Below are 72,089 nucleotides of genomic sequence, written 5' to 3' on the forward strand. Positions count from 1 at the left end.
AATCGGGTTATATTCACCTTCCGACGTCCCTCGCAGTGTCCCCAGGCCTCCGCGATGCTCTGGCAGGTCCCGTTCCCAGTGATGCATTGCGGCAATGACCTTTGATGACATCGTGGTCTTGCGAGACCACTACAGTATCGCGAGACAGCGATGTCAGCAAAGGTCATTGCCGCAATGCATTACTGGGAAGTGAACTGCCGCGTGTATCGCTGAAGCCTGGGGATGCTGTGCGGGACATCGGAAGGTGAATATAACCTGATTTTTTATTTTAATTCTATTTTTTACAGGGATGTGGTACCCAGAGCCCGGAGGACAGTCTCCTCTCCTCCGGACCGTGGGTACCATCCACAAATGTTCTGCTTACTTTTCACATGGTGGGCACAGCCACATGCGGAAAGTAAGCAGAACAATGCATTCCTATGTGGGCGGAATTGCCGCGATTCCGCAAAATAATGAGCATGCTGCGGATTTTTCCGCGATGCGATTCCGCCGCAGGAAAATCCGCAGCATTAGCACAGCATTGCGGAATCCCATAGGAATGCATTGGATGCTGTTTTTTGTGCATTTTCGCGGCAAAATCGCGCGTGAAAAACGAGAAAAAAACGCGATGTGTGAACGCAGCCTTAATCATACAAATATGGTCTATAGGTATAGGGTTAATATATGGAATAATATATAATGCTGTATATCAGATCTGCTACAAGCTTTTTGTTTGTGACAGAAGTGCTCATCCAAATGTTACTACACTAATGGGGGAATTATTGAGAAATAAGATAAATGGATACATAGATAGATACAAGGGCGTAAAGACCGTGGTCGCAGCGGTCACTACTGTGACTGGGCCCGGTGGGTGAGGGGCCTGCCGACGCCAGCAAATACCTCAGCTGGTTGTGCATCCTCGGCAGCACTTTCAGCTGAAGTGTATTGCATCACACACCCATCGGGTCTGTGTGTAGCAATGCATGCTGTCTGCCAGTCAGAGGCCAGCAGCTGACATTGGGGTGCACGTGACCGAGGACGTATTGCAGTGACGTTGGCAGTGCGTTGCCTGCTGCCAGATTCAGAACAGGACACCGCACGGCGGAAGAGCGAATGGGACGTATTTATTTTTTTTATTAATTAATGAGTACTCTTTGCCCATGGTCAGACTACTACATGTATGACTATGGACTGTGTATTATACTACATGTATGACCATGGGCTGTGCATTATACTACATGTATGACTATCCAAAATGAAAGGAAATCCAGCGAAGGGCGGAGGTTGCTAAAAGTTGTTTAACTTTTATTCCAAGCAGATAAAATCATTTGGCCGACATATACTGTCCAGCCCTGTATCACACTTATAGCACAAGATCAACGCGTTTCGACATCTGTCTTATTCATGATCACGAGGCGTTGGTTTGCAACTGGGAGGATACACACTTGAACTGGTAAACAGACTTTTCCTATATTTTCACATGTATGATTATAGGCTGTGCATTATACTACATGTATGTCTATGGGCTGTGCATTATGCTACATGGATGACTGTGAGCTGTGTATTATACTGTACTAGCTGAAGAACCCGGCGCTGCCCGGGCATAGTAACTAACTACGGTTAGTTATAACAAATTATAATGAATATATATATATATATATATATACATATATATATATATATATATATATATATATATATATATATATATATATATATATAAAGCTGAGTGTATAGCCCCTCCCACTCTGCATAGCGACATTCACTATAATATCCCACATCATCCCGTCAGCAAGAGCCACCGGACTACTACCCCTAATATCCCACACCATCCCGTCAGCCAGAGCCACTGGACTACTACCCCCTAATATCTCACATCATCCCGTCAGCCAGAGCAACTGGACTACTACCCCTAATATCCCACATCATCCCATCAGCCAGAGCCATCGGACAACTACCACTAATATCCCACATCATCCAGTCAGCCAGAGCTACCGGACTTCTACCCATAATATCCCACAACATCCCGTCAGCCAGAGCCACTGGACTTCTACTCCTAATATCCCACATCATCCCATCAGCCAGAGCCACCGGACAACTACCACTAATATCCGACATCATCCCGTCAGCCTGGGGTCAGAACCAGAGCGCTGAGTGGAATGGTCCTAAATTCCATACCGGGGATCCCTTTAATAGAAGCCTGAGGTGAGAATCAGAGCGCTGAGGGATTTACCCTAACTTCCATACTGGAGATCCCTTTAAGAGAGGCCTGGGGTCAGTAACAAAGTGCAGAGTGGATTTTCTCTCGCTTCCGTACTGAGGATCCCTTTAAAAGGGGACTTGAGTCAGAACCAGAGCGCTGCGTGGATTTGCCCTAACTTCCATAGCAGGGATCCCTTTAAGAGAGCCTGGGATCAGTACCAGAGCATTTGAAGGCAATTGCCCTGACTTCCATCCGGGGATCCCTTTAAGAGAGGCCTGGGGTCAGAATTAAAGCGCTGGATAGATTTGCCCTGACTTCCATACCGGAGATCCCTTTAAGAAAGGCCTGGGGTCAGTACCAAAGCACAGAGTGCATTTGTCCTAAATTCCATACCAATGATCCCTTTAAGAGACCCTGGGGTCAGTACCAAAGAGCTGGATGGATTTGCTCTGACTTTCATACCAATGATCCCTTTAAGAGGGAAGATGTGACTATGAAATGGAGGATGTGTAATGTGTACATGGGCACGGGAGGGGGGATTCATTTCTGTCATGTGCTCTCTGCTCCTTTCAGGGGGGCAGACAATGGCTGGGAGCTTATGTTCCCAGGGATGCTATATTTCTCCCACCATGTCAGTGTCTGCTGAGGTGTTGTCAAGTGGGAAAACTGTTGCTCATAGCAACCAATCACAGCTCAGCTTCTTTTGAACAGCTCTGGTGAAATGAAAGATGCTTCGTGATTGGTTGGTGATACACACACACAACATTCATTTTTATATATAGAGATGGAGAACTATGGGCTGTGCATTATACTACATGGATGACTATGGGCTGTATATTACACTATATGGATGACTATAGGGAGTGCATCATACTATATGGAGGACTATGGGGTACATTATACTACATGGATGCCTATGGGACAGCATTATACTATATGGAGGATTATGTGCTGTGCATTATACTATATGGAAGATTATGAGGTGTGCATTATACTATATGGAGGACTATGAGGCGTGCATTATACTATATGGAGGACTATTTGGGGTGCATTATACTATAAAGAGAACTATGGGCTATCCAGGATACTACATGGAGTACTATGAGGGGTGCATGTTACAAGGTGGGCCATTTATATGAATAAACCTAAATAAAATGGGAATGGTTGGTGATATCAACTTCCTGTTTGTGGCACATTAGTATATAGGAGGGGGGAAACTTTTCTAGATGGGTGGTGACCGTGGTGGCCATTTTGAAGTCGGCCATTTTAGATCCAACTTTATTTTTTCCAATGGGAAGAGGGTCATGTGACACATCAAACGTATTGAGAATTTCACAAGAAAAACAATGGTGTCCTTGGTTTAAAGGTCACTTTATTCTTTCATGAGTTATTTACACGTTTATGACCACTTATAAAATGTGTTCAAAGTGCTGCCCCTTGTGTTGGATTGTCAATGCAACCCTCTTCTCCCACTCTTGGCACACTGATAGCAACACCGCAGAAGAAATGCTAGCATAAGGGAGTCAGATTCATTTTTGGAATGCTCGAACCTGACACCCATAATGTGGTGGTGCACCATCTTGCTGGAAAAACTCAGGGAACGTGCCATCTTTAGAGCATAAAGAGGGCAACACATCATCATGTAGCAATTTCAGATATCCAGTGGCATTGAGGTTTCCATTGATGAAGAATGGCCCCACTATCTTTGTACCACATATATCACACCATACCATCAATTATGGGTGTCAGGTACGAGCATTCCTACATGAACAGTTTCCTGGAAAGTGGATTGGTCATCATGGGCCAGTTGAATGGCCACCAAGGTCTCCTGATCTAACCCCCTTAGACTTTTATCTTTGGGGTCATCTGAAGGCAATTGTCTATGCTGTGAAGATATGAGATGTGCAGCATCTGAAACAACGGATACTGGAAGCCTGTGCTAGCATTTCTTCTGCGGTGTTGCTATCAGTGTGTCAAGAATGGGAAAAGAGGGTTGCATTGACAATCCAACGCAACGGGCAGCACTTTGAACACATTTTATAAGTGGTCATAAACTTGTAAATAACTCATGAAAGACTAAAGTTATGTTAAAACCAAGCACACCATTGTTTTTCTTGTGAAATTCTCAACACATTTAACATGTCTCATGACGCTCTTCCCATTGAAAAAAATAAAGTTGGATCCAAAATGGCCAACTTCAAAATGGCCTCCCTGGTCACCACCCATCTTGAAAAGTTTCCCCCCTCCCATATACTAATGTGCCACAAACAGGAAGCTGATATCACCAACCATTCCCATTTTATTTATGTGTATTCATATAAATGGCCCACCCTGTACTATATAGAGGACTATGGGCGGTGCATTATACAATATGGAGGACTATGGGCGGTGCATTATACTATATGGAGGACTATGGGGCATGCATTGTACTTCTGCTATGGGGCCCCAGGACTTCTATGTTTGCCCTTGGTGAGTGTAATGGTTTATTTTTTTCTATACATTAAAGAACCGTGGCAGAACGGGGGACATATACAGGATGGGGCCAGAATGAGTGACATAAATACCAGAATAGAGTGCATATACACTCACTGGCCACTTTATTAGGTACACCATGCTAGTAACGGGTTGGACCCCCTTTTGCCTTCAGAACTGCCTCAATTCTTCGTGGCAGAGATTCAACAAGGTGCTGGAAGCATTCCTCAGAGATTTTGGACCATATTGACATGATGGCATCACACAGTTGGCGCAGATTTGTCGGCTGCACATCCCTGATGCGAATCTCCCGTTCCACCACATCCCAAAGATGCTCTATTGGATTGAGATCTGGTGACTGAGGAGGCCATTTGAGTACAGTGAACTCATTGTCATGTTCAAGAAACCAATCTGAGATGATTCGAGCTTTATGACATGGCGCATTATCCTGCTGAAAGTAGCCATCAGATGTTGGGTACATTGTGGTCATAAAGGGATGGACATGGTCAGCAACAATACTCAGGTAGGCTGTGGCGTTGCAACGATGCTCAATTGGTACCAAGGGGCCCAAAGAGTGCCAAGAAAAAATTCCCCACACCATGACACCACCACCACCAGCCTGAACCGTTGATACAAGGCAGGATGGATCCATGCTTTCATGTTGTTTACGCCAAATTCTGACCCTACCATCCGAATGTCGCAGCAGAAATCGAGACTCATCAGACCAGGCAACGTTTTTCCAATCTTCTACTGTCCAATTTCGATGAGCTTGTGCAAATTGTAGCCTCAGTTTCATGTTCTTAGCTGAGAGGAGTGGTACCCGGTGTGGTCTTCTGCTGCTGTAGCCCATCTGCCTCAAAGTTCGACGCACTGTGCGTTCAGAGATGCTCTTCTGCCTACCTTGGTTGTAACGGGTGGCAATTTGAGTCACTGTTGCCTTTCTATCAGCTCGAACCAGTCTGCCCATTCTCCTCTGACCTCTGGCATCAACAAGGCATTTCCGGCCACAGAACTGCCGCTCACTGGATTTTTTTTCTTTTTCGGACCATTCTCTGTAAACCCTAGAGATGGTTGTGCGTGAAAATCCCAGTAGATCAGCAGTTTCTGAAATACTCAGACCAGCCCTTCTGGCACCAACAATCATGCCACGTTCAAAGGCACTCAAATCACCTTTCTTCCCCATACTGATGCTCGGTTTGAACTGCAGGAGATTGTCTTGACCATGTCTACATGCCTAAATGCACTGAGTTGCCGCCATGTGATTGGCTGATTAGAAATTAAGTCTTAACACACAGTTGGACAGGTGTACCTAATAAAGTGGCCAGTGAGTGTATATAGATAGATAAATATTATAGATGAGCAATACAACTGAAATTTAATTTTTCAGGTTTGGTCAATTTGAATCAAATTATTTCAAAACAAATTGAATTATTGGAAAACTCAAATTATTTTGTGCTCTGATTTCTGTCAAGACCCTTGAGCATAATAAAAGCAGCGATTAAAAAATAAAAAAATCATTATGCTAATCTCACCAATCACCTGTCCTGGTACCGTAGCTTCCCCCCTGGCTCGCATCTTCCCTCTGGCCACGGTCTTCTCATCTGTTTTCACTCTTTGGCGCCTCTGCTGCTACTATCCCAGATGTGATGTCATGACGTTACTTGAGACCTAGTTATCGCCGAAGTGGGAAGACAGAAGAAAAGAGTGGTGCCAATGGGAGGAAACGAGACAACGAAAGGACTGATGTGAAGCTATGGTGCAAGGACAGGTGAAGAATAAGGGGAGTTTAACATTTTCGAATTTTTTAAACCTCTTCTCGGCCCTAAAAAGAATCAAGCCTGCAGGCAAAGATTTTGATTGAAATGAGCAAATCCAAAAATTTGGAATCTGGTGAATATTATTATTTATTTCTTTAAATTTGAAGAAAATTTTATTTCCCGTGAATCAATTTGCTCATCTCCAATAAATCATTTTATGATGCTTCTTTTCAAAACAAAAGTATCTTGTTTTAATTTAGATTCTACTGGAAGTTATTTTGGAGGATTGTCATCCTCCAGTCCAGATGATCAATAATATATTTGCACTAGTGTAGGAGGAAGAGTCCCCGCTGTGTAACCGCATTGGAACCAAGGAGACTGTCATCAAGGTTCCTAGGGAGACTGTTTCCAGGGGACATAATTAGAGGACGGACCGAAGACGGTTCTAGAAGGAGTAGGGGCGGAGCAGATATAAAAGGAGCTGAGAACGCCAGCAGGGTGCACTCGACAGAATGAGAGAGAAGTGTTAGGAGTCAGATTTCTTCCTCTCCTATGATGAAATCTAGACCCTTACATTCTGCAGTCTCCTGCGCTTCATCTGCTGCAGAGGAGATTGCAGAGGAGAGTGCCTTGCGGCAACTCTCTCCAGAGGCTAAGTCCTTTGTGCCCTCAACTGAGCATGCTCATGGGACGAACACCCATTGGAGTTCGGGAGTCAGGTGCTCAGGTCCTGTGTCAAATCCTATTGGCTCCTCCTGGAGCCTTGGAGATTTCCGTAAGGTCTTGTTTGGTATAAAAAGCACGCATGGCTGTTGTGCCATGCGCTAGTTATTTTCATACTTGCTGCTGTATGTATGGTGATGGATGCTTGGACTGGTGACTGACTTATTAAGAAACCCGATTGTGTGAGTGTTTGGGTTCAGCCAGTAGCAGCGCTAGTGCCAGCGCGCCTCAGCTCCATCTTGCTCAGCAGCTTAGCGTCTGCATTGCGCCAGCGTTATTGCAGCGCCTTGCCAGCAGCTCAGTTCTTGCCGCGCTGCAGTTGCAGCTTATCTCTGCGTCCGCAGTTGAGACACTACGCACCTCTTTTTACGGTAGATCTAGACGGAGTAGTCCTGCTGTCTAAGGCTACTCCTGTGACCCTTAATATCGTGTCTACATCGCTGAAAGTCTGTGACCCTGAACAGACTCAGCGTTTAGTTTATGCATTGTTCCTGCAGCTCTGTGAGCATAACAGAGCTTGCTTCAGTGCACTGGGTGCAGTTAAAACCCTGTGCACATTACCGCCATAGTGCCCTGCCTCTTTTAGCAGCAGTTTTTCCATCCACCGCATGGTGGACCCCGAGTGGCGAAAGCACTTTATTTATTTTTATTTAGTGTCTTCCGCCACTCCTAACAAGAAGGAGCAGGAAGCCTAGGTGGCGCCAGAGTGCCAGAGCCTGAAGGAGTGAGCGACGACAAGGGAGACTGGAAGGGGACTCACCACGGTCAGGGAGTAGACAGCACCAAGCAGCCCAGCCGAGGGACGCCGATCGAACGACCAGACTCCCGTTCCTGTCACTCCAGCCTGCGGCCGCCACTACCCAATTCCAGCCTGAGGTCGCGGCCTGTCCGCTGCCGCCCTCAGGCGCCACTGCCCGACTCCAACCCGTGGTCGCAGCCTGCCCGACTCCAGCCTATGCGTCCAGGGCCCCGACCACCGCCATCCCGCCTCCGCTGAGAGGCGCAACGCAGAGGGCCTGTTGTGCCCACGCTCCACCTGGGCGTAGGAACGCCAGAAGCTTGCGCCAGCTCCTCGTCGGCTGGGCCCAGCGGCTGAAACGCCGAATAGACACCGACCATCACTCTGCCGGACGTTAGAGGAGGATAAGTGACACATCGTAGTTGTTCATTCTTAGTTCTTGGACCTGCACCACACCGCGGCCTCATAGTTATCGGTTCCGACCGGGTAGTTATAACCATGTTATCAGTGTATTACTGTTTGAACTCTGCGAGGATAACTATTGTTAGCTTGCAAGTTACTCAAAATAGCCCTATAGATATTTATATATGTATATATAGTTACATGCTAAGCTCACTCCGGCTCCCGGCTCGTCACTGCATCCCGCGTACCTGCAATTACTACAATTTAATCAATAGTCAATTTTTGTATCCTTCATTAATTACTTATTAATGTTTAACCAGTAGGCCACGTTCACACGTTCAGTATTCAGTCAGTATTTCCCATCATTATTTCTAAGCTAAAACCAGGAGTGGGTGATAAATACAGAAGTAGTGATGTGTTTCTATTCTACTTTTCTTCTCATTTTGGCTTACAAATACTGATGTAAAATACTGATCAAATACTGAACGTGGTCTTAAAAGAGAAATTCCCACCAGGCATGTGCCCTGCTGTTACGCACGTCTACATGACTTTAAGGTGCCGTTTATATAAAAAAAATTTTATTAATAAAAATATAGGAGTACATTTTCCATCATCTTGCATCCAATCCTGTGGGATAATATTCTCGCTTCCTCAGAAAACTGCTATGGGTAATTTCTAGTACAATCCAGACCCTTAGGTAGTTGCCATTTCTTCCTTCATCAAAACCTTAACCCAGCGTGGATACCGACACAGTGAGAAATAAAAACCTCCTGGGGTCTATTCTCATGGTGATTAGATATTGGATTTTGAGACACCAGTCTGTACTCAGTCCTAGTAATTCTTCTGTGTTCAGGTCATCAGAGAGGATAGATGTACAGAATTGCTTATTCAAGTATTTTAGATTAGTATCACTGTTCCTGGCCATTAACCCTCCAGTTGTATTTGCTCAGTCCTGTTTACTCATCTAGGAGAAGACCCTCTGTTTGACCAGGGGCTTTACATACACTTGTAAATGATGCAGCTGTTGTAGTCCTTTTCTTGCTTTTCTTGTAAAAAGTGTTTTCCCATGCCAAATCCAACATCTGTTGGGTAGATGACATGGACAGTTCGCTCATCGTGGCCTACTACTTATTGCTGTGACAATATTGTTTGGGGTCTTTTTTCTTGGAAATCAAATAGTCCCTTTATGTGGCCTTGGTAGTGCTGGGGGTCTTGTCCAGTTCAAGAGGGGCTTTATGTTTACAAAGATATTTTTGCTGTGTGACACTTCACATTCTGCACATTTGCTAATCAATGAAGGTAAGAAGTTTTCTTAAAGGAATCGTCCAATTTTCTTTCTTCAGGAGCAAACTGCTCCCGTGCCTTCGGGCTTCCTGTTTGGTGCGCTCCTGATGATTGACAGTTTGGACAAGCGGCTACTCTGAGTTGCACACTGTCTGATGCTGCAGACAGAGACAACATTGCCTCTGCAGCAGTTCAGAGGAGCTGCAGGGGCACTGACATGGGTCAGATCCAGTGATCAGGCCAGCGTCAGAGCTGAGCTTACAAGCTGTTGTCGCAAAGATCTTTCAAGTGCGCGCTCCTTGCCTAGGAAACTGGCCACATCTGATAGATCCTCTCCGTTCTGGAGAATGGAGAGGATTTTTAATAAGAGGTAGGCTGCAAATTTGCTTTTGTTTTTAGAATCACTTTGCAATTTTACCGATTTATGAAGTTGAAATAAGTTTATGTGCAATTGGTCTGGGAAATAAAGCTTAACTGTAATCTGTAGTTTGCCCCAAACAGCTATATGGTACTGCATCCAATCTTGAAATGCCAAGAATGGTGGATATGGGGCAATAAAAGTTTATGTGATGACAAAACTTGTAATAAAACATGATCTTGCTTCTCCCATCTCCTACAATAAGTGAAAAATGCTTTTGATGGCAATACCAGAATAACATGTCCAGGAAATTTCCTAATTTTTGTGCTGCTATCCATTGTTTTTGAGTGGTCAATTCCTCTTCATCAACATTCTGCCAGCACCATAGGAGCAGTAACTTCCTTTGCCTTCACTTCCCATAATGCATTGTTTCTGCCATTGTATCATGGATTGCCTGCTCTGAACAGAAAGCAAGCCTCTCTGTTTTGCCTATATGCAGTATGACAGGAGTAGGGCAGAAAAATGGAGACCTGCCCAGCCAGCATGCTATAATCTATCTAATCCGATAATGTCTGTAAAGCGCAGTGGAATTAATGGCGCTATATAAGTGAGTAAAATAAATCAATAATCTCTGCTGCTGGAGATGGATAGCACTTGACGACAGGCAGTGGACAAAAAGTCATATAGAATGGAGATACCTAGTGGGTGGTACTTTGAAGTGATTTTTCATGCATAACACAGCATAATTGTTAAAAAAAGTGATTTGCTGATTGTTTGTATATCACAGTTATCAAACTAGCTCAAGTTGTCTAAAACTATAGGGGGAATTTAACTATTCATAATTATTATATTGATCCAGTGACAAATTATGGAGGAGTCACTTGATGCACGCTCCAGATGTCTCTTTTTGAAGATCTAGAAGTGATCTTCTGTGGGATGTGACAGATTACTTTTTGTCTTATAAGACCTTGAAGACTGAGATATTTTTTCATTTTCGTGCTTTCAATTATTCCTCTTGTTCCTCTTGTTCCAAGAGCCATAACTTTTCTATTTTTCCGATCGACATAGCCGTAGCAGGGTACGTTTTTGAGGAGACGAGTTATATTGTTGAATGACACCATTCACTTTACCATATAAAGTATTGAAAAACAGGAAAAAATATTTAAATAGTGTAATTAAAAAAAAGCAATTCTGCTATTGTTTCTTTGGGTTCTGTTTTTATGGTAAGGATAACTTAGGCTAGGTTCACATTTGCGTTTGAGTCCGCAGCGTATCAGCTGCATTCCCAAAACGCATGCAAAAACGCATCCAAGTGCATGTTTACACAACGTATTTTATCCGCATCATCTTACACATGACGCCAAAAAACGCTGCATTTGCATGCGTGTGTATGCATTTTTGCATGCGTTTGCGTTGTCTATGCGCATGCTTTAGAAATTTCCAATGTTTTGCAGTAGCTGTTCCTTGACATCAGACACCCAGTAGGCATGTCTCATGGGATTTTTATATATAGAGAGAGAGAGAGAGAGAGAGAGAGACACACTGCACTGAGGAAATCCTCGACTTTGGCTGCTGTATCTAGCTGCAAGATGGATCTTGACCTGGACAGCTGGAGCCTACCACTCTTTGTACACCAAGCTGCAGCAAAACCCGGAGAAGTTTTTTGACTACATGAGGATGTCGCAACAGAGCTTCCATGACTTGCTGCTACATGTCCAAGAATCCATCGCCAGGCAGGACACACAGCTCCGTTGAGCAATTCCTGCTGAGGAGCGTCTCTTGGTTACTCTGAGGTACATAGTGTTGAAAAAGAAACTCCTGTCACAAATAACCCTAACCTTACCCTATCCCTTACCTTATCCCTAACCCTAAGCAGTGTACTGATTTTTGTTTTTCATTTTCTTTTCCGCAGATTCCTGGCTACTGGAGAAATATTATAATCGTTACATTTCCAATTCCGGATTGGCGTATCCACCCTTTCTGGGATTATTGTAGACACTTGTTGTGCTTTAGTTGGCATTCTGCGGCAAGAATTCCTCCTCCTTCAACCCACAAGTGAACTCTGGATTGAAAATGCTTCCAAATTTCAAGAAATTTGTAATTTTTCTAACTGTGTGGGGGCTGTGGACGGCAAACACATTAGGATTATGAAACCAGCTGGAAGTGGAACAGAGTACTTCAATTATAAAAAATCCTTTTCCAATGTTCTAATGGCTATTGCAGATGCCGATTGTAGATTTGTTACCGTGAACATTGGCTCATTTGGACGAGGAAATGACTCGCAGACATTCAAAAACTAATGGGCCAACGTCTATATGGGAATGATTTTAATTTTCCGCCGCCACAACCTCTTCCCAACACTGATGGACCATTAATGCCTTTTGCTGTTGGTGATGAGGCGTTCCAAATGTGTGCCAACCTCATTAAACCATATTTAAGTCGGAACTTAAATCACACAAATAAATTTTCAACTACAGACTTACAAGGGCACGAAGAACAGTGGAGTGTGCATTTGGATTGCTGGTGTCAAAATGGTGCATTTTGTGCACATCCATTAATCTAAAAATTGACACTTGATGAGGCTGTGAAAACGTGTTGTTCGGCATAATGGTAAAAGAGCGACCAAGCTTACAACCTGAGGAACCTGTTACATTGCAAGATTACCAATTTCACCCTCTTAGAACCACAGTGGAAGTTGCCCAGATGAGGGATAAGTTTGCCGCTTACTTTGTTTTAGATAATGGATGTGTGGCATGGCAAGATGAAATGATTTAAGCCGCTGAGTAAACCTGATAGGTTTAAAATATACCTGTTGTCATGGTCACGAGTGTCAGGACGCAGATGATGCCGCAAGGCGAACCCATAACACACGTGACCCTGGATACACCGCCTCCAGTGGGGCGCATTTAAATAATAAAAACGTGCAGGTGGATATGCCGCCTCCACCTGGCGAATTTAGGTATTACACGTTATACATACAATATCTGGAAACACCGCCTCCAGAAAGGCGCATTTAAATAATAAAGGGGGGAACCTGGGTAACTTTAACAATGGTGGGCCCTGCAATAGGGAAAAGGGAATTGGAGACCTCCTGAGCTCCCCTGAGCCAGTGTCCCTGCACTCCTAACGTTCCCTATGCCGGTTTCGCACCGGGCGCCGCACGCGTACCTCAACGCCCTAGCTCGCCCTGACCCTAAACCCTCACTAGGGAATAGGTCGGTGCGGAGACTAATCCCACCACTGCACTAACAACACACATGAGGAAAGAGACAATACAGGGGAAACACCACTTAGCTTTGCTCTGTTGCGTGCGCTCCAAGCAACAGAGCCCTCCACCTGAGTGCATCTTCTCCTCCACCTGGATCCAACACCATCACAGGATCCTTCACCTTAGTGCAGCCTTGGAGCAGAGTCCAACACCAGTTGCAGCTGCTTAGTACCAGAGTCCCAAGGAAGTGTTCAGCTTCTGCCACGTAGTCAAGCATGCTTGAGTCCAGCTCAGCAACCAAGTCCCACATGGTGAGTGCCACTCTCCATAGTAGCCACTCCACCAGCCCATGCAGACACTTACCGCTGACACCATCACTGCGACTCCACCACGCCATGCCAGCCCTTCGTCCAGACACCATAGCTGACACTCTTCGCCCCTGGCTAAGCTGCGCAGGACTCCTCACCAGCTCCATCCTTCCTGGCTCTCCAACTCAGAGTGAAAACAATCTCACAATATCACAGGCAGTGATTGCACACCTCTAGCACACCTTTATAGGGTGTAACACCTGATACATGATTAAGTGCACAAAACCTAAAGTGCAATATCAAAACCACCACCGGGGACAGTCAAGACACCTTGGAACTTTCCAAAGTAAAAAAAGTTCACCCAGTGATTTAAAACTGTCAGATCACTTCAGATCATGACAGTACCCCCTCCTTAATGAGGGGCCTCTGGACCCTCAAGACCACCCCTCATTAGGGAAACACCTACAGCGGGGATGCCCAGACCCTGAGTTCACCCCACCATTACCTGACACTTCAGGTTTATGACAAACGCACCGCTGGTATTGGCAATACATGTTCATTTTGGAGGCACCACTCATCTCCACAGCGCCGACCTGGGGAACGAGATTATGTATGTGTATGTATGCTAAGAGCTGATCAGACTCCACAACACATTTCCAAGATGTTTTTTGGTGGGACCCATACATGCTCGTTCACACACAGGTCCGGACTTGAACGTTTATTACACACATTCGTTTGTCATTTTTTGGTGAACTCACTCTGGACTTGACAACAGAGGCGTCCCCCTGTGTCACCACACTCACACCCCCACTATTCACCAAGGGACACCACCCTCCAACCCTTTCACCATGAGGACTGCGCCTCCTAGGGTTGGTTAATGGCGAGGGTTGAGATTTGTCCCTACTCCCCCGCAGCACACCTGCTGCACACACCAGGAGGAGAGGGAACGCATGTGGAGGAAATATACCTTCACTGGCCGCCTCCACACGGCCAGGAGGGGCGGCTTCTACGGTGGTATTTGAAGATTTGGCGTAAACCCCGCGGACTCTACATCAGTCTGCTCATCACTGGAACGCACCCCTTCACCTCGGGGAACACCAAGCAGCTCCGTGGGGCACCATTCCTCCCACCTGCCTGGGTACGCCCACGTGCATGAGCAAGTCCCGCTCCCCAGCAGCGACTCCAGGGGCTTTTGCCAGACCCGCGATTTGCCAAAGCCGCCATTTTTTTTTTTTTCCCTCTGGTTATCTGAGCAGAGGCCCCAGACCGTGATAACTGCTGCTGCAGCGGCTCTAACACACCTCGCCGCTCCCCACTCACATCAGTGCGGCCCGGCAGCAATTACTCAACGGTCTCCACATGGCCAAAGCTCACCAGAAAAAAAAAACTGTATGGCCTGTGATAATGTCATGGTCACGAGTGTCAGGACGCAGATGATGCCGCAAGGCGAACCCATAACACACGTGACCCTGGATACACCGCCTCCAGTGGGGCGCATTTAAATAATAAAAACGTGCAGGTGGATACGCCGCCTCCACCTGGCAAATTTAGGTATTACACGTTATACATACAATATCTGGAAACACCGCCTCCAGAGAGGCGCATTTAAATAATAAAGGGGGGAACCTGGGTAACTTTAACAATGGTGGGCCCTGCAATAGGGAAAAGGGAATTGGAGACCTCCTGAGCTCCCCTGAGCCAGTGTCCCTGCACTCCTAACGTTCCCTATGCCGGTTTCGCACCGGGCGCCGCACGCGTACCTCAACGCCCTAGCTCGCCCTGACCCTAAACCCTCACTAGGGAATAGGTCGGTGCGGAGACTAATCCCACCACTGCACTAACAACACACATGAGGAAAGAGACAATACAGGGGAAACACCACTTAGCTTTGCTCTGTTGCATGCGCTCCAAGCAACAGAGCCCTCCACCTGAGTGCATCTTCTCCTCCACCTGGATCCAACACCATCACAGGATCCTTCACCTTAGTGCAGCCTTGGAGCAGAGTCCAACACCAGTTGCAGCTGCTTAGTACCAGAGTCCCAAGGAAGTGTTCAGCTTCTGCCACGTAGTCAAGCATGCTTGAGTCCAGCTCAGCAACCAAGTCCCACATGGTGAGTGCCACTCTCCATAGTAGCCACTCCACCAGCCCATGCAGACACTTCCTGCTGACACCATCACTGCGACTCCACCATGCCATGCCAGCCCTTCGTCCAGACACCATAGCTGACACTCTTCCCCCCTGGCTAAGCTGCGCAGGACTCCTCACCAGCTCCATCCTTCCTGGCTCTCCAACTCAGAGTGAAAACAATCTCACAATATCACAGGCAGTGATTGCACACCTCTAGCACACCTTTATAGGGTGTAACACCTGATACATGATTAAGTGCACAAAACCTAAAGTGCAATATCAAAACCACCACCAGGGACAGTCAAGACACCTTGGAACTTTCCAAAGTAAAAAAAAGTTCACCCAGTGATTTAAAACTGTCAGATCACTTCAGATCATGACACCTGTAATGTCAAATATTACATACCTGTTATGTGTAAATGTACCTGTGATGTTAAAATGTACATGTAATGTAAAAATTAACCTCTAATGTTTGCCGAGTTAAAAAATAAACTACCTTCCCTCCAAAATAAAGTGTGTTTGTGTCGGCGGCGGCACAGAGACAAATGACACAAGATATAGTGCTAGCAAAATACAATTTTTATTTTCAAAACTTTAACAAAAAAAAAGGGTTAAGGTTGAGGTGATTTGCTTTTTCTTTGGGGTTTACGTGAGGGTGAGATGGGGTGGACCTTGGAGGTGTGGAGCTGTGAGGATTAGGTGGTAGTTGATGAGGATGGGGTTACAGGGGAAGGGGCAACAAATTGAAGGATTGGATAAGGGATGGCAGTGGAGACATTGGGGATGGATGACAAAGTGAAATCATGGAAATTGATAGACAAACTGGAAGGAACAGAGACACAAGGGAAGGTATTGACAAATTGGTAGGTGAGGGTGGAGGTTGTGGGTTTCATGTGGGCACAGTTTTTTGGCTCCTGGTTTTGGTCCTGGTGGCAAGATTTTTTTTTGGACCTCGCTGTTCTTGGCCGAGTGGGAGCGGTGGGCTCTGTAGCAGTCATCTGGCATGGTGCTGGACTGGTTTGCATTGTGGATACTGCTGGCTGCCGAGGTGCAGGACTGGGCAGGGGTGCAGGACTGGGCAGGGGTGCTGGACTGGGCATGGGTGCTGGACTGGGCAGGGGTGCTGGACTGGGCATGGGTGCTGGACTGGGCAGGGGTGCTGTAGTGGGCAGGGGTGGTGGACTGGGCAGGGGTGCTGTAGGTGGGCAGGGGTCGTGGACTGGGCAGCATCATTGATACTGCAGGCTACATGGGTGCTGAACTCTGGAGCATGGTGGATGCTGCAGGGTTGATGATCTTGGCAGCATGGTCGCTCAGTGAACTGCAGGCGGTGGTGGCGGACAGTTGGTTGCTGTGGGATCTGGAAAGTAGATTGGCTGCTGGTAAAATCCTCTGGCCTGTTGATTGTAGGATTGTGACTGCTGCTGGGACTGCTGCTGCTGTAATGCGTGGCTGTAAGCAACCTGGCAGGCCTGCATGACGTTCAGCTGGAGTCGATGCGTAAGGTTTTCCGACACTTCTCCGCTTAATTGCAGAAAAAAAGTTGAGCCAATTTCTCAAGGACGGCTTCCAGGCGGTCAAGGTGTTTCTTGACTTCCTTGACCCCACTCTTCACTCTGTCAGCAATCAACGTAATCCCATCCTGGAAGACCGAGCTTAATTACATAAACTCGGGCTTGCCTGACCTCTCCCAGGCCCTCTGCCGCTGATGAGAAGACCCAGCAAAACCAGCGGCAGAGGGCTGGGAGAGGGGAAAACCTGATGGACCGGCTGCCTGTTCCCCACCCTGTGAAGCCTGCAAGGTTGCTCCATCGCTGGTGGATGATTGGGACTGCGTCTGTTTAGTGGCTGGTAGATGAGGGGCCACTTCAACAGTGGATGATCCGGGTTGTGTGGTGCTGCACCAGGTTCTGTGTGGAAAAGAGAAAAACATTAGTGCAAAAATCAAGGCTGTGTTTTGCTGCTCCTGGTTCTGTGTGTGGAAAAAAATTAAACATTATTATTAAAAAGAAAAAAAATATATACATATACAGTATACTTACATTCGCTGAGCAAGCGCAGGCCTCAAAAAGGCAAGGTCCTTGTGGTACTTGTATTTCCTGAACCTTGCAGCAGAACCACTTCAAACCCGAACCTCCTCTCTCATGTCCTTGTTGAAGCGGTCCTTCATCGAGCGCCAACGGATTTTGATTCGCTTCACTGTAAAGGGGAAAAAAAAATTAGAAAACAATGCACATCTATTCACAGGTTCACTGCCGGTTCAGACCACATTGCAAAACTTACCAAAATCTGTTCTGGCACGCGGCGTGGCACAGTCCCAACCAGGCAGCAGCAATGTTGCCACTTCTTCCCAGAGCCATCGAATCACCACATTGTCGGATGCTGACGGTCACGGGTGTCCCACAACGGTACTCGCTCTTGCACAAGGTGGATTCGTTGCTCGTTGTCTATATCCAGTGTGGCTTCTTCCCGTTGTGAAACCTATAGATAAAATAGAAAAACAATTTTTGAAGTAAAACTGAAAAAAATTTGATTACAACTTCAATGAAAATAATACTTACACCCTGTCTTTCTTCCTGAGACACATGATCCCAACGACCCTGGGAAGAATCCTCTCCACTCGACTGCTCCTGCTCCTCATCACTGCCAGGTACCTGTAAAGAAATTCAATGAGTTAACACATGTGGAGTATTGACAGTCAATACATACCAATCAGTATAGCAAATGTGATTACATAATCTTTGTCGGGTCCACCCTGGGAAGACGTCAGGTCTTCGCTTGAGGACAGTTTGAAGAGCAGGCAGGAGTCTAGTAAAACACTACAGAAAAGAACAGAAGAAAAATTAAACTTGTAAAGATCCAAAAACAATGTAGACACAAAAGGGACACAAATACAGTGGGGAAAAAAAGTATTTAGTCAGTCAGCAATAGTGCAAGTTCCACCACTTAAAAAGATGAGAGGCGTCTGTAATTTACATCATAGGTAGACCTCAACTATGGGAGACAAACTGAGAAAAAAAAATCCAGAAAATCACATTGTCTGTTTTTTTTTCATTTTATTTGCATATTATGGTGGAAAATAAGTATTTGGTCAGAAACAAGCAATCAAGATTTCTGGCTCTCACAGACCTGTAACTTCTTCTTTAAGAGTCTCCTCTTTCCTCCACTCATTACCTGTAGTAATGGCACCTGTTTAAACTTGTTATCAGTATAAAAAGACACCTGTGCACACCCTCAAACAGTCTGACTCCAAACTCCACTATGGTGAAGACCAAAGAGCTGTCAAAGGACACCAGAAACAAAATTGTAGCCCTGCACCAGGCTGGGAAGACTGAATCTGCAATAGCCAACAAGCTTGGAGTGAAGAAATCAACTGTGGGAGCAATAATTAGAAAATGGAAGACATACAAGACCACTGATAATCTCCCTCGATCTGGTGCTCCACGCAAAATCCCACCCCGTGGGGTCTGAATGATCACAAGAACGGTGAGCAAAAATCCCAGAACCACGCGGGGGGACCTAGTGAATGAACTGCAGAGAGCTGGGACCAATGTAACAAGGCCTACCATAAGTAACACACTACGCCACCATGGACTCAGATCCTGCAGTGCCAGACGTGTCCCACTGCTTAAGCCTGTACATGTCCGGGCCGGTCTGAAGTTTGCTAGAGAGCATTTGGATGATCCAGAGGAGTTTTGGGAGAATGTCCTATGGTCTGATGAAACCAAACTGGAACTGTTTGGTAGAAACACAACTTGTCGTGTTTGGAGGAAAAAGAATACTGAGTTGCATCCATCAAACACCATACCTACTGTAAAGCATGGTGGTGGAAACATCATGCTTTGGGGCTGTTTCTCTGCAAAGGGGCCAGGACGACTGATCCGGGTACATGAAAGAATGAATGGGGCCATGTATCGTGAGATTTTGAGTGCAAACCTCCTTCCATCAGCAAGGGCATTGAAGATGAAACGTGGCTGGGTCTTTCAACATGACAATGATCCAAAGCACACCGCCAGGGCAACGAAGGAGTGGCTTCGTAAGAAGCATTTCAAGGTCCTGGAGTGGCCTAGCCAGTCTCCAGATCTCAACCCTATAGAAAACCTTTGGAGGGAGTTGAAAGTCCATGTTGCCAAGCGAAAAGCCAAAAACATCACTGCTCTAGAGGAGATCTGCATGGAGGAATGGGCCAACATACCAACAACAGTGTGTGGCAACCTTGTGAAGACTTACAGAAAACGTTTGACCTCTGTCATTGCCAACAAAGGATATATCACAAAGTATTGAGATGAAATTTTGTTTCTGACCAAATACTTATTTTCCACCAAAATATGCAAATAAAATGAAAAAAAAACAGACAATGTGATTTTCTGGATTTTTTTTTCTCAGTTTGTCTCCCATAGTTGAGGTCTACCTATGATGTAAATTACAGACGCCTCTCATCTTTTTAAGTGGTGGAACTTGCACTATTGCTGACTGACTAAATACTTTTTTTCCCCACTGTACTTACATTACAGGCAGTTGTCCAACAGCACAGCAGTCAGCACAGGCCATGGACAGACAGCAGCAATAGGAGACAACCACAGCACCAGGAGACGACAAGTTAAAACCGCTGCACCCGGAGACACCCACTGCACCAGAGAGTCGGCTGTTGTGAGCTCATCTGTACATTCACCTTTTGTGTCCGAGGATCTCCCTCTTCTGGTGAAGGAAGGTAGTGAGGCTGATTTGGATGAAAGAAATCAAACACCTGATCAGGTGGATTGTGACTGGGTAACAGGAACTTCAGATTGGATATAAGGCAGCCGACGACCTTCTGAGTGGCTGGTGATTTCTCTGCTGGATTCTGGGAGACCAGTCTGATTCCTTCTTCCCAAAGATAAGTTTTTGCTCTGCTATTGAACTTATTAGTTTTGGTTTTGTTTACCTTGTTTTTTGAGTTCAGCCATCCCCGGCTGGGGATGTGCTGGATTCTTATTCCTTGATCAGTGTTCTCTTTTGCTCTGCTTTCAGAATATTCTGAGTGCTGATATAGTGTTTGAAGTCTAGTGATTTCAGGGTCCTTTTTGCTTATCAGTTGTGTTGGTAATATTTTTAGCAGGGTTTTCTCGGATTGCAGACAGCAGCTTTTCTGTCCTGTCCTTTTTAGTTAGCTTGGGCCCCATCGTTTGCTCAACCTATCTTTCTATCTGTGATAGTGTTTTCATCTCGTTTCACTGTCATTATATGATGGGGGCTGCCTATTGCTTTGGGGTCTGCTCTGGGGCAGTCAGTTTTTCCCTTTTCTCTCTTTAGGCTTATTTAGATTTCCAGCTGTGACGAGGTGTCTAGGATCACCGTAGGAACACTCCATGGCTACTACTAGTTGTGTGATAGGATTAGGGGTCTGCAATCCGCTAGTTTCCAACCTCTCTGATTTTCTGGGCTGAGCTTGTGTTTTGTTTTTTCCTCCTCGGTGACTCAATCATAACAGAATCACCAGCCATACCGCAGATTCTAGGGTACTCAAAAGCAGGAAGGAATTGTTAAAAAAAAAAAAAAAGTGTCAGAATATTTTTTTTTGTGTGTATATTTTTTCCTCTTTTTCTCTGAGGCCGTAGGAGGAATATTTTTTTTCTGATGAAGTTTAAGCAATTGTCTGATCGTGTGGAGCAGCTTGCTGCTGAAGTGCGAGGAATTTCCACCTATCTTGCTCATTCACATGCTGCTGAACCAAAAATCCCCACTCCTGATGTGTTTTTTGGGGATCGGTCTAAATTTTTGAATTTTAAGAATAATTGTAAATTATTTCTTGCCTTGAAGCCTAACTCATCGGGGAGCTCTGCGCAGCAGGTTAAAATTGTCATCTCCTTGCTGTGCAGCGATCCCCAGGATTGGGCGTTTTCTTTAGTACCAGATGATCCTATTCTAACTAAGGTGGACGCATTTTTTCAGGCCTTGGGGTTGTTGTATGATGAACCTAATGCGATTGAACAAGCTGAAAAGACCCTGTTGGCATTGAGCCAGGGTCAAGATTCTGCAGAACTGTACTGTCAAAAATTCCGAAAGTGGGCAGTCCCCACCACTTGGAATGATGGTGCCTTGGCAGCTCTCTTTCGGAAGGGTTGTCAGAAACCGTAAAAGATACTATGGTGGGATTTCCTGTTCCCTCTGGTCTTGACGATTCTATGTCATTAGCCATTCAGGTTGATCGGCGTTTACGGGAACGTAAAATTACACGGGAAATGTTGCCACTTGTTGAACAAATGTCTGAACCTATGCAATGTGATAGAGTTTTGTCTAGGGCGCAACTTCAGGAGTTTAGAAGGCGTAATAAGCTGTGTTTTTTCTGTGGAGATGCCTCTCATATTATTTCTGTCTGCCCTAAATGAGAGAAACGTTTTGCACATACATTTGCTGTAGGTGGTGTACAACCTAAGTTTCTTCTGGCAAATACTCTGATCTGCTCCCTGTCCACATTTTCTGCTAAAGCCTTTGTGGATTCAGGAGCGGCCTTGAACCTAATGGATTTGGATTTTGCTAAACGTTGTGGTTTTCCTATGTCACCCCTGCGGACGCCTATTCCTTTGAGGGGTATTGACACTACTCCTTTGGTGAAGAATAAACCTCAGATTTGGACCCAGGTGGTAATGCGGGTCACCCCAGACCATCAAGAAAATTGCAGATTTTTGGTGTTGCATAATTTGCATGATACCATCGTGCTGGGGTTCCCCTGGCTGCAAATCCATAATCCAGTTTTAGATTGGAAATCTGTGTCTGTGGTGAGTTGGGGTTTTCGGTGTGCTCTTAGTGACACTCCTGTTTTCTCCACCTCTCCCCAGTTGCATGAGGTTCCTGACTATTTGGCTGATTTTTATGATGTGTTTAGTGAGAGTAAGTCTGCGTCTTTGCCTCCTCATAGGAGTTATGACTGTGCAATTGAGCTGAGTCCGGGTTGTAAATTTCCCAAGGGTCGACTTTTTAATTTATCTGTACCTGAACATGAGGCTATGCGTTCTTATATTAAGGAGTCGTTGGAGAAGGGTCATATTAGACCATCCTTTTCACCCTTGGGTGCTGGGTTTTTTTTTGTGGCCAAGAAGGATGGTTCATTAAGGCCCTGTATTGACTATCGCTCACTTAACAAAATTACTGTTAAATATCAGTATCCGTTACCCCTGATTTCTGATCTATTTTCTAGAGTCGAAGGTGCTTGCTGGTTTACCAAGCTTGACCTCAGGGGGCGTATAATCTTATTCGCATTAAGCATGGGGATGAATGGAAGACAGCGTTTAATACTCCGGAGGGACATTTTGAGTACCTGGTGATGCCTTTTGGGCTCACTAATGCCCCTTCTGTCTTCCAGTGCTTCATGAATGATATTTTCCGGGATTTTGTGGATAAGTTTCTGATCATCTATTTGGATGATATTTTGATCTTTTCCAGGGATTGGGACTCTCATGTGGAACATGTTTGGACTGTGTTCCGGATTTTGAGGGAAAACTCCCTGTATGTTAAGGGATCGAAATGTCTTTTTGGTGTACAGAGTATTTCATTTTTGGGATTTATTTTTTCTCCGTCAACTATTGAAATGGACCCGGCCAAGGTACAGGCCATTTATGATTGGGTTCAGCCCACTTCTTTGAAGGCTCTCCAGAAGTTTTTGGGTTTTGCTAATTTTTATCGTAAGTTTATAGCCAATTTTTCTGTTATTGCCAAACCATTGACTGATTTGACTAAGAAGGGCGCTGATTTGCTGAATTGGTCTCCAGAGGCTGTTTCTTCTTTTCAGGAGCTGAAGCGGAGGTTCATTTCTTCCCCGGTTTTGCGACAACCCGATGTCTCACTTCCATTTTAGGTGGAGGTGGATGCTTCAGAGACTGGTGCAGGAGCTGTTTTGTCCCAAAAAGATCCTGTAACATCTAAAATGAACTCCTGTGCCTTCTTTTCCTGAAAGTTCTCTCCTTCGGAACGCAACTATGATGTGGGGAATCGAGAACTGTTGGCCATGAAGTGGGCATTTGAGGAGTGGAGACATTGGTTGGAGGGAGCTAAACATCAAGTTGTGGTCCTCACTGACCACAAGAATTTGATCTTCCTTGAGTCGGCTACACGCTTGAATCCGAGACAGGCCAGGTGGGCCTTGTTTTTCACACGTTTTGATTTTGTGGTCTCCTATCTTCCGGGCACTAAGAACGTTAAGGCTGATGCCCTCTCTAGGAGTTTTTTGGCTGATTCTCCTATTGTGACCAAGCCTGCTACCATCTTAGGTGAGGGGGTGGTTCTTTCTGCCATCTCGCCTGATTTGAGACGTGCTCTGGAGAAGTTTCAGGAGGATAAGCCTGAGCATTGTCCCAGTGGTAGGTTGTATGTTCCTGACCAGTGGAGGAGGAAAGTGATGTCTGAGGTTCATTGCTCCACCTTGGCTGGTCATCCAGGTATTTTTTGTACTAGAGATTTGGTGAGTCGGTCTTTTTGGTGGCCTGCCTTGTCTCGTGATGTCAGAAATTTTGTGCAGTCCTGTGGGACTTGCTCCCGATCTAAGCCTTGTTCTCATTCTAGTGGGTTGTTGATGCCTTTGCCGGTGCCCAGGAGGCCATGGACCAAATTTCAATGGATTTTATTTCTGATCTGCCTGTCTCTCAGAGGATGACTTATCTGGGTGATTTGTGATAGATTCTCTAAGATGGTCCATCTTGTACCACTCCCTAAGTTGCCATCTTCCTCAGAGTTGGTACCCTTGTTTTTGCAACAGGTGGTTCGCTTGCAGGGGATTCCTGAGAACATTGTATCGGACAGAGGAGTTCAGTTTGTCTCTAGATTCTGGAGGACCTTTTGTTCCAAGTTGGGAATTCAGTTGTCCTTCTCCTCTGCATTTCACCCTCAGACCAATGGGCAGACGGAGAGAACAAACCAGACTTTGGAGGCTTATTTTAGATGTTTTATATCTGCTGATCAGGATGATTGGGTCTCATTTTTACCCTTGGCCGAATTTGCTTTAAATAATAGAGCTAGTTCTGCCACTTTGATGTCACCCTTTTTCTGTAACTTTGGGTTTCATCCTCAATTTTCCTCAGGGCAGGTGGAGTCTTCTGCCTGTCCAGGGGTTGACACTGTGGTGGAAAGAATGCAGCAGATTTGGGACCAAGTGGTGGATAAGTTGTCTCTTTCCCAGGAAAAGGCCCAGCGGTTTTCTAACCGGCATAGGACCACTGGTCCCCAGTTTAAGGTGGGTGATATGGTCTGGTTGTCATCAAAGAATCTCTCTATGAAAGTGGCTTCTCCAAAGTTTAAACCTAGATTTATTGGACCTTACAAGATTTTGGAGATTGTTAATCCGGTCTCTTTTCGGTTGGCTCTTCCTGTCACATTTAAGATTCATAATTCATAATGTGTTTCATAAGTCCTTGTTGAAGAGGTTTGTTGAACCAGTGGTTCCTATGGCGGCACCTCCTGACCCTGTGTTGGTTGAAGGTAAAATGGAATATGAGGTAGAGAAGATACTGGATTCCCGTCTGGCTAGACGGAGACTCCAGTATTTGGTTAAGTGGAAGGGTTATGGTCAGGAGGATAATTCCTGGGTCTCTGCCTCTGATATTCATGCCGAAAGATTGGTGCGTGCTTTTCATCGGGCTCATCCTGATCGGCCTGGTGGCTTGGATGAGGGTTCGGTGACCCCTCCTCAAGGGGGAGGTACTGTTGTGAGCTCATCTGTACATTCGGGTCCACCCTGAGAAGACGTCAGGTCTTCGCTTGAGGAAAGTTTGAAGAGCAGGCAGGAGTCTAGTAAAACACTACAGAAAAGAACAGAAGAAAAATTAAACTTGTAAAGATCCAAAAACAATGTAGACAAAAAAGGGACACAAATACTTACATTACAGGCAGTTGTCCAACAGCACAGCAGTCAGGCACAGGCCATGGACAGACAGCAGCAATAGGAGACAACCACAGCACCAGGAGATGACCAGTAAAAACCACTGCACCCGGAGACACCCACTGCACCAGAGAGTCGGCTGTTGTGAGCTCATCTGTACATTCACCTTTTGTGTCCGAGGATCTCCCTCTTCTGGTGAAGGAAGGTAGTGAGGCTGATTTGGATGAAAGAAACTAAACACTTGTTCAGGTGGATTGTGACTGGGTAACAGGAACTTCGGATTGGATATAAGGCAGCCGACGCCCTTCTGAGTGGCTGGTGATTTCTCTGCTGGATTCTGGGAGACCAGTCTGATTCCTGTTTCCCAAAGATAAGTTTTTGCTCTGCTATTGAACTTATTAGTTTTGGTTTTGTTTACCTTGTTTTTTGAGTTCAGCCATCTCCGGCCGGGAATGTGCTGGATTCTTATTCCTTGATCAGTGTTCTCTTTTGCTCTGCTTTCAGAATATTCTGAGTGCTGATATAGGGTTTGAAGTCTAGTGACTTCAGGGTCCTTTTTGCTTATCAGTTGTATTGGTAATATTTTTAGCAGGGTTTTCTCGGATTGCAGACAGCAGCTTTTCTGTCCTGTCCTTTTTAGTTAGCTTGGGCCCCATCATTTGCTCAACCTATCTTTCTATCTGTGTTAGTGTTTTCATCTCGTTTCACCGTCATTATATGTTGGGGGCTGCCTATTGCTTTGGGGTCTGCTCCGGGGCAGTCAGTTTTTCCCTTTTCTCTCTTTAGGCTTATTTAGATTTCCGGCTGTGACGAGGTGTCTAGGATCACCGTAGGAACACTCCACGGCTACTGCTAGTTGTGTGATAGGATTAGGGGTCTGCAATCTGCTAGTTTCCAACCTCTCTGATTTTCTGGGCTGAGCTTGTGTTTTGTTTTTTCCTCCTCGGTGACTCAATCATAACAGTCGGACAGTCTACAAGGAACAGAAAAAGCATTCAGAGAGATAGCATTTACACAGCTTCTATACTTACATAGAGAGTGTTTTCCTCACAACGATAGAAAGCAGCACCAGGAGATGACCAGTAGAAAACCGCTGCACCAGGAGACACCCACTGCACCAGAGAGTCGGCCAGTCTACAAGGAACAGAAAAAGCATTCAGAGAGATAGCATTTATACAGCTTCTATACTTACATAGAGAGTGTTTTCCTCACCACAACAGAAAGCAGCACCAGGAGTCCGAACAGGAGAAACCCGCTGTACCAGGAGCCAACCACTGCACCAGGACAGTCAACACGTCTAAAAGAAAGCAGAAAAAAAAAATTAGTACAAAGTACAAACAGCAGTGAGACAGACATTTTCAATGGTCCTATACTTACAAGCCAGTGTTGTGGTATCGTCCAGAGTCCAGAGAGTTATGGCCTTGCTGTGTCCACACTTCCTTTTATAGAGCTATCAATTAGCAGGTGGTTGAATCACTTCCTGGAACAACTCATTAAAAAAATGCATGCATATAAAATGCATGTGCGTACGCATGTCCTTGCGTACGCATGTGTTCCCATAGACAGTAATGCGTTTATTTGACGCACTCATCCACATGCACATGAATGTGCATATTTGTCGGATTTTTGCAGCTTCCAAAAATCCAACATGTTTGCCGAACCCCGCCACACACCGAAACACAACACGTGTACGCTGACGCATGCGAACTAATGCAAACGCATGCTTCTGCATACACCATGTTAAAGATAAGCAAACATGACGCATTCAGATTGCTGCGAATGAAGTGCTGCGCAAACAGATGCAAATGTGAAACCAGTCTAAGCAGTGTGAATCTTCCATCCAGTACTCTAGTGGGTCAGTCTCATCCTACAGTCTGACCACTTTCACTCCATGTTACAGCACATCCATTTATTTTACATGACCGACACACCTGAAACCGAAACTGGGTTATATGAATAACTATAAGGCTGTGTTCACATGTAGCTTTTTTTTGCGTTTTCGCGGCATTTTTAAACGCGCGATTTAGCCGCGAAAACGCAAAAAAAAGCATCCCATGCAATCCTATGGCATTCCGCACATGCTGTGCTAATGCTGCGTATTTTTCTGCAGCAGAATTGCATTCTTTGTGCGGAATCTCAGGAAAATCCGCACACATAGGAATGCATTGTTCTGCTTACTTTCTGCATATGGCTATGCCCACCATGTGAAAAGTAAGCAGAACATTTGCGGATGGTACCCATGGTCCGGAGGAAAGGAGATTCTCCTCCAGGCTCTGGGTACCATATCCCTGTAAAAATTAGAATTAAAATAAAAAATCGTCATATTCTCACCTTCTGGCGTCCCTTGCAGCGTCACCAGGCCTCAGCGATGCTCCCGGCAAGTCCCATTCCCAGGGATGCCTTGCGACAATGACCTTTGATGACGTAGCGGTCTCGCGATACTGTAGCGGTCTCGCGAGACCGCGAAGTCATCAAAGGTCATAGTCGCAAGGCATCCCTGGGAACGGGACTTGCCGGGAGTATCGCGATGATTGGGAACGCTGCGTGGGACGCCGGAAGGTGAGAAAAACACATTTTTTTTATTTTTTAATTATTTTAAACTTTATATCTTTTTATTACTGATGCTGCATAGGTTGCCTCAATAGTAAAAAGTTGGTCACAGTCATCAAACACTATGTTTGACGAGTGTGACCAACCTGTCAATCAGTTTTCCAAGCGATGCTACAGATCGCTTGGAAAACGCTAACATTTTGCAAGCTAATTACGCTTGCAAATCGCTAGTTTTTCTGCAGGAAATAGGTGGGAATTTAAAATGCGGTTTTCTCGCATATTTCCCGCAGAATGGAATTCCCGCAGATATTTCCGTGGGAATTACACACGTGTGCACATAGCCTTATACTTTTTTATATGTGTAACTTAAATATCTTCCATGCTTAAGCACACCTTGACCTCAATGTCGTAAGCATTGATTCTCTAGTCTTCAGCCCGCCACCACCTTACCATTGTTGTTTTGAGAAAAGGAAGAATATGATATAAAGTGGAAAGCCCCCATTACATCATCACACGTTTGTCTGAAATACAAGTAGCAAGCATGTTATTTTTGTATGGATAACTGTTCCACATAATACGCAACCACTTCTGTTTTTCTGGAAACCCATCATCAGATGCCATGAGATTTTCACATTGTAGCTTTAATGCCGGTGTCCCTGCATGGCTCTCCTTCCTCCCTCTTTGCAGGGACGCTAACATACTCTCCACCCTGGCCATGCAGCGTGGTCTCCAGTGTGCTCCCTGCCTCCTGTCCCCTGTGTCTGTGCACTTCCCAACGGTGTGCGCTCCCCTTTTCTCAATAGCTTGGAGGCATATTGTATAAAAGGCATGCTCCACAATAGGGTGGTGCTTAAGCAATGTTGATTCATTAGTTAGTTAGTGTGGAACTAGTGAGTTGTTAGGTCCTGAACCCAAACCCCTGTTCCTTGTGTGGCTAGGTCCTGAACCTGAACCCCCTCCTTGTGCAGCCAGTGCCGGAACCTGCACCCCTGGTCCATGGGTGTCCAGTCCCAGAACCCCTGGTCCTCGTGAAGCCAAATCCTGATCCTGCTCCCCTGGTCCATGTGTGGCCAGTGTCTGAACCTGGTCCGTGTGTGTCCAGTGCCTGAGCCAGTTCCCAAGACCAGTGTGTCTGAACATGTACCTATCTCAGTACTCCGAGTGTCTGGACTATTTTATCAGTCTCCAAATCCAGCCCTGTCTGTGACTCCGTGTCAGTGTTCGTTCTTCCTGAGGATCTAGAACCGGTGTAGTCTGAACAGAGCGCGAGTCCGTGTCTGCGTATGTGACCCTTAGGCTCAGCTGCCGCAGTACCAGGGACTGCCCTGGAATGGTACCTGGCAGCTACCTGATAGATAATATATAGATAATAACTAGATAATAGATAGATAATAGATAGATAGATAGATACTGTAGATAATAGATAGATAATAGATACCGTAGTTTTCGGATTATAAGACGCACTTTTTTCCTCCAAAAATGTGGAGGAAACTGGGTGGTGCGTCTTATAGACTGGATGTACCGGCTCTGTCTGTGGTTTGTAGGTAGGGGAGCGGCATCGGCAGAGCAGTGGGTAACAGAAGGCTGGAGCCGACGGCTGCGGCTAACCCCTGTTCCCACTGCTAAACAAATGAATATGCACTGCATTCCACACCCATGGGAGTGTAGGGCAATGAATATTCATTTCTCTTTAATAATAGTATCTTGGTATGATTGGCCCCCAACCCTGGTCCGGGTATGCATGGCCCCATCCTTATAATTGACCCCCACCCCCATCCTGGTATGCATGGCCCCATCAGAAAACGTTAAAAAAAAAAAAAAAACATTACACTTACCTTCACAGCGCTTCCTCACAGCGCTTCTCCATATTATCCCCCTGCTGCGCATGCTTTCCCAGCTCTCCTCGGTGAGCAGGAAGCACCGTCTCCATCCTCCTTCCCTCCTGGAGCAGGGGAAGGTCCGCCTCTCTCAGGCTCCCCCCTCTCCGGGAACAAAGGATGTAGCCGTTCTAGTTCTGGACCCAGCATGCAGGCACCCGCGGTCCGGTCTATCTCCTTACAACAGGATAGGAATGAGGGGGCCATGTGTATCAGGATGGGGATAAGGGGACCATATTTACCAGGATTAAGTACAGAATTGACCACAGTTTTGCCTCAATTTTTTCCCTAATTTCCTTCTCTAAAACCTAGGTGCGTCTTATAGTCTTAAAAATCCGGTAATAGATAGATATACTCAGATAGATAGATAATAGATAGATATCCACACAGGAATTAAAGCAGCACTTTTATAAAACATTTACATCTATAACACTTTTCTTATGCATTTTTATATTATATGTGCCCTTTTTATTCTTTTTTTATTATTTTTGCAATTGTAATTATATATACACGCAAAACGAGCTAAAGAAAAAAATTCTTTGCATAGCACTGTACAAAGTGTTAGGCAGTTGTGGAAAAACTGCCACAAAGTAAGACTGGTTTCAAAAATAGAAGTGCTAATAGGTCCTTTTGTTATTAATTACCAGTGAATGAACAAAAGAGAAATCTAAAACTCAATATTTGGCATCACGTCACCGCCCTTTGCCTTCAAAGCAACATGAATTGTTCTAGGCATATATACAGTTTAGAGAGGAACATGGTGGGGAGGTTGTTCCAAATATCTTGGAGAACTAACCATAGATCTCATATAATTTGGGACAGACTCGACGATGTTAATGTAACAAGGTGGCACGGGGTGGTAGTCATGGGTGATTTCACTAGGTGACAGTCAGTGAGCACGTCGGCCCCTTGCACATGAAAAGACAGTTGTCATACAGGTCCCAGGTCGCCGTCGGTTACCTCCGTCATGCTGCAGCTCTCCATGCTGGAACGGCATCCTCTGGATGTGCCACATGTCACACTTTGTAGGGCCCAACAGTAGCAACTTGTTTAATAAAGATGGTGTAGCGAGGAAGATACAACTCCTGAGCTGTCCCTATTCCTAGTTGTTACTCCTCTAGCAACAGCTGAAGCAGCAAAAGCAATGGCCCCAGTCGGCTCCCAGGAGCTGAAAGTCTCTTGGTGGGCACATGTACAGTCCTTGCGCCGCTGCCCAACAGTCCACTGGCAGCTTTGTTCCCTTCCTGGGGTGTGATACGCTCCCAAACAGGGGAACACGCCTTGCAAACTTGCCCGGGCACTGCCCTCCAGACAGGGACTTCTCCCTTTGAGGCTGCTGGGCCAACCTCCTGGATTAACCCCTTACTATCCCTAAGCTACAGACATATATTGTACAATAGCAAAACATTAGGACAAGACAAACACAATGGTAGAACAGTAAAACAAGTCAAATACAGCACATAAATAATAGCATTGCATTAATGACATACAGGAAATAGAGAGGGAGCAGCCGAGGGTCCTCACCACCTCCTTACATTAAGATCAGGGTTCTGTGTGGCCATATCATCATTTCTAGGACTCCTTGTTCATCTTTACACTAAAACAAAGCTCTTAATGTCATTGGCTGTATGTTTGGGGCTGTTGTCCATCTGCACAAGAAATTTGTTGCCAATCAGACGCCTCCCCGCTGGTATTACATTATGGATAAGTATCTGCCTGTATTTCTCAGCATTGAGGACACTGAGAAATAGGCAATGTTGATGACCATAGATGCAGTGGTCAGCCAAGGTGACAGTGCAGCCGATGAAAGACACATGATGGTTACTTGCCTTTCAAATAAGATGTTCAGTAGTGCCATCAACTTGGAACTGGCAGAAACTAGATACACACAGTTACACCCACCTAGTGTTCTGGCCAGAAGTGGTCTTCATGGAAGAATTATTGCTATACATTTCATATGGAAACAAGGCCAGGACACTTAACTATGCACACAACATTTGAACTGGTGTAGGGTGGGAGGGCCGGATTAGGGGGGTGATCCCTCGTTATACCGCGCAGAGACGTACAGAGACAATTGGAGGCAACATTCGGGTACAACAGGTCCAGGTTTATTCGCTTGCCGTCCGCCTGACGGCCTCTGAAGTACACTGCACTTCACTTCAATTCACTTTCCTGAGCCTCCGTTTCTAGGCCCGCTTTACACACCGTACCTTAGCACCAGGGACGTACATGCACGTACCGTCCCTACTTCACTTGATGACGCTGATGACAGGTCCGTCACTGTGGCCGCCTTAGGCCCGTACACCAACAGTAATTTTACTGGTCAGACGTCTTCTTCCACACGGTATGTTTCGCCTCTGTCTCGTCCTTTTTGCGGTACTTTCCTGTCAGGACCACCCCCCTGACGTTCTCTCTCCTCAGTCCCCCTGGTCTGGATTCACCTCACAGCGCACAGACTGTAGCAGTCCTCCTGTCACTGGAGCTCCCCCTGGGGACTGGAACCCTCCCTCAGTATTTATAGCTAACCCGGTTCCTTGAAACTGTCACTCCGCCCCCCATGACCAGCGGTTTCTAAAGCCCTAGGCTGATGTCAAGTCCTTTGCTCACACTCCTCCCTGCCATCTAATGGTCAACCCAAGGTACTGCACGTCCACTACACTTTCCTAGCTGTTTTCCCACTGTAATACCTGACACCTACCTACATTGTGCAAACCTTTCCTTCTTTACTCTGACTAGTCCGTCCATCCGTCAGGTCACCTTCCCTACACTGGCGCGCAGAAAAATAGCACGATTTGTTCTGGACTGATGAGTCAAAATGTGAAATATTTGGCTGTAATATTTGGCAGTTTGTTGGCTGAAGAGCAGTACAATAATGAGTGTCTGCTGGCAACAGTGAAGCAGGAGGTTCACTGCAATTTTGAGGCTGCATTTCAGCAAATGGAGTCAGGAATTTGGTCAAAATTAATGTTGTCCTCAGTGCTGAGAAATAGAAGAAGATACTCATCCATCATTGTGGAGACACAAGGGTCAGTGGGTCCTCTAATCTGCTGGCCTGGTTGTCTTTAGAAAGATCTTTTGAACCAAGGCTCATCCCACTGTAAGCCTGTAGTTTTTTCCTGGGGGAAAATACTACTTAGACAACACAGGGTGAGGGTAACACAATGGGGTGATACTTTATTTTTTGGATCAGCAGTCTCAGCAAGTACCAAGATGATGCAAATGCAGAGTCTCACCCTTCTACTGGCTTGCCGGGCATTAGAAGAGCTGCAACTTTGGGGTTTTCAGGGACAACTACCCCAACCAGTGACACCCCACTTTTGATGGGCACCCATAGAGAGAAGATAGCAGCAAACTTAAGAAGCTGACAGTCTATTGAGGTATGTGGCCAGCTGACCTGATTGCCCCAAATGGGATTTCCAACCATCTCCATAGGTTCAGTGATGGGCAGTGAATCAAATCTGTATTCCTCTGGTTGGAGTAATGGTGCCTTGGCTGCTGTTCTCTAGAGTCTCTCAGTAGAAGGAGATAGGTCCCTTTTATACCCACAGCTGTGCTTCAGGCCGTTATCAGGCTTGGGGTGAGGTGGGAGGAGGTTATCTCTCATTATTTGAGTGTTCAATTAAACTACAACCTGCAGGGACTGATACAATAATTAATCAGCAGGCATATAACATATTAACAAACATTGATTGTTCAGTTAACCTGCATCTTTGTTCTCCAAGGTTATTAAGAAGATTAAATTGTAGAGTCTGATACAATGGATAATCAACAGGCCTTCAACAAATTAACAAGTCAATAAACACAAGAGTCAATGTGCAGGCTCATGAATAATGGCTTATATCTCTTGATCCACTGAACAAAATGTCGCATCATTAAGAATAAGCACTGTGTCGTCACAGTCATGTAATACCATCAGGGAAGCATTCTGATTGGCTCCAAATTTATTCTGCAGCAGTACAACGGCCCTAAACATACAGCTATTGTCATTAAGGACTATCCAGCATAAAGAACAAGGACTCCTGGAGGTGATGATATAGCCCCCACAGATCCCTGATCTCAGTATCACCCAGTCTGTCTGGGATTGCATGAGGACACAGAAGGATTTCCACAAGCGACATCCACAGAAGATCTGTGATTAGTTTTCCCAGATGTCTGGCACAACATCACTGCCGAGTGCCTTCAAAAGCGGTGTGAAAGTGAACATAGGAGAATTGATGCTTTGATGCTGTTTTGAAGCACAGGGTGGTCACACCAAATATTAATCTGAATTAGATTTGTTATGTTAGTTCACTTTGTATTTTGTTAAGTGAATTATTGATACTTCTATTTTCTCACACCTACCAACATTTTTTACACAGTACAAGTATATATTTACTACATGCATATATAATATTCATATATTGAATACACCATGTGCACAGTTTGAGGAAAGCTCAGTATTGTGTTTAGAGTCGAAGTGTCGCTACAACACTGAGTTAATAAAAATGTTGCTTTTTTCGTGAAGATGAGTGTTGCCTTTTTTACCTTTGATTATAGATGGATCTATAGATTTTAGTTACGTAGATATCAGATAAATACATAATAGATATGAGATAGATGGATAGATAGATGTAAGGAAGAGCAGGTCTAAATCATCCTAATCTGAGCATTATCAAAAAGGAAAAAAAAGATAGTGGTATAGGCTGGCATCTCATGGCTAAAAAAATGCATCCATGAGAAAGCCCATGATATTTTGTTGTCAGCTATAGACATTTGAAAAATATTACATTTTGGAATTTGGAATAGGTTTTTAGTTGTTCTTCACCAAATAATACTCTGAGATTTCTCTTGCTGTCTTTGTGTAAATCTAAACTGTGATTCGATTTGGTCAGAATCCATCAAGTTGCACTCAGATACATAAAATGGTAATCATACCAGGATGGAAAGTCCCGTAATACCACGTTTGATGAGCCTGACAGACATATTACTTTTCACGTCTAAGATCTTGTTTGTTCTCCATTCACAGATAATGGATCTTCTGACAAACTCAACGTTGAGGGATGTGACCATTAAGACATGGACTCTGGAGACTTCTGATCCTCTGTCTCTTCATCTCAATGTGTCTTCATCGCCTCCTTTTAATGGCTGTGATATCCAAGATGGAATCTTGTCCTGGATGCTCCCTGTGGTTTACTCATTCGTTTGTGGACTGAGTCTCTTGAGCAATATTTTGGCTCTTATTGCTTTTTGGACAAATTGTCAACGATGTACATCTATGACTATATACATGCGGAACCTCGCCATAGCCGATCTGCTCTTAGCGCTCTGCCTACCTTTCCGCATTGCGTATCAGAACAGTATCGGTCCTTTTCTCTTGTGCCATGTCGTAGGAGCCTTCTTCTACTTGAACATGTATGCAAGTATCATGTTTCTGAGCCTCATCAGTATGGATCGGTATCTTAAAATAATCAGACCTTTACAACAGTACAAGATCCACAGCGTTCAGTGGAGCTCCAGGGCCGCTCATGTGGTCTGGATGATCAATGTGGTGTTCATTGTCCCGTTCTTATTCGAAAACAAAGGAAATGAACCTTGTCAAAAATGCTTCCACTTCAAGCAGAAGGGGAACGTGTCGGCAGCCATCAACTTGACTGCCGTCATGGCTTTCTTTGTCCTTCTTTTCCTTTTTGTCTATTTTTATGCAAAGATCTCCGCTAAACTCCACCGAGCTTCATTGGTAAAGAACCAACCCCAAACGAAAAGAAACAGTAACAGGGCGATGAAAAAGTCCTTCATTGTTCTCATCATCTTTATTGTGTGTTTTGTCCCTTATCACTTAGTCCGCGTGCCCTACGTTCTGGCCCAGATTAATATCATCCCCAGTCTGCCCTGGAAACAGACTCTGCATATCACCAATGAGTTAGTGCTCTGTTTATCCACACTCAACAGCTGCCTGGACCCTGTGATCTATTTCTTCTTGTCTGACAGCTTCAAAAGAGTTGTCATTTGCACCATCCAAGGAAAGCTCAAACTCATCATGAACAATCAGGACAGAGTGTCAAACGGCACCAGATCTGTAACTGAACTGTGACGCTGCGGTGTTTACGGGCAGTGCCTACTCGAGCACCTGTTAGTCACTGATCACATGGAAAAGCCCAGCGTGGGTTAGCGAAGGGAACACAGATTTATGCAACCTCCCTTGTGATTCTGCGTGTGTACTGAGAGGACCTTAACCGTCTCTGCACCATATGGAGATGTGCTACATGCTCTCCCATATCCTCAGTGTCCAAACTTGTGTCAACACCTACATTCCAAGAGATGTCAACATGACCTTCTTGACCCAGGAGACCTTCTTCTGATATTGATCATTGATTATACTAAGTCCAGATAAAAGTAGATATCTCCAAGCTTTGGTGGGTGAAGGACAGTTGATCTTTGGTTGGGTACAGGCACAAAAATCACACCAGCAACCACATCTTCTGCTCGGCACAGTCTGTCATACCATTCAGCCAGTCTCTCCTAGCACTGGTATACTGGAAAACAATTGCTTAAAAGTAAGGACTTGTTCACTTGATTATATTTTTGATCCGAGGGCAATCCAACAAAAACATCGGATCGCACTCAGACCAATGTTATTCTCTGGAGCCGTGCACATGTCCGATTATTTCCTCGGACAGAGTCTGTCTGAAGAAAAATTGCAGCATGCCTGAGATGGATACGATTATTGGATCGCACTCAGCCATGCAAAACAGTGAGTCTGTGGAAAAAACTGGACTGCATTCGGATGTCATATGAGTGCAGTTTGATTTCCAATAGAAAACTGAGTGTCTAGAAAAAACACTTTAGCGATGAGAAATATAACAGATTACCCTTAGCATAAATGGACCCAACTTAAGGGATAATGTGATTAAAACTTTACTTTAAGGAATTAATATGGTCAAACAAGTAAGGATCAAAATAAGTCAGGTGGTATTGCTGTGTAACATTTATTTGGGACTCACTCTCCTAAAACTAATATATCTCCTACCTAGATTAATGACTGCAGCCCACTAGCTAGCATAGCTTTTCTCAATATAATTAAAGATGTCAGTTGCAAGACAACTAGAGCTGATTACAATTCACTCTGACATGTTTCGCCATAACTGGCTTCATCAGGGGTCTGAAGCGAAACTTTTGAGGCTCAAGACTTTTGCTCAAGTTTGATCAGAGTGTGATTTGCATAATCTGCTGGATTCTCTTGGATGAGAGAATATACGCTTGTATGACCCCGGTCTATTAGTAGTCGGCAAGTGTAATCTCCTAGTACTAGGACATGCCTGTAAGGCTAAGTTCACATGTCCTCTAATCATCCGTTTGTAACGGATGCAGCAAGATGTTTTCCATTGACTTCAATGTAAAAAAAAAAAAACATCCAGTTGTAGTCCATTGTTTTAAATTAACAAAAAAGTTGAGTCTGCACGACTTTTGTCCTGCTAAGATCACTAATGGATGCTGGATCCGTTTCAAACGGATGATTACTGAATTGCGAACTTAGCCTAAGCGATGTGAGTAGATTCTTATGTGCTATACCAGGGGTGGGGAATCTTTTTTCTGCCAAGGGCCATTTGGATATTTATACCATCCTTCGGGGGCCGTACAAACTCCGCCCACAAAGTACATCCTGACTCTGGCTCTGGTGTCAGGACGTAATCTTTCACTTCATGCCCTTCAGTGTTCTGTAGTGAACACTGCGTGTGTGCTCACAGAGCAAGAAGAAATTAATGAGCCTGTGGCAATCAAAATACAGCTCCTTGCCAAAGCACTGCAGTCCCTGAGAATCTGCCCGGGGGCCGGATAAAAGGTCATCGAGGGCCGTAAATGGCCCTGGGGCCTGAGGTTCCCTACCCCTGTGCTATACGAAGCCTGTAAAGAATACAGTGTTGTAATATAAAGTGTAAGGCAGCGTTCACCGAGTGTATTGGTCGACACTTACTTGGCAGCGCATTCACGTCACACAGGAACACTTTCCGTTAAACAGTCTATATGGTTTATTGAACGGCATAAACCATTTAAGGCAACACAAAGAAAACAGACTTGTATCAGATAGATCAGTGTTCACATTAGAGCTCCGCTCTCTCAGTTCTGAGGCCACACAGGATGTGCCATGTCCAGTAACAGGCTCTATAGCCTCAACACAGTTATTTCCCCCTGTCTGGGGTGACCTCTGAGGAGCTCCTGCTCCAGACGCCGACTCTTGGTTGGTCCTTTCTTTCGGGGAAGCGGCTGCACTGGGCTCACCATTCCAGACAGTGCCTTATTCACTAGGCCGCCTCACAGTTCCAGAACCACAGCCAGGCAGTGGCTTCCCCAAACGCAGGCGGTCACAGACTCTGCTCACACACGTGGCCTGTCCAGGTGCTATTCAGGGATCTGACCCTACCTCCCTGGGTCTCCCAACACACCGGTCTCACCAGGTCAAGGGCCTCAGCGGGTGCTATTCAGGACGTCCGTCCCCTCCTGAGACCGTCCAACTCTCACACTTCCCTGGGTGCTATTCAGGGATCCTTCCCAACTCCCAGGGACTCCCAACACACCAGCCTCACCAGGTCCAAGGTTGCAGCAGGTGCTATTCAGGAAGGCAGCACACCTACCAACACCTAGACCCTCCAGGACCTTCCACCCTGAACCATTCAGGTACACACTCTCTCCCCATGTGACCAGACCTCAGGCACCTTATATGGTCCATAACCACACTCAGAGGTGAGGTATTGGTTACATGGTTATGACCTCACTAAAGGTCTTCTTCACACAGCCACACACACACAGGCTTTATCCTGGGCTTTCAGACACATGCCCCTAGGTGGGTTTGTAGGTGACTGGTCCCACCCATCTCACCAAGTCACCTGGAAGCTTTCCCTGATACAATGTAGCAAACCCTCAGCAGTACCTCTGCTGATCAACACATGTTCCAGCTTCCATCACAAGGCACTCACACTTGTGATACGTATCGGCCTTCACAACCCTGCCAGTCACCATTTTCCCTATTACAATGAAGGAACACCTGCATGCATGTCCCATACAGCGCCCCCTAGCTGTCACAGGGGTCACTGCATCACTCAAGATACAGCCTCACCTCACTGCTCACCTCTTCTGCCACCGAACTGCTCACTATCCGGTCCTCTTCTTCCCACCGTTGCACCATTTCATGCCGCTTCACTATAGGCCAGATTTTCCAGGCCTTGGGTGTCACTGTGTGTCATAAGGTTGTGACATGATCATGTCACAATGTGTGCCGTGACTTTATAACACGCAGTAGCTGGGATGGAAGTGCTAAGGACAGATATGTGGCACGCAATGCCAGAAAGAAGACCAAATGGCTGACAGCGGATCAGCTGGAGAGGTGAGCAGTGAGATGAGAATTAGTTTTTTTGCTTTTTAACGTCTTCCATTTATTATGCTCGGAAGTTTGGAGAGAGCCCAGAGCATAATAAGGAATATTTAATTTATGGTAAATTTATTTTGGAAAATTTTGTAAAGCCGGAGAATGCAAATCAAAAAATGATCCATACATCTTCAATATATAACATCTCTACACCGGCAGAGACTCACAGGGGATGTCTTCACTTTTCTTTTTCTTTTCCATCTGCCCTGGACCTTCACAACGACTTCTCCTGACTATAAAATGGGTCTCTGCAAAGTTTGCTGCCCACTTAAGGGCTCATACACACTTGCGAGAGACTCGCACGATCTATGGTGCCAAAATACTGTGTTTAATGGCAACAACTGGTGGCACCAAATACGTTGGTATGAAAATATATTTAACCCCTTTCTTACAATGGACGTAATATTCCGTCCATGTGACCTGGGACCTAATTCCCATGGACGGAATATTACATCATAGCGATCAGCGGCGCCCACGTGGTGACCGCCGCTGATCGCGGTCACGGACCGCCCCCGACATGTTAACCCCTGGCACACCGCGATCAAACACGATCGCGGTGTACCGGGGGTTAAAGGGAAGCATCGGCAGGGAATGGGCTCCCTCCATGCTTCCCTGAGCCCCCCACAGCAGCGCAATGTGCAGCGCTGCTGCGGGGGTCTCCTTCCCTGCAGGTCCTCGAATCCAAGATGGCGACAGGGGACCTTCGGGGGCCTGCAGGGAGCTGGCTTCCTGGGACAATGTAATAAAGTTAAAAAAAAGTGTAAAAATAATTTACAATAAAATCGCTAAATAATTTAAAAAAAAAATATTCCCTAATAAATTCATTTTTTGGAAATAATAAAAAAAACAAAAACACAATAAAAGTACACATATTTGGTATCGCTGCGTCTGCAACGACCCGCCCTATAAAACTGTCCCATTAGTTAACCTCTTTAGCGAACCCCTTAAAAAATAAAAAACGAAGCAAAAAATAATGATTTATTATCATACCGCTGAACAAAAAGTGCAATTACGAGCGATCAAAAAGACGCATATAAATATCCATGGTACCGCTGAAAACATCATCTTGTCCCACAAAAAACGAGCCACCACACAGCATCATCAGCGAAAAAATAAAAAAGTTATAGCTCGCAGAATAAAGCGATGCAAAATAATTATTTATATAAAATTGTTTTCATTGCATAAAAGCGCCAAAACATAAAAAACTACCTAAATGAGGTATCGCTGTAACCGTACTGACCCGAAGAATAAAACCGCTTTATCAATTTTACCGCACGCGGAACGGTGTAAACGCACCCCCCCCAAAAGAAATTCATGAAACGCTGGTTTTTGTTGATTCTGCGTCCCAAAAATCGGAATAAAAAGCGATCAAAAAATGTCACGTGCCCGAAAATGGTACCAATAAAAACTTCAACCTGTCCCGCAAAAAATAAGACCTCACATTACTCAGTGGGTCAAAATATGGAAAAATTGTAGCTCTCAATATGTGGTGAAGCAAAAAATATTTTTACAATAAAAAGCGTCTTTTAGCGTGTGACAGCTGCCAAATATAAAAACCGCCATAAATAGTAAATCAAACCCCCCCGTTATCACCCCTTTAGTTAGAGAAAAATAATAAAATTAAAAGAAAATGTATTTATTTCCATTTTCCCATTAGGGTTAGGGCTAGGTTTAGGGCTAGGGTTAGGGCTGAGATTAGGCTTAGGGGTGTGTTGGGGTTAGGGTTGGAGTTAGAATTGGGGGGTTTCCACTGTTTAGGCACATCAGGTGCTCTCCAAACACAACATGGCGTCTGATCTCAATTCCAGCCAATTCTGCGTTGAAAAAGTCAAATGGTGCTCCTTCCCTTCCAACCTCTGCAATGCACCCAAACAGTGTTTTACCCCCACATATGGCGTACCAGCCTACTCAGGACAAATTGCAAAACAACTTTTGTGGTCCAATTTCTCCTGTTACCCTTAGGAAAATAAAAAATTGGGGGCAAAAATATCATTTTTGTGGAATAAAAATGATTTTTTTATTTTCACGCCCGGGCGTTATAAACTTCTGTGAAGCACTTGGGGGTTCAAAGTGCTCACCACACATCTAGATAAGTTCCTTGGGGGGGTCTAGTTTCCAAACTGGTGTCATTTGTGGAAGGTTTCCACTGTTTAGGTACATCAGGGGCTCTCCAAAGGCAACATGACCCCCGCAGACCATTCCATCAAAGTCTGCATTCCAAAACGTCACTACTTCCCTTCCGAGCCCCGACGTGTGCCCATACAGTAGTTTTCTCCCACATATGAGGTATCAGCGTACTCAGGACAAATTGGACAACAACTTTTGGGGTCCAATTTCTCCTGGTACCCTTGGGAAAATAAAAAAATTGGGGACTAAATGATCATGTTTGTGGAAAAAATACGATTTTTTTATTTTCACGCCCGGGCATTAAAAACTTCTGTGAAGCCCTGGGGGGTTCAAAGTGCTCACCACACATCTAGATAAGTTCCTTGGGGGGTTTAGTTTCCAAAATGGTGTCATTTGTGGTGGGTTTCTGCTGTTTTGGTACATCTGGGACTTTCCAAACGTGACATGATGTCCGATCTCAATTCTAGCCAAAAATGTCAAATGGCGCTGCTTCCCTTCCGAGCTCTGCCATGCGCCGAAATAGTCATTTACACCCACATATGGGATATCAGCGTACTCAGGACAAATTGCACAATAAATTTTAGGGTCCCGTTACCCTTGGAAAAATAAGAATTGAGGGTGAAAAGATCATTTTTGTGGAAAAAATATGATTTTTTTAATTGTACGGCTTTATGTTATAAACTTCTGTGAAGCCCTTGGGGGTTCAAAGTTCTCACCACACATCTAGATAAGTTCCTTGGGGGGTCTAGTTTCCAGAATGGGGTCACGTGTGGGGGGTTTCCACTGTTTAGGTACAACAGGGGCTCTCCAAACGTGACATGGCGTCCGATCTGAATTCCAGCCAATTTTGCATTGAAAAATTCAAACGGCGCTCCTTCCCTTCTGAGCTCTGCCATGTACCGAAACAGTGGTTCCCCCCCACATATCAGGTATCAGCATACTCAGGACAAATTGCACAATAACTTTTGCAGTCCAATTTCTCCTGTTACCCTTGGTAAAATAAAAAAAATTGAACCTGAAGTATTTTTTTTGTGAAAAAAAGTTTAATGTTCATTTTTTTTTTAAATATTCAAAAAATTCCTGTGACGCACCTAAAGGGTTAATAAACTCCTTGAATGTGGTTTTGAGCACCTTAAGGGGTGCAGTTTTTAGAATTGTGTCACTTTTGGGTATTTTCTATCATATAGACCCCTCAAAGTGGCTTCAAATGTGATGTGGTCCGTAAAAATAAAATGGTGTTGCAAAAATGAGAAATCTCTGTGATTTAAGGGCATAAAAATTCAAAGTTGGAAAATTGCAAAATTTTCACCAAATTTCTGTTTTTTTCACAAATAAACACAAGTTATTTGAATTAAATTTTACCACTAACATGAAGTACAATGTCACGAGAAAACATTGTCAGAATCACTGGGATCCACAGAAGCGTTTCAGAGTTATTACCTCATAAAGGGTCAGTGGTCAGAATTGTAAAAATTGGCCCGGTCATTAACGTGCAAACCACCCTTGGTAGTGAAGGGTTTAACAAGAAACAGAAATGCCAGATGGAGGGAAGTAAATTTGGTCAACACCCACAATTGATTTGCAAAATCTGAATACTAAAATCTCAACAGGGGCTCTATCTGTCATTAAATTTCTGCTTCCTAGTCTGAGGGCAGCATAAAACAGCGACAGAAACCTTGATTCCAGCAATGTGTCACTTACTGGGCTTCTTGCTGTAGTCTTGATAACATCACTGTTTAATTTGCTAGATGTCTTACTGATGAGGTCTTTCTAACCCCCACTTGCACCAATGATTGACTGCTTTCTGTCATTATTATGCAAAGGCAGAAAACTGACAATATTGAGGTCTACATAGCTGAAGCTCCTCAGAGGAGGACTAGCTGATCTGCAGCAGATAAAACAGTGATTTTATCAAAACTAAAGTAAAGGGCCGGTCACACTAAGCGATATCGCTAGCAATATCGCTATAACGTCACTAGATTTTGTGACATTATAGCGATATTGCTAGCGATATCGCTGTGTCGGATACTTACCTCCGACCACTCCCCCGCTGGTTATCGCTGATCGCGCGAGAACGTCCTGGACCGTTTCTCGTCGTCAGCTTCCTGCTGTGGAGACGAGCGACGCGTGGACGCGGGCGGGAGGACGTCAGGATCGCCTCGTCTGACAGGTAAGTAGCGACCCCCGACCCCTGCGATGTCGCTGGTGAGATCTGCCTGTGTGGCAGCTCACTAGCGACCACTTAGCGATGCACCAGCGATCCTGACCGCGCCATATCGCTGGTCGGGATCGCTGGTGCATTGCTAAGTGTGACAGTACCTTAAGTGATACATCGCTGAAATCAGAGCTTCCATCTCTACGTCATGCTGTCTCAGATTAGGAAACAAAAACCTGGTGACAGATTCCCTTTAAAGACTGATGACTTGAGGAAGAAGAGTTCTGTGCATTATTTGGCAAAATTAGAGCCAAAGAAAATTGACTCACCTTGTGCATAAGCTATATATGGATATATTGATGTATCACTCTGTACATATAATTGAGGCGTTTCTGTATATTTTTTGTTTCTGTAGCACAATTTTTACCGTAGATTTTGTAGTTTATAATGAATTTTTATGATAATGAGTTTAAGTGAAGCCGTCTCAAATGAATGCAGACTTATTTTCATATGACTCCAACAGAGTCGGAGCATTAAATAATGAACTGTTATACAGTCTACCAATTTATTTTTTTAAATTATTTTTTTCTCTCCTTTGGGTTTTTACAGTTGGATCTTAGATTTCATGTTGATTCATTTATTAAAAATGTTTTTACTTAATGTTTGTAGTTGTTTCTAACACCACTCTATGTACATTTTTGTGCTAATCATGTCCCATAGCTGCATAAAAGGCAATTTTTGTATATTTTTTATGTCAATATGTTCTTGTGCTAACCCAGTGTCTTTGGCATGCTCGAAATATATGTTCGAGTCCCAGCGGCTGCATGTCTCGCAGCTGTTCGACAGCCGAAACACACGCAGGGATGACCTGTTTGTTAGAAAATCCCTTCATGTGTTATGGCTGTCTAACAGCCACGAGACTTGAAAATATTATTCCATCACGCCGAAGTCACTCAGTTAGCACCCGTGCATGCTCGGATAATGCCTTATCTGAGCACGTTCGCTCATCACGTGACAGCAAGACATGTGCTGAGACTGCTGAGGCCTGGATTTAGCATATAGTGAAGAGACCAGATATGCCGGGTGCAATGATGAAAAGAAGACTTGACGACGAGCCGTGAAGTGGTCAGAGAAGTGAGCGATTACGTTTTTATCATCTTCCATTCAAAACTATGAGTCATATTTAAGTAGAATGTTCATAAAATATAAAAAACAAAAAAGTTTTTTAAAATATAAATATAAAAAATAAAGTTTAAATCAACCCCATTGTCCAATTTTAAAATAAAGAAAAAATAATAATAAACTTAATTGGAATCATTGTGTCCATTAAAGTCGTCGGGTCTATCAAAATATAAAAGTACTAGATGGAGGCCCAATGTGAGGGTGGTAATGTCACGATGGGGCAGGCTTTGCAGCGTTGAGAATCTCTCCCCCCATGTGATCACCGACCTATCCATTCTCTCTTTCCCCATGTGCTGACTTCTCCCGTCTGTGCTCTCTTCTTTGACCTGTCTACCCCATGTGCTATCCCCCTTGTCTGCTGTCTGTCTCCTTCCTGTGCTGTGTTCTCCCCTCATGTGCTGTCCCTTGTGAGCTGTCTCCCCCTGTGCTCTGTACAGAACATACCACAGCTCCTGGGCAGGGGAGGAAGCAAAAGACAATCCTGACAATACAGCAGGAGATCGCAGAGGATTCATTTTGTGAGGTAAAATATTGTTTAAAAACAGTCAGTGAAATATTTTACCTCACAAAATGAATCCTCCGTGATCCCCTGCTGTAATGTCAGGATTGTCGTTTGCTTCCTCCCCTGCCCAGGAGATGTGGTATACTCTGTACCAGGTCAGACACAGACAATTTTTAAAATGAACTTTTGCTCGTGGGAAACCCCCAGTTTTTTATTAGTTTCATTTTTATATCATTAATCATAAATTGCTGATCGTAAAAGTGTTTAATAATAATTGGGAAAAGAAGGGAAGTAGGGTAAGAAAAAGGAAGTAGGAAAGAGAGTTTAAAGGGGAGATGGTAATAACATTGGGCAGGTGTATTCGCATTTTTTTTTTAGTTGGGGGGGGGGGACACCCCAAAATTTTTTATCAAAAAACAATATGTTGTATGTGCTCCAAAATGGTATCAATAAAAATATCAACTTGGCATATGAAAAGTAGGTTCTTACCACACAGTTCCTTTGCCAGAAAAGTTATGGAAAATGTTCTCAGAAAATGGACATGTAAAATGTATTTTTTTTTTTTTTTTACAAACTTCAGAATTTTTTTCACTACTAAAATTAAAAAAACACTATACAAGTTTTGCATCACAGTAATCATACTAACCTAGAAAATCATATTGCCAGGACATTTTACCTGCACTATGAATGCAGTAAAAATAAAACATGAAAAACAATGGCAGATTTGCATTTTTTTCCCACAATATATTATTATTATTATAGCGCCATTTATTCCATGGCGCTTTACATGTGATTTACCCTCACTTGGATTTTTTCCTCTCATTTTTGTTAGTACTCTATATAGTAACATGATTGGTGTCTTTAAAAACTCCAACTCTTGAAGCAAAAAAAATCAAGTCCTCCTTATCTGAAAATAGCAATAGAAAATTAAAATAAAAAGGAAAGACAGGGAGAAAAAAACTGACCAACAATAATGAAACCCTAATGGGGTCAAGAGGTCACAATTTATATTTATGTGTATCTATAATATAGCGCTGAATGCGTACTACTTTTTGAAGCCGGTATAGGCTGAGCCTGCACAGTGTGGTTGGAGTAAGAAGGACTCACCTAGCGTTACAACAAAAGCCTCAAGATGGCAGGGAGGAGAAGGAAGCTGGAGGAGTCAGCGCCTATCTCCGGCGCCATGAGGATGAATGTGGTGCCGGAGTCAGAGATCTCCGGCAGAGGCGGCTGGAGGAGGAGTGTGGCATATCGCGACCTCTGGCACCATTTTGAAGAAAATTTTGCAAACAGTGACTTCAACAAAATGGCGCACGATAGCGAGGTATGCGCACATTCTGACTCCGACGTCATTTTATTTAAATATTCAATGCAGATGACGCGCTGCAGGGGAGCGGTGGAAACGTGAGTAGCAGTGGGGTTTTTTTGTATTTATGTATGCATATATTGAACAACAGCAGTGCAGACAGGCTGGGGGAGCAGATAATAGGATGGGGCACCAGGCTGGGGGAGCATATAATAGGACGGGTGACCAGGCTGGGGAGCATAAACCAGGCTGGGGAACATTATAAGGATGAGGGAGCATGTACCAGGCTGGGGGAACATATACAAGGATGGGGATCATATACCAGGCTGGGGAAACATATACAAGGAAGGGAGAACATATGCAAGGATGGGGAAGCATATACAAGGATGGGGGAGCATATGCCAGGCTGGGGAAATATACAAGGATGGTGGAACATATACAAAGATGGGGGAGCATATACAAGGCTAATGGACCATATAGAAAGGAGGGGGGAACATATACCAGGATGGGGAAGCATATAATAGAATTGTGGATCAGGCTAGGGGAGCATATACCAGGCTGGGGACCATATACAAGGATGGGGGAGCATATACCAGGCTGGTGGAACATATACAAGGCTGGGGGAACATATACAAGGATGAAGGAGCATATATCAGGCTGGGGAGCATATACAAGGATGGGGGAGCATATACCGGGTGAGTCATAAAGGACGGACGTTTTTAAACTAATCATAAAATCGTTAAATATTTATTAAATATAAATGTATTCACAGATTTGGTTACGTATACTAATAGCATTTGACAAATTCAAGTGTGGAAAACAACATCTGCCATGTGGTGGCCATTATCAGTGATGCATTTCCAAAGGCGTTCTTGGAAGTTGGCATCAACACGTTCCAACACAACTCTGTCGATTTGGGCAACTTCCACTCGAATAGCTTCCTTCAGTTCTTGTAATGATCGAGGCTTAAGCTTGTATACACGTGATTTGAGGTGACCCCATAAGTAATAATCGCACATGGACAGGTCTGGGGACCTAGGAGGCCAATTAATATCGCCAAACCTGGAAATGATGCGACCAGGGAAGAGAGGGCGAAGAACGTTCATTGTTGCTCCGGCTGTGTGGGCCGTTGCCCCATCTTGTTGAAACCACACACTAGAGATGGGGATATGTTGCCGTCGTAACTCAGGAACAAAGAAGTTATTTATCATGGCGATATAACGTTGTGAGTTCACGGTAACAGTATTGCCATTATCGCCTTCGAAAAAGTACGGACCGATCACGCCATATTTGCCCATAGCGCACCACACCGTTACCTTAGGGCTGTGCAGCGGTCGTTCATGTAATTCTTTCGGATTTTCATAGGCCCAATAACGGCAGTTCTGCTGATTAACCATGCCATTGACATGGAAATGAGCTTCATCACTCATGAATAAAATAAGGTTGTCGTTTTGCTCAATAATTGCTTCCATCTCATGTGCGAACTTCAGTCGCGCTGCGTAATCCCCGCGCTCCAACTGTTGCACAATGGCCAATTTATAGGGGTGGAAATGCAGGTCTAAATGCAAAATACGCCTTACTGTACGATTACTGAGGGCAAGTTCTAAAGAATGTTTCCGAGCAGATCGACTCGGACTACGCAGCATGGCTTGCCTGACGCGTTCCACATTTTCAGGGGTACGTGCCGTTCGTGGAGCCCCCGGTGGTCGTTTGTTCATTAGTGTACCTCGTGTACGGAGTGCTTCAACCCAACGTAGGATAGTGTTACGAGCGGGAACAGCTTGATTTCTGTGAATATTGAAATGACGCCGAAACTCACGCTGAACGGCTGTGATACACTCATTATTCTTGACAAAACTGTCGTACGCAAAAACGCGATGTTCTATCGTCCACGGCACCATAGCTTAAACTGAAACTAAAATAAAAACAATGCTTTCACCTCACAAACATAACCCCGCCTCCCGCACATCTCTACCTCCACCTGGTGGTGAGTTATAGCCACTTCAAATACATCCGTCCTTTATATTTAACGATTTTATGATTAGTTTAAAAACGTCCGTCCTTTATGACTCACCCGGTACAAGGCTAGGGGAACATATACAAGGATGGGGGAGCATATACCAGGATGGGGGCGCATCTACAAGGCTGGGGGAGCATATACCATGCTCGGGGACCATATAGAAAGGGTGGGGGAACATACACCAGGATGTGGGAGCATATAATAAAATGGGGGATCAGGCTAGATCAGGCTAGGGGAGCATATACCAGACTGGGGGAGCATATTGTTGAATGGGGAATCAGGATGGCGGAGCATATAATGGGATGGGGGATCATGTACCAAGATGGGGGAGCATATAATAGCATGGGGGATCAGGCTAGGGGAGCATATACCATACTCATGTGCTATATACAAGGATGGGGGAGCATATACTAGAACTAACTATTGAACCCATTCTAAGTCCGTGTGGCGAACATTTTTCTTGGTATAGCGATCCTGTCACCAGAAATAATGCTGTTAACCTGCAGATAAACAGCGTTACTATGGTGCCCGGCGCCTGCATGCAGCGGAGAGAAAATTAACTTTATTCACCCTGCCAGCATTTGGCTTCAGTCATGGGGGCAGCGAGGCTCTGGTTCAGCTGTAACCGCGCCCCCGGCCCAGACTGACAGCTGGCCTCGGTGTAAATTGCAATTAAATGCAATTTAATTATGTAAAAATCATGCAATGTGACTTGCAAAATTGGCAGTGTATCAAATACCTATTTTACCCACAGTATATACAGTGGGTATGGAAAGTATTCAGACCCCTTTAAGTTTTTGACTCTTTGTTTCATTGCAGCCATTTGGTAAATTCAAAAAAGTTAATTTTTTTCTCATTAATGTACACTCTGCACCCCATCCTGACTGAAAAAAAAACAGAAATGTATATATAATTTCACAGCGAGTGCTATTGGTATGAAATTCTCCCCAGATTTTGGAAACAACCCATCTAATGCACACAGGCAAAGAAAGAACCATGGATGTCCATAAATTACGTGGAATAATGAGAAATAACACAGTGCAAAAGTATTGAACACGCTTACTGAAATTTATTTGATACTTTGCACAAAAGCCTTTGTTGGAGATGACTGCATCAAGACACCTCCTGTATGGAGAAACTAGTTGCAGGCATTGCTCAGGTGTGATTTTGACCCATTCTTCCACACAAACAGTCTTCACATCCTGAAGCTTCTGTGGGTTATTTCTATGAACTCTGAGCTTTGGTTCCTTCCATACATTTTCTATTGGATTCAGGTCAGGTGATTGGCTTGGACATTCTAGCATCTTTAGTTTCTTTCTCTGAAACCAATTGAGAGTTTCCTTTTCTGTATGTTTGGCATCATTGTCTCGCTGAAATGTCCACCCTCAATTTCATCTTCATCATACTGATACATAGCAGCAGATGCTTATCAAGAATGTCTCAGTACTTTCGTCCATTGATCCTTCCTTCAACTATATGAAGTTTTCCAGTCCCGGATGCTGAGAAACAGCCCCACACCATAATATTGTCACCTCCAAAACTTCATTGGTGTGGGGTTTTTGGGGTGATGAGCAGTGCCTTTTGACCTCCAAATATGGTGTGTATTATGGACATCTATGGCTTGATTTCTTTGCCTGTGCGGATCGCATGGGCTGTTACTGATATCTGATGAGAATTTCATGTCAATACGACCTTCAGAAAAAAAAAATATATAAAAAGAGTATATATATACATATATATATACACACACACACACTGTATATATGTATATATATATATATATATATATATATATATATATATATATATATATACATACATACACTCACTGGCCACTTTATTAGGTACACCATGCTAGTAACGGGTTGGACCCCCTTTTGCCTTCAGAACTGCCTCAATTCTTCGTGGCAGAGATTCAACAAGGTGCTGGAAGCATTCCTCAGAGATGTTGGACCATATTGACATGATGGCATCACACAGTTGGCGCAGATTTGTCGGCTGCACATCCCTGATGCGAATCTCCCGTTCCACCACATCCCAAAGATGCTCTATTGGATTGAGATCTGGTGACTGAGGAGGCCATTTGAGTACAGTAAACTCATTGTCATGTTCAAGAAACCAATCTGAGATGATTCGAGCTTTATGACATGGCGCATTATCCTGCTGAAAGTAGCCATCAGATGTTGGGTACATTGTGGTCATAAAGGGATGGACATGGTCAGCAACAATACTCAGGTAGGCTGTGGCGTTGCAACGATGCTCAATTGGTACCAAGGGGCCCAAAGAGTGCCAAGAAAAAATTCCCCACACCATGACACCACCACCACCAGCCTGAACCGTTGATACAAGGCAGGATGGATCCATGCTTTCATGTTGTTTACGCCAAATTCTGACCCTACCATCCGAATGTCGCAGCAGAAATCGAGACTCATCAGACCAGGCAACGTTTTTCCAATCTTCTACTGTCCAATTTCGATGAGCTTGTGCAAATTGTAGCCTCAGTTTCCTGTTCTTAGCTGAGAGGAGTGGTACCCGGTGTGGTCTTCTGCTGCTGTAGCCCATCTGCCTCAAAGTTCGACGCACTGTGCGTTCAGAGATGCTCTTCTGCCTACCTTGGTTGTAACGGGTGGCAATTTGAGTCACTGTTGCCTTTCTATCAGCTCGAACCAGTCTGCCCATTCTCCTCTGACCTCTGGCATCAACAAGGCATTTCCGGCCACAGAACTGCCGCTCACTGGATTTTTTTTCTTTTTCGGACCATTCTCTGTAAACCCTAGAGATGGTTGTGCGTGAAAATCCCAGTAGATCAGCAGTTTCTGAAATACTCAGACCAGCCCTTCTGGCACCAACAATCATGCCACGTTCAAAGGCACTCAAATCACCTTTCTTCCCCATACTGATGCTCGGTTTGAACTGCAGGAGATTGTCTTGACCATGTCTACATGCCTAAATGCACTGAGTTGCCGCCATGTGATTGGCTGATTAGAAATTAAGTCTTAACACACAGTTGGACAGGTGTACCTAATAAAGTGGCCAGTGAGTGTATATATATATATATATATATATATATATATATATATATATATATATATATATATACACACACACACACACACACACACATACATACACAAACATACATACATTTTATTTGTATAAAACTTTAAAGGTTTAGTTACATTTTAACACAGACTCTTGATTGAAACAAAAGGTCATTTTCTCATTATATTCCATGACCTCAGTCTTACTCATTGGTCCTGTCACTATCCTATATTATAAAGGTTGAGGTTTCAGCTTGCAACTATTTTTTTCCCTAGTGGGAACCATTTTACTAATACAGACAAGCAAATGTATTTGTCAAGTTCAAGATTTAGTGGACAAATAAATGTATCAGTCGTGCACAACAAAACTGTGATGTGACCATAATCAGAAGATCAGTACACCTATCTGTGGTCACGGGTGAATGCAGAAACCCACGGCTACACGACGACTTTAGTTGTGCAAGAACAGCTGCATGCAAGCTGCACAAATGAAAGCAGATCAATACAAATGTGGTGAAGTCAGGTCACTTTTTCCTGCTGCAATAGAAATAAATAGGCACAGTTGCATGATTTTTCCATTCACCCCTTTTAAATGGGTTTGCATCATGTTTGTTAATGGCAAAAACAAGCAACTTTGCAATTAATCTCTTATTAAAAATCCTCTCTGCTCTCAATAGCGGAAGGATTTTTTTATTCTATAGTATACTGCTGGTTGCCTAGGTTACTGACCACTTTAGAGTGGCTGGTTTCCCAAGTAAAGAGAGCACATTTACAAGTTGTGTGCTGCAAAGTGTGCAAGTGCCGTTATAATGCTGTCCAGCCTCGGGGTCCCTGGGTTTACCAAAGGCAAACAATCAGAGAGTGCACAGATCAAACCAACGGTATGACCAGGCCACTTGTCTGCATCATCATGAAGTACTATAGTTTGCCAAAAAATTAGAAGAAACCTGATGGACCCCATTGTTAGTCAATGGGATCTTGCGGTAATTGTTTGAAAAATTAAATCATTGTGCTGGCTTGCAGACTAGAGTTGAGCGAAACGGGGTGAAAAATTTCAAAAGTCGCCGACTTTTGGTAAAGTCGGGTTTCATGAAACGAAACCCGACCCTAGGGTGAGGTCGGCGACTTTAGCGCCAAAGTCGCGTTTCAAAAGTTTGTTTTCCGCCCTTTTTCAGCCAATCAGGATCCACGGACACTGTGGGCAACGTGATGACATAGGCAGGGGTCACCACCATCTTTGAGAAGGGCATGCAAGTGATTGGCTTGCTTTGGGGGGCGTCACAGGGGGTATAAAAGGGCGTGCACGCCGACCGCCATGTTACTCATGCTGATCTCAGAATAGGGAGAGCTGCTGCTGCTGATTCTGTAGGGAGAGCGTTAGGCAGGGAAGAAGACACCAAAAACTGCTTCTGCTGCTAGCGATTTTGCCTGTACAACACACCAGTCACTGTGTGTGCAGTGCAAGTGGAGGCTATATTTTGCTGGATCAGCTGTGTTGGTTGTTAGGCTGCCTTATAAGGCTTCCTGATAGCTGCATTGCTGTTTTCCCACTGCTCTGCAAACTGCTTTTTTAAAAGCAATCCAAATTTTTTTTTTGTCCTGGTGAGGTACTGAGCGTGCATTTTTTCACACCATACAGCGGTGTACGCTCCTCACACTGTACCGTGTAACGGCTGTTATCACGGCCACAGTGAAGCTATCTGTGTGTGACTCTGTAAGAATAAGTCGAGGACATGTTCCGTTCTTACAGACCTCCACCTTCTAGTTTTGTCTGCTTTTCAAACAGTTAAGTATATTTGCTGTTTGATCACATTCAAAACTATAGAGAGACAGCGTGTGTCAGTCCGTATACTTAAAAAACACGGAGCTTGACAATTTTATGGACACCGGACAGCCGTGTACGTGCAAGCTCCTCTCTCAGTACCGTGTAACGGCTGTTATCACAGCCACAGTGAAGCTGTGTGTCACTCTGTAAGAATAAGTCGAGGACATGTTCCGTTCTTACAGACCTACACTCTAGAGAGATTCCTATTCTGCCCAATTCTATGTACACCTTGTAGTTTGCCATACACTAGCCAATTTCTGCCTGTGACGTAGCGGTGTGATATTAACTGGGCCTCACACAATCCAACAGTGTCCACAAGTGTGTTCAGAAATTCTACATCTCCCCTGTCCTACAGTGATATTTTTCACACCTGCGACATTGAGCCTGTGACATAGCGGTGTGATATTAACTGGGCCTCACACAACAGTGTCCACAAGTGTGTTCAGAAATTCTACATCTCCCCTGTCCTATAGTGACATTTTTCACACCTGCGACATTGAGCCTGTGACATAGCGGTGTGATATTAACTGGGCCTCACACAATCCACCAGTGTCCACAAGTGTGTTCAGAAATTCGACGTATCCCCTGTCCTATATACACCTTGTTCCTTGTTTTACATTACTATATAGTTTGTGGGATTTTGTGTACATTTTTACCAAAAATGAGGAAGGCTGGTGGAAGAGGCCGTGGAATTGGGCGGGGGTTGCCAGCTGGTAATGATGGTGTTGGATCTGATGGTAGTGGCAAAAGCAAAATAGGACCGAATGCAGGAGGTGTTGAGCCTACGACATCGTCTGGCTCCACAAAGCCTCGAAGGCTTAGTTTTCTAGGAGTTGGCAAACCGCTTTTAAAGCCAGAGCTTCAGGAAAAAGTTTTGGCTTACATTGCTGACTCAGCCTCCAGCTCTATCGCCTCCTCTTCTGAAGTTGTAAAAAATAAAAGCACTGTCGTCATTGGAGGGTCATGTTCATGAACCACACCTTTCCTTGTGTCCTTCACCCCAACCAAGATTGAAGGATGACGCAGGCCATACAACTGATTACTCCATGGAGCTGTTTTCACATACCATGCCTGGGTTATCAAGTGAAATGGTGAATTACCCAGGCCAAGATGAATCTGACACGGAGTGCACTGATGCACAGCCACTGATAGATGATTCTGCTGGTACATTCACTCAGAGCACTACATTGTCCTCGCAGTGTAATGAGCCAGATTCCGACCCTGATGAGACTCAGGTGCCCCTTCCCGCATACTATACCACCATACACAGTGACACAGAGGAAGGTGCACATGACATTGAAGAGGAGGTGATGGATGACCCAGTTGTTGACCCAGATTGGCATCCATTGGGGGAAGAGAGTGCTGCTTCCAATAGCTCAGATGAGGAGGAGGAGCATCCACAGCAGATATCGACTTCGCAACAGCTGTTATCTGGCAGGCCCGGAGCACTCCAAAGACAGGTTCCAAAAATCAAAAGAGTTGCTGGACAGCTTGTCCAGACGGTCAAAATAGCACAGCGTGCTAGGCCGCAAAATGTCTTCCAAAAGTAGGAAGAGTGCAGTGTGGCACTTTTTTGAACAAAATCCTCATGATCAGGCCAAGGTTATCTGTAAGAAGTGCGCAAAGACCTTTAGCCGAGGGAAAAATCTGAAAAATTTGAATACCAGTTGCATGCTTAGACATTTAACCAGCATGCACTTGCAAGCGTGGACACAACACCAAACCTCAAGTACCACATGTGCAACTGATCACAAAGAAGGTAGTCAGCAACGCTACATTGTTTCCCCCACTGTAAGCCCACCGGTTAGCACAGCGGCAAATGTTGAGGTGTCGTTGCAAGGCCAAAGCAGTCAGGGAATCCCACTGTTATATCAACGAAAGACTGAATCTAGGCCATCAGAAAGAACACCAACTCCATCACCATCATCAACCCTCTCTCAGTCCGCCCTGTCCACCGCTAGTTCCACCATATGCAGCTCTCAAGTCCAGCTCACCCTCCCAGAGACTATGAGTAGGTCAAGAAAGTACTCAGTCTCTCATCCGCGTACACTGGGTTTGAACGCCCACATTGCCAAACTAATCTCGTTAGAGATGATGCCCTATCGGTTGGTGGAAAGCGCAGCTTTCCGCGAACTCATGGCCTATGCAGTACCACGCTATGACCTACCCAGTCGCCACTTCTTCTCTCGCAAAGCCATCCCAGCCCTCCACCATCATGTGAAAGACCGCATTGTCCATGCACTCAAGCAGTCAGTGAGTGGAAAGGTGCACCTCACAACAGATGCATGGTCCAGTCGGCATGGCTAGGGCCATTACGTGTCCATCACTGCACACTGGGGTAATGTGGTGGATGCAGGGTCCACAGGGGACAGCGGTGGTGGGACAGTGCTGCCTAGCCCACGGTATAGGAAACAGTTGGCTGTAGGCGTTCGACCCTCTTCCTCCTCCTCCAGAAGCGAAAGCTCGTCCACAGAGCGCAGTCGTACGAGCACTCCATCTGCAGCTGCCACTGTTGCACACGAGGTGTCCCCCTATCAAGCAGCTAGTGGAAAGCGTCGCACAGCCGCTCCACCCTGCGCATGGTTGAGCGGCTGTGCGAACAGAGGCAGGCCATAATGCATTTGTGGGAGGATACACGGCCAGGCACTTTGAGAGCAGGCATGGAGTTGACAGGTGTGCAATGGTCGAAGCTGAAAGACCTCTGTAAAGTCCTTCAGTGTTTTGAGGAATGCACACGGCTGGTAAGCGCAGGCGACGCCATCCTAAGCATGAGCATCCCACTTATGCATCTGCTCATGCAAACTATGACGCACCATAAGGAGCAGGCGTCTACAGCCAATGTTGACGAGGAGGAAGAGGAGGAGGGAATCCTTGATGACATTCAGCTATTGTCTGCTCAGGGACCTCTCCTGGACGAGGTGGAGGAAGAAGAGGAGGAGGATGATGATGGGGATGATTACTTAGGGGAGGAGGATGCATCTCGTGGGGCAAGTGAAAATGTTGGTGTGGCAAGGTCTGGTACAGGGTTTGTGCGTGACTGGAGGGATGTGGATTTGCCAGAAAGTGCTCCTCCAACCAGCACTCGCAGTGCATCATTAACACCGGGAACATTGGCCCACATGTCAGATTATGCCTTGCAGATCCTAAAAAGGGACCCCCGCATTGCCAAAATGATAAACGATGATGACTACTGGTTGGCCAGCATCCTGCGTGGATGCGTGGATCCACGCTATAAAGGCAAATTACAAAACATCATGCCACAGGAGAACCTTGACCTAATATTGGCTAATAAACAAGCAACTCTGGTAAACCGGTTGGTTGAGGCATTCCCAGCACACAGCAGCGGTGATGGTTCTCACACGAGCCGTACGGGCCGGGTGCAGCTTGGCAGAGGTGTTCGTGGTGCACACAGCACAAGTGGCGTTGGAGACAGGAGTTTCATGACAATGTTGTGGACTGATTTTTCAAGTACCGCTCACACAACTGGTAATACTGCATCGATGGAAAGTGACAGGAGACAGCAGTTGTCAACTATGGTTACAAACTACTTTTCCTCCCATATCGAGGTTCTCCCTCACAGGTCATTCCCCTTTGACTATTGGGCCGCTAAACTGGACACCTGGCCTGAATTGGCACAATATGCCTTACAGGAGCTCGCTTGCCCAGCTGCAAGTGTGCTATCGGAAAGAGTCTTCAGTGCAGCTGGATCAATCCTGACAGAAAAAAGGACCCATCTGTCAACCCAAAATGTGAATGATCTAACCTTCATTAAAATGAACCATGCATGGGTTTCCAAGGATTTTGTCCCACCTTCCCCTGATGACACATAGGGTGACAGAAAAATGGCTTGCTTTGGTCCTCCTCTTCCTGGGACTTGAACAATTTCGCCTTTTGCATCAGCTGAATGTCCAACATCAACATATGCCACTTTCTAAAACTCCCTAACTGTGCTGCCTCCCCCCCCATGGCCGGGGTCACCACCTAGCGCATGAAACCGTGCGAGTGCCATTGCCCTGGACAGGTGGGTAGGCCGACTCTTGGACGCGGGCACAGGGTCTCTCATAGTGCAATCAAGTGTCTCTGACGGTGGTGGTGCACACCCATCGTCAGACACACCGCCGTACTATGAGGGGCCCAGTGCCAGTACCGACGCCCACGAGTGGGCCCCCCTTGCTTGGGCAGGGCCCCAGCATTTGCAATCTTTACCTCTCCCTGCTCCTCCGCTGTGTAGTCGGGACCGTCAAATCCATACTGGGCCTGACACCGTCTGAGCCTGCCTCCTGATCTATAGACATATATTTTGAATGTGTACACTATGCTATCCATACATGTTATCCAGGGATACGGTACCCTTTCTCACCTTTGTGCAATCACGTGTAATCCATACTGGGCCTGACACCGTTTGAGCCTGCCTCCTGATCCATAGACATATATTTTGAATGTGTACACTATGCTATCCATACATGTTATTCGGGGATACGGTACCCTTTCTCACCTTTGTGCAATCACGTGTAATCCATACTGGGCCTGACACCGTCTGAGCCTGCCTCCTGATCTATAGACATATATTTTTAATGTGTACACTATGCTATCCATACATGTTATCCGGGGATACGGTACCCTTTCTCACCTTTGTGCAATCATGTGTAATCCATACCGGGCCTGAGAACGGCTGGCGAGCTGTTAAGCAAGCTACAGCACCTGTGATTTGCACACGCAAGTTTTTCATTTTTTCAGGAAAGACGGTTAGGCCTAATTCCGGATTTGCGGTTGACCTGCACTTACTGGGAAATCATCGTTCGCGGGTAATAATTGTAATCCCAGATCCCCATCACTAACGTTGTTCAGCGGGTTATCTGCACCTGTAAGCGGCAAACGCTGGCCTTTTCAGTGTAGTGCACATGCAGCCACGGACATGTAAGGGCACGACACACCAGTTATTGGCCAAATCTCACGTGCCAGAGCCTCGCGTGTCCCTCTAGTAAGCCGGACTCGGACCGCGGGGCATGACAGAGTCTCGTTCGTTAACGGAATTAAGCTTGCAATGTGTGCATCTTTTTTGTGGCTGGATGGTTGTGGCTGCCCATGTTGAGTCAAATTACGCCGTAGGCTCCACTCCTGGTGGTGCCCTTCTGGATATTCCTTTAAGGTTCAGCTTTGCAACCATACTGCCCACGTAAAACAAACACTTTGCCTTCATGAGCGCTGTTTGGAGGGTCGTGACTCGTGGGAATAATGCCGCCCAATAAGTTAACCTGCTAGAGAGATCCTTCGTTGCTCCCAAGCATGACATCACACTCCCTAGGAGGAAGGTAATGCCACTGTGGCGACCGTACTCCTGGGGGCGACACAAGTGCACTGATGCCCAGCCACTGCTCGATGAATCTGCTGGTACATTGACCCAGACCACTACATTCCCCTCGCACGCTACAAGGCCTGAATCTGACCCTGATGAAACCCAGGTTACCCTTCCCATATACAGTTCCATCTTACACGGTGACAAAGAGGAAGCTGCAGCTGAAAGTGCAGGTTCGGCACACCCGCCGTCAGACACGCCACCGTACTATCAGGGGCCCTGTGCCAGTGCCGTCGCCAACGAGTGGGCCCCCCCTGCTTGCTCAGGATCACAGCACTTGCAAGGTTGAAATACTGTGCAGTGAGATGGAAGATGGGGACAACAAGGAGTCCAGACTAGTACAGGGATTCCCTAGCGAGGAGACTTATTTCATTGTTTTCAATGTTGGGACAGCAATTTTCGGGGAGCACTATACTCTGGAGAATGATAGATGAGGCCCACCATACACTGGAACATTCCAAAGGTGGACATCAGACACTGGAGCAGCATTTACAGGGCCCATTATACACTAGAGCATTAGAAATGGGGCCCATTATGTTTGGAGCATTATTTGGGCCCATAAGACAGTGGAGCTTCATCCATGGGGACCAACATATACTGTAGCATTATGTGGAGCTCATCATATACTGTTTCAAACATTATATGGGACCAATGATTCTGTATGGAGAAATAGATGGGCCTCGTCATGAGATGTAAAAAGTGAAGTATTTTTCATTGTACTATACCGCTATTTCTCTGCCGTATCGGAGCATCATGAGTTGTGGTATGTATTAAAAGGGCACTCTTTTGCCCAGGGCACATGAAAACCTGGAGCCAGCCCTACCCCCCCACCAATTTAAAGCCAAATAACCCCCATTTTTCAGTGCGTAACTAGTATTATGAAGTTAATTAAGGTTGACAAGCTTAAGTAAGAAGAATTGATGCTTTTGGCATTCAAATGGGCACTGTAGGTGTGTTTCCTGTCCTCTCACTGCCGACTTTAATTCCCCATTTACTTACATTGGGTTTCGTGTTTCAGTCAGACCCCCGACTTTTCCCTATAGTCGGCCGATTTTGCTCGACCCGACTTTTGGAAAAGTTGGGTTTCATGAAACGAAACTCGACCCTAAAAAAGCAAAAGTCGCTCAACTCTATTGCTGACAAAATAACACATAATGGAATAGTGAACAAAGCCTAAATCACATTCTTTTACTGCATAGATAAGTCTTACTTGAGAATGATGAGTTTCCAATTTGTGTAGTGTACAGTAGAGGTATCTATATTATATGATTACTACATTTGTATAGTTACATGCATATTGTATATACAGTAGCATGTAAAAGTTTGGGCATCCCTGTTCCAAATTACAGTTATTATGAACAGTTGAAGATGAAACGATCTCTAAAAGGCCTAAAGTTAAGTTATTTATATATATTTTCATTCTTTACATTTTAAAAATTACAAAAAGGAAAAGTCGATGCAAAAGTTTGGACACCCTTGGAGATTGGTGTGCTCACATAACTTTGACCAAGGTTTTAGACCTTAATTAGCCTGTTAGGGTTATGACTTGTTCACGATCATCATTGGGAAATTTGCATCACTTGGCCTTTCCTAGGTTTATAAAATCCTAGCCTCCTTTAACCTTGTGGCAAAATAGAGCAGCCATGGGTTCTTCTAAGCAGCTGCTTAACACTCTGAAAATGGTGGAGGCCCACAAAGCAGGGAAAGGCTACAAGAAGATAGCAAAACATTTTAAAGTTGCCCTTTCCTCAGCTCAAATTGTAATGGAAGTTAATAGGAACAGTGGAGGTCAAGATAGGGTCTGGAAGATTAAGCAAAATTTCAATGAGAGATGTTTGTAGGATTGCTAGAGAGGCAAATCAGAACCCCCGCTTGACCTACAGAAAGATTTAGCAGACTCTGGAGTTGTGATACATACTTCTACAGTTCAGAGATATCTGCACAAATATGGCCTTCATGAAAGAGTCATCAGAAGAAAACCTCTCCTGCGCATATTCAATATAAAATTTAGCTTCAGATATATGAAAAAGAACATCTAAACAAGCCTGATGCATTTTGGAAACAAGTCCTGTGGACTGATGAGGTTAAAATAGAACTCTTTGATCAAAGGTATGTGTGGATAAAAGAGGGCTCAGAATTTCAGGAAAATAACATCTCGCGAACCATTAAACATGAGAGTGGATCAATCATTCTTTGGCGTTGTGTTGCAGTCAATGCAACGGGGAACATTTCATGGGCAGAGGGAAGAATGGATTCAATGAAATTTCAACAAATTCTTAATGCAAACATAACACAATGTGTAAAAAAGCTGAAGCTGAAACGATGATGGCTTCTACAAATGGATAATGATCCTAAACACACGTCAAAATTCACAATAGATGACCTCAAAACGGTGCAAGCTGAAGGTTTTACAAAGGCCCTCACAATCCTCTGTGTTTACATCATTGAAAATCTGTGACTAGACCTCAAAATAGCAGAGCATGTGACCCAGAAATGTCACAGAACTGGAAGAATTTTCCAAGGAAGAATGGATGAAAATCCATTGAATTGAAAGACTCTTGACTGAATACAAAAAGTGTTTACAAGCTGTGATACTTGCAAAAGAGGGCATTATTTGGCACCTTTCCAAAATTCCACAATTTTGGAAAGGTGCCAACAATTCTGTCCGGTTTATTTTGGAGTTTCTCTGTGAAATTATTTCTAATTTGCCTTTCATTATACGTTGTTCTAAAACACAAAGGAAAATCGTAGTTACTTACCGATAACGGTATTTCTCTGATCCCATGACGGCACCACGGATAGAGGGATCCGCCCTCAGGGACAGGAAACCTACAGATGAAAAAGGCGGTACCTCTCTCCCACATCAGTTGGTTTACAGAGCATTACACAGAATTTTCAGCTGAAACTCAAATGGTTATAAAAAATCCACAATTAATCAAATTACTCAAGTTAAGATTAATAGAGGCACCATGTGGCTAAGTATCAAAGCTAACTAACTCACTCTAATGTGCACTCCTGTGTGAGTGAAAGGGAGGGGATGTACGGGTGCCGTCATGGGATCAGAGAAAAACCGTTATCGGTAACTACGATTTTCTCTTTCCCCCATGATGGCACCACGGAGAGAATTACAAAGATTGTACATCTAGGGAGGGACCACTGCCTCCAGAACCCTTTTCCCAAAGGTGCGATCTGAAGAGGTGGTCAAGTCTAGACGGTAATGTTTGAAAAATGTAGAGGGGGAAGACCAAGTGGCAGCTCTACATATCTGGTCTATTGAAGCGCCGGCTTTCTCTGCCCAGGATGATGCCACTGCCCTGGTTGAATGGGCCCTTATGTCCTCTGGGATGGCTGCCCCGCAGGAGGAGTTGGATAGGGTGATGGCTTCTCTTATCCACCTCTCCAGCGTGGCCTTCGATGCTTTTTGACCCTTCCGAGGACCCTGAAAACAGACAAACAGAGCCCTATCCTTCCTAAACTCCCTCGTGGTTGTTATATACTGGACCAGGCATCTTTTTACATCTAAAGTGTGCCATACCTCTTCTGTTTTGTTTTTGGGATTGGGACAGAAGGAGGGTAGGGAGATTTCTTGGGTCCTATGAAACTGTGAAGACACCTTGGGGAGATATGCTGGGTTGGTTCTAAGAATTAAACTATCGTCCAAAACTTGCGTGAAGGATGAGTGGGCAGACAAGGCTTGTATATCGCTAATGCGGTGGGCAGAAGTTAAGGTTACGAGGAGGCAGGTCTTAAGGGACAATATTTTTAAGGGAGCCTCCGCCAAGGGTTCGAAGGGAGATTTGGTTAGTGCTTTCAATACCAGGTTTAGATCCCAAGGGGGGTGGTGCGTAGGGGGATCGGCCTAGATCTACTTGCGGCCCTCATGAACCTCCTAACCCACCGATTTCCTGCTAAGTCATGATTATACAAAGCCCCTAAGGCGGCCACCTGTACTTTCAGGGTGCTTGTAGCTAGTCCCTTTTCCAACCCTTTCTGTAGGAATTCCAGAATTTCCCCTATTGGGATCTCTCCCGTTGGGTCAGAATCTGAAATTGATAGGAATTTTTTCCATACCTTCCCATATGCCATAGTGATTACTGGCTTTCTACTTTGTAGTAACGTGGTTATCAAGTTTGACGAGAAGCCCCTATTGCTTAGGAGTTCCCTCTCAAAAGCCAAGCTGTCATGAGTAGGTTTTTTTATATGAGGGTGATACACTGGTCCCTGGGATAGAAGGTCCGGGGTTTCTGGTAGCACCCAAGGGTCTGTGACGGACATTTTCCTTAGCCAGGGGAACCATATTCTCCGGGGCCAGAAGGGCGCTATTACTACTACCGTCGCTTTGTCCCCCCGTATTTTCCTCAGTACTAAGGGGATGAGAGATATTGGAGGGAAAGCGTAAGCCAGATGATAATCCCAGGGAACCGTGAAGTCATCTAGAGCTACTGGGCCCCCCCGGGGATCTATTGAGCAGAAGGCTTCCAATTTCCGGTTCTGACTGTTTGCAAATAAGTCTATCTCTGGTCGGCCCCAGAGGTTCACAATCTGGTTGAAGACAGACTGGCTTAGTTCCCACTCCCCCTGCTTTAGGCGTGTTCTGCTCAAGAAGTCTGCTGTTCGGTTTTCCGACCCTTTTATGTGGAGGGCCATCAGGGATTCCAGATTTGTTTCCGCTAGGTGAAAGATGGACTTTGTTACTTCCATCAGTGCTCGAGACCTGGTGCCCCCTGGTGGTTTAGATATGCTACCACTACCCGGTTGTCTGAGAAGACCCTTGTGTGTTGGGAGCGAAGTGAGTCTAGAAAATGAACGAGAGCTAGTTTCACTGCCAGCAGCTCCTTCATGTTTGAGGAAATTGACTCTTTTTTGAGCCCAGGGCCCTTGCGCTACCTGGCTGTCTAGATGTGCACCCCACCCCTAGGGGCTTGCATCTGTGGTTAAGATTTTTATCATTGGTAACGCCCAAGGGACCCCCTTGGTTAGATTGGCTGGGTCTGTCCACCACGCTAAGGAGTGTATTGTGTTTGGTGAGATGTTTAACCGCCTGTCTAAATTCCCATGTAGGGAAACATCTGCGTCTAATATTTCCCACTGTAAGACTCACGTGTGGCTTTGTGCCCACTGTACTGCTGGTATGCAGGCTGTCATTGACCCCAATAGAGACATTGCCTTTCTCAGGGTAGTTACTGGGGAAGCTATCACTTGTGACACCATCTGCTGTGTCATCTTTTGAATCTTCGCCTGTGGAAGATAATATTTTTGTTCGGTTGAGTCCAGTATTATTCCCAAGTATTCCTGTACCTGACTTGGTACGAGTCTGGATTTGGGCAAATTTAGCATCCATCCTAGATTCACTAGAGATCCCATGACCATGTCCAACTGTTGTTTGCAGTGGTGAAAGGTGACGCCTACTACTAAGAGATCATCCAGGTATTTGACTATCAGGATGTTTTGCTCTCTTATGTGGGCCATTACTTCCGACATTATCTTTGTAAATACTCTTGGGACAATAGCTAGCCCGATGGGGAGAGCTCTGAACTGATAATGTTTTATCTCCCCTGGATTGTCACCGCCACCCTGAGGTATTTCCTGTGGTCTCTGTGAATAGGTACACGGTAGTATGCGTCTCTCACGTCTAATACAGCCATGAAGCATGATGGGGAAAGTAATTTTACACAAGATTTTATTGTTTCCATCTTGAAACGCTGAATTTCCAGGAACTTGTTTCTTTAGATTTATTATGGCCCTGTATGTTCCGTCTGGCTTTCTGCGTAGAAAGAGAGGGGAGTAGAAGCCTTTGCCTCTGTCCTGGTAGGGGACTTCTTGTAGTACCCACTTTTCCCTTAGGTTCGCGACCTCTTGTTGCAGAGCCAGCTGCTCGTGTGATGTCCTTTGGGGCGTTATCACAAAAAAAATGGTTGGGGAGGGTATTGAATTTTAGTCTCAGTCTTTCTTTTATTATGTTCAGAATCCACGGGCTCGCGGATATTTTTTCCCAGGCCTGGAAGAAGTAGGACAATCTTCCCCTGACCCGGGGAGCACCTTCATTGTGGCTTTTTGTTATCGGGGGGCTTGTTGAACATAAAGCCTTTGTTCTTATTTCCTTTATCCTCCCAACATTCTGTTCCCTTTTGGGGGTCTTCGCCATATAAATCTTCTGTTCCAAAAAGGCCATTTGTATGCCTGATTAGGGAAACCAGGAAAGGATTTTTTCTTGTCCCCCGCCTTCTCCAAGATGTCGTCTAACGTTGGGCCAAATAAGAACTCTCCCTCACATGGGATTGCGCACATTTTGGTTTTAGTCTGCAGATCCCCCGGCCAGCATTTTAGCCATAAGGCGCGTCTCGCGGCATTTGAGAAGGAGGCTGCTCTGGCCGCCAACCTAGTTGAGTCTACTGATGCATCTGCCAGGAAAGCTGCTGCTCCCTTCATTACAGAAACTGACCTTTGTATTGTTTCCCTTGGGACTTTTTCTTTTATTTAGGAATCTAAGTGGTCTAACCAAACCATTAAGGCACGTGCCGTGCATGTGGCTGCTATGGCTGGCTTTAGTCCCCCTCCTACCGCTTCCCAAGCATTTTTCAAAAAGTTTTCTGCCTTTTTATCCATTGGGTCCTTCAGGGTACCCATACCTTCGAAAGGCAGGGCAAATTTTTTAGAAGCCTTTGCAACCGCCACATCCAGTTTAGGTGCTCTACTCCATAGGGAGCAGGCCGGATCATCAAAAGGGTATTTCCTCTTGGGTGTTAGGAGGGCTTTCTTGTCTGTTTTTTTCCATTCTCGTTTGATTAGAGAGTGGATTTTCTCATTCACCGGGAAAACTCTCCGTTTTTTTTGTTCCAGTCCACTGAACATTAACTCTTCCGCCGTTTTTTTAGGGCGTTCATCTACCAGCCCCATAGTTGTCCTCACGGCTTTTACCAGTGCGTCCATCTCCTTAATAGGGAAGCAGCTGCGTCCCCCTTCTGAGGATGATGATGATGATGATGATGATGATGACTGGGAGGATGATGAATAACTTGAGTTAGATGATTCACTCCCTGACTCACTAACACTGGACTCTGGAGATCTATGCCTGGATCTACGTTTTTTCTTAGTGGTTCTAACGCCCTTGAGGGCGTCCTCTACCTGGGTCCTTATCAGTGTTTTGAGGTCTGAGGCAAACCTCGGGGATTCCTCCTGTATCGTCTGCTCTATGCACCCCGCACAGAGCTTTTTCTGCCATGTAGGCGGCAGCTCCTCCGTGCATATAGCACATACCATGTGCTTGGATTTTGCTGTGCACTTACGCCCCTGAAAAGAAAAAATTAATAATCGCATATTAGTGAGCGGGCGCTCACGGAGATCACTCACCCCCTTGTGGAAGGAGAGATACCGTCTCGGGCGTAGGGATTATTTCCACCGCTGAATCCACTTCTGGCTGTGCCGCCATGGTGGAGCTTTGGTTGCGCCGTGATCCTGTATGACCACTGCTGCCGCGCTGCTGGGAGGAGTCGCGCTGGCGCTATTCTTGTGACTGCCGCCGCCCCTGCTTCGGGCACCGCCGCCGCGTCTCCTCTTTCTGAGGCTTTCCACTCATAATGATCGCCTTCTTCCCCTTTTAGTGGGGCTTTAAATAATTTTTTTTTTTTAATTTGGCGCCTCCTCCCAGCTGTCCGAGGCCCCGCCAGAAGTGACCGCCGGCGCATGCGCACTGCAAGATTTCCAGCAGTGCATTGCGCCTCCTTTTTTAAGGAAGCTGCTGAGCACGTGCGCGCGCCCCTGGTACCGGCGTCCTGCGCCCTCCATTCTCTGCAGCCGCCCCCGGTGACCGCCACCACCCCCATCGCTGCAAGCCCTGCGGGCTTATACCTTGCAGCTCCCGGTGGCCGCCGCCACCCCCTCCAGGCCGCTCCGAGATACCGCCCCGACCCCTGTACCTTTTGCGGTCCCGGTGGCCACCGCCATCCTCCGCACGCTCTGGGTCTGGTGATCGGCGGGAGGCTCTCCCTGAGTGACCGCTGCCACTCACTTAAAGGAGGCCGCAGACCTCTTTTTTTTTTTCTTTCTGGGATTGGCAGGCTTCGTCCGCGGATCTTCACTGCCTCTCCCCACTCACCCTCAAGGCCCGCCGACCCCGGAGGTGGTGCTACGGGGGAAGCCTGTGCGAGGCCTCGACCCAGCCGAGGCAGGGAGCCCCGCTGCCTATTACCAGACTGGTTCGGTCTCCGGCATCCCGCGTCGACTGCAGGTACGTGCTGTAGGTTCCCCGTCAGGGAAAGGAAACCAACTGATGTGGGAGAGAGGTACCGCCTTTTTCATCTGTAGGTTTTCTGTCCCTGAGAGCGGATCTCTCTCTCCGTGATGCCGTCATGGGGGAAAGAGAAATAATGTGTATAACAAAATGTGTAATTGCAATAATTTTCTGGGAGAAATAATTCATTTTCTGAAACAAATTCAAGGATGCCAACACTTTTGGTCATGAATACAGTACAGACCAAAAGTTTGGACACACCTTCTCATTCAAAGAGTTTTCTTTATTTTCATGACTATGAAAACTGTAGATTCACTCTGAAGGCATCAAAACAATGAATTAACACATGTGGAATTATATAATTAACAAAAAAGTGTGAAACAACTGAAAATATGTCTTATATTCTAGGTTTTTCAAAGTAGCCACCTTTTGCTTTGATTACTGCTTTGCAGACCCTTGGCAAAAAGAATACAGCAGCACATGTACATGAATCTAGGCCATGTGAAAACACAGAAAAACATTAAAACCATTCAATTTAGATAATAATCCTCAAAAATATTTTTTTCAAAAGTTTTTTTAAAACATTACGGTAAGATGAAAATGAAGGTTCTTAGTGCACAAATTAGCCAATTCATGTAAGTCCATCAACCACGGCAAGGTGACCTCCCTCCGATGGGTTCCTGCTCTACCATACATATTTTTTTGAAAAAAATATTTTTGAGGATTATTATTTAAATTGAATGGTTTTAATGTTTTTCTGTGTTTTCACATGGCCTAGATTCATGCACATTTGCTGATGTATTCTCTTTGTCTATATCATGCAGTATTTGCAGCTTGCATGTGTTCACACTAGGAGGTGCTGGCCGTTTTTATATGCATGCGTCAGAGCAGCACATGCAAGGACTCCTCGCCTTGCCAACACGCAAAGCACCAGCTGCCTTAAATCTGACATTCCAAGACCTCAACTGCAGGTGAGCAGCTGATCCCACACAGCTCTTTTAGCCGCTTGTGATACCCAGACCTATAATTTGTGCCCATTCTACACCTCTCAGCACTATGTGTGCTTCTCTTTTTCCTATATCACCGAGGCCTGGTACTTCGGGAACACAAACCTCCCATCAACGATCTGTCCAGCTTCCACCTTACTATATACATATATATATATTTTTATATATTTGTCTAGTTGTCAGATATAATAGTGCAATAAACAAGTAATAAACTACCAATATGGATCTGCTACCAGATTTCACAACATAAAATTGCAAACATTAAGGCTGTGTTCACACACAGCATTTTTTTTAGCCGTTTTTACCGTGGTTTTCACTAGAAAACCGCTATAAAACCGCTAAAAATAAGCTTCCCAGTCATTTGTATGCATTTTGCACTTTTTGTGCACATTGATGCGGTTTTTACCGCGAAAAAAACCGCATCGCGGTAAAAAAACGCAGCACGCACATTAATTTTCCAGATTTTTCCGCAGTTTAGACTTCTTCCATACGGTTTGAAACCGCTGCAGAAAAAAACGCATCAAAACCGTGCAAAAAACGTGCAAAAACGCCACGGAAAAATAGGTGCGTTTTCTGGGAAGGGATTCAGGTTTTTGAGCAGAAATTTTCTGCAACGTGTGCACTTAGCCTAATAAATAGATCTCTTAGATGTGATGTACTTACCCTATACAACCATGTCTGAATGGCTTTAAAATCCTGATATTAAAATGAACATTTTATGAATATACCTAGAGCTATCATTTTAACCCCTTCACAACATGTGCTGTTCATGTACGGCGCATGTCGGGTCTCTCCTTTTGATGTGGGCTTCGACGCTGAGCCTATATCTTTCCCGGCATATATCAGTTGTTTTGAACAGCAGACATGCTCCCCTAAGGCCAGGATCACACATGCGAGAAACACGGCCGAGTCTCGCATGTTAATACCCGGCACTTCCACCGGCACTCAGAAGCGGAGTGTGCAACCGCATGTATTGCTATGCAGCTGAACACTCTGCTCCTGAGTGCCGGCGAACTGCCGGGTATTAACATGTGAGACTCGGCCGTGTTTCTCGCATGTGTTATCCCGGCCTAACAACCGCGGGTGGAATCGCGATACACCTGTGGCTGTTAACCTGTTAAATGCCACTGTCAATCTCTGACAGTGGCATTTAATGTGAGCGTGCTGTAAGTGCGTCAATAATACCGCCCATCGGCGTCCGTGTCACATGATGCGGGTCGCCGATGGGTTGGCATGACAACCCGGGGTCTGCAGCAGACCCCTGTGGTTGTCATTGCCAGATTGCTATGAACGCTGCCCAGCAGTCGGCGTTCATAGCAAGTGAACATTTCTGCTATGTAGAGTTGGGCTGAAGCCCTGTTCGATGTATCACAAGCGATCGGATGATTGCAACTTCTAGTCTCCCAAGGAAACTATTGAAGCAAGTAATATAAAAATGTTTTTAAAAAATAAAATATAAAAGCTCAAATCACCCTCCTTTCGCCCGATTCAAAATAAAACAATTAAAAAAATAAAGAAAATACACATATTTGGTATTGCCGCTTTCAGAATCGCCTGATCTATCAATATATAAAAAGAATTAATCCAATCAGAAAACAGTGTAATGAGAAAAAAAGTCAAAACGCCAGAATTACGCTTTTTTGGTCACCGCAACATTGCAATAAAATGCATCAGGCGATGAAAAGAACGTATCTGCACCAAAATGGAATCATTAAAAACGTCAGCTCGGCCCGCAAAAAATAAACCCTCACTCATCCCAAGATCATGAAAAGTGGAGACGGTACGCGTCTCAGCAAATGGCACAATTTTTTTTTTTAAACAAACTGTCGATTTTTTTCAAAACAAATAAAAAAGAACCTAGACAAGTTAGGTATCTACCAACTTGTAATGACCTGGAGAATCATAATAGCAGGTCAGTATTAGCATTTGGTGAACATGTTAATAGAAAAAAAAAAACCAAACAGTTGTGGAATTGCACTTTTTTTGCAATTTCACCGCACTTGGAATTTTTTCCCCATTTTTCAGTACACAACATGGTAAAACCAATGGTGTCATTCAAAAGTACAACTCATCCCACAAAAAATAAGCCCTCACATGGCCATATTGAGGGAAAAATAAAAATCTATGCCTCTGGGAAGCAGAAAAACAAATATCAAAAATGAAAATGGGCTGTTGTGTGAAGGGGTTAATATCAGGGGAAGAAGATTTAAAAATGATTATATGGCAATTTTGACACAGATTTTCAGAGTAAGTACACCAGCCTTGGAGATCTATTGAATAATGTAGTGTGAAATCATTAGGAGCTTTACCTTACTAAAAATCAACTTTTAGGGAAGTTGATTTTTACAGAATCGATAAGAAACAAAATAGTGGCTGTTACAAAAGACCTAATGTTTATCAGTATTAGGCCTAGAAACTTGCACGAGTCTCGCTTCTCAATACCCGGCACTGCCGCCGGCACTTGGGACCGGAGTGTGCGGCTGCATGTAGCTGAGCGCTCCGGTCCGAGTGCCGGGTATTGAGACGCGAGACTCGTGCGAGCTTCTCGCAAGTGTGACCTTGGCCTTACATGAATTCAGATCATGAGGAAATATGGATGGGGCATATTGAATTTCAACATGTCCTAGCCTTTTTCTTCCAAACGCAGTATATTGCTGCCAGATTGATCCAGCAGAGTGTCATTTCCCTTCCTATTGAAATAAACATGCTTGCTCACCTAAGCCAAACGTGTATGTTTATGTGGGAGTTGAGTGAAATCTTTTAAGTTAGCAAAACAGTCAGTATATGTTGGCAACGTCAGTGTCTGGGGATTTACCTACTTTTTGAAAGATCACAGTAATCATTTTAAGTGAGAACCACATTCAGTTTATCCTCAGCAAAAGTAATATTTCACATAGTACTATATGAAGAATGATCAGGGTCTAACAGGTAACTTTAGGCATCCGTTGATCGTATAATACTTTGAAGAACATTGAAGATGACATTACTGAGAGATACGTATTGACCAAATGCATTTCTCTAACCGGTTTTATGCTTCAGCTTCTTTCTAGCGTCTGCATGTGGTATATGAAACTGAAAAAATCCAGTCATTGCAAACATTTTTGATGTTTTGAATTAGTAAGCCACCAAGTTTCGTTCTATGAAACAAAATTGCAAAAATGTAATAGATAAGCAAAAAGATAGTAAAGGCAGCAACATTAACAGGAATAGGAGAACTGGAGTTGATGGCATCACAGCTTAAAGAGAATAGGTCAGCAGGTTTTTGCTATGTAGTCTGACAGCAGCATGATGTAGGGGCAGAGACACTGACTCCAGTGATGTGTCACTTACGTTACTAAGAGCAGCCGTTGTAATAGAATCACAGTTTTCTCTGCTGGAGATGTAGCAGAGCTCAAATGCTGAGCTATGTAAAACTCCACCCACAAAACTGATTGGCAGACTTTTGTGCACACTGTACCTTGACGGAAAGCTGCTAATCTGTGGTGAGGAAGTGGTTGGACTAGGAGGCACAAGACACCTAGTCCTGTAGTGATAATCTCCTGCTGATAAAATACTGATTTTATTGTAACGACAAAGTACAGCCCAGTAAGTGACACATCGCTGGAATCGGGGTTTCTGCCCCTACATCATGTTGTTTTCAGATTACATAGCAAAATCTGCTCACAGATTCCCTTTAAGGTTAATGGTAGGTGCTTTAACAGCTACTTGAGAATGATAAATAAATCGGGTTCTTTCTAAAAAGTGAGAACTAAGTTATAATACAACGTGCTTATTATAGATTTAGCTCCATAATAGTTTAGTTCTGAATCTTTTAACATGGTGGAATCATAATTGTGGCAATAGGCTGATTGGAAGAGAATTTTCCTGTCAGCACATGACCTGAGTTGTGGTCAGCCTCCTTCTGTCACCGACGATGAATTGATGAATAAAGAGGACAGGTTAACTGTGAAAAGAAGCAATCAGTCCCTTAGGCTTTGTGAACACGTTGCAGATCCACAGCATTTTTTCCACATGGAATCACACCAAATCCGCAATGTATTGCCCAAGCAATGTTAAATAGTAGAAATCCAGAATTGGTGTGCACATGCTGCAGAAAATTC

The 72,089-nt window shown here is 44.9% G+C and overlaps 1 protein-coding gene across 1 annotated transcript; it reads left to right on the forward strand.

Annotated features, from left to right (window-relative positions):
- The first annotated feature begins 33,986 nt into the window (after nt 1-33,986).
- On the forward strand, nt 33,987-35,908 carry LOC141048197 (probable G-protein coupled receptor 34). The gene is made up of 2 exons (XM_073543650.1): nt 33,987-34,013; nt 34,844-35,908. Exons 1-2 carry the CDS (start codon nt 33,987-33,989, stop codon nt 35,906-35,908), a joined length of 1,092 nt encoding a protein of 363 aa, XP_073399751.1.
- Nucleotides 35,909-72,089: the final 36,181 nt, after the last annotated feature.

The sequence above is a fragment of the Dendrobates tinctorius genome, unplaced genomic scaffold (genome assembly GCF_039654945.1).
Source record: "Dendrobates tinctorius isolate UK_male_01 unplaced genomic scaffold, ASM3965494v1 ptg000133l, whole genome shotgun sequence".
Classification (NCBI taxonomy): Eukaryota; Metazoa; Chordata; class Amphibia; order Anura; family Dendrobatidae; genus Dendrobates; species Dendrobates tinctorius.

What these genes read in the sequence shown, in the direction of transcription:
- LOC141048197 (XM_073543650.1), top strand. Translation starts at nt 33,987, where the DNA reads ATGTCTGGCACAACATCACTGCCGAGT. An exon ending in GCACAACATCACTGCCGAGT is followed by an intron (nt 34,014 to 34,843) that starts GCCTTCAAAAGC and finishes CTCCATTCACAG; the next exon opens with ATAATGGATCTTCTGACAAA.